This window comes from Notolabrus celidotus, chromosome 15 (genome assembly GCF_009762535.1).
Source record: "Notolabrus celidotus isolate fNotCel1 chromosome 15, fNotCel1.pri, whole genome shotgun sequence".
Classification (NCBI taxonomy): domain Eukaryota; kingdom Metazoa; phylum Chordata; class Actinopteri; order Labriformes; family Labridae; genus Notolabrus; species Notolabrus celidotus.
Window position 1 is genome coordinate 2,705,055 of NC_048286.1, and position 72,089 is coordinate 2,777,143.

At 41.1% G+C, this 72,089-nt stretch overlaps 2 protein-coding genes, 2 pseudogenes and 2 gene segments (V, D, J or C); 5 read left to right on the plus strand and 1 right to left on the minus strand.

The window, feature by feature from the left end:
* The first annotated feature begins 2,133 nt into the window (after positions 1-2,133).
* On the plus strand, positions 2,134-13,832 carry LOC117827043. Its single transcript, XM_034703494.1, has 7 exons — positions 2,134-2,565; positions 7,933-8,077; positions 8,172-8,267; positions 8,636-8,780; positions 11,357-11,502; positions 11,664-11,803; positions 13,127-13,832. Exons 1-7 carry the CDS (start codon positions 2,466-2,468, stop codon positions 13,273-13,275), a joined length of 921 nt encoding a protein of 306 aa, XP_034559385.1. The 5' UTR covers positions 2,134-2,465; the 3' UTR covers positions 13,276-13,832.
* A 108-nt stretch (positions 13,833-13,940) lies between these two features.
* Positions 13,941-31,957, plus strand: LOC117826604 (annotated as a pseudogene).
* LOC117826607 lies at positions 31,848-49,185 on the plus strand (annotated as a pseudogene).
* LOC117827042 lies at positions 35,123-39,482 on the minus strand. 3 transcript variants are annotated; one of them, XM_034703493.1, is made up of 3 exons: positions 37,164-39,482; positions 35,706-36,480; positions 35,123-35,557 (listed from the first exon to the last, which is right to left on the minus strand). In XM_034703493.1, exons 1-3 carry the CDS (start codon positions 37,294-37,296, stop codon positions 35,533-35,535), a joined length of 933 nt encoding a protein of 310 aa, XP_034559384.1. In that variant the 5' UTR covers positions 37,297-39,482; the 3' UTR covers positions 35,123-35,532. The 3 variants fall into 3 exon arrangements, with proteins under 3 accessions (XP_034559384.1, XP_034559382.1, XP_034559383.1); XM_034703491.1 differs by having other exon boundaries at positions 35,706-39,482; XM_034703492.1 differs by lacking the exon at positions 35,123-35,557 and having other exon boundaries at positions 35,707-36,480.
* Positions 49,186-53,687: 4,502 nt separating the features above from the next.
* Positions 53,688-54,002, plus strand: LOC117826608. The segment is given in 1 exon segment: positions 53,688-54,002. A coding segment is annotated over 1 exon segment (315 nt).
* An 8,376-nt stretch (positions 54,003-62,378) lies between these two features.
* Positions 62,379-64,239, plus strand: LOC117826157. The segment is given in 2 exon segments: positions 62,379-62,957; positions 63,076-64,239. Coding segments are annotated over 2 exon segments (591 nt in total).
* The last annotated feature ends 7,850 nt before the right edge of the window (positions 64,240-72,089 follow it).

The following is a 72,089-nucleotide window of genomic DNA, read 5'->3' on the forward strand; positions in this document are numbered from 1 at the left end:
ACACAGGATACAGAGGTGGTGTATTTATTACCACAATATTCCTGTAGACCAGGGGTTCCCAAGCATTCCCTCTAAGTCATTAAATGAAGCTTCATTCGTCATTTAACTGGTCTGGAGAACATTTGCCACTATCATTTACGGCTGTGTTTCTGATGTTGTTACCTAATCCTTACTCTAACCTTAACACTAGGAGTCATCTGGCAACAAAGAAAGGCAGAAAACTAAGGAATGATTTATTTGCAAGGCTTTATTTCAAATTGAATTACTTTTTAGAAATATATCTATATTTACAGCAATGGACAATTTTATGGGGGGCGTTTGGAAAGTTGTGCACACTGAAAATAACACCAACAATTCTCCACATTTAGCTCCAAACCTTGATAAAGTGAATTTTTAAAAGTCTGTTTTTTTTGTCACATTTAGAGCAATATTTGTGATCTTTTCCACTTTGCTTTTGTGGTGAAAATATATTTAAGTTACAATCACTGTTAAATCCAAATGTTAATTATAAATATTAATGTTAAATCCAAATGTTACATTTTAACTCTAAATATTGAATGTTAAATCTAAATGTTACATTTTAAATATTAATGTTAAATCTAAATGTTACATTTTAAATATTAATGTTAAATCTAAATGTTACATTTTAAATATTAATGTTAAATCTAAATGTTAAATCTAAATGTTACATTTTAAATCTAAATATTAAATGTTAAATCTAAAATCTAAATATTACATTTTTAATCTAAATAGTGAATTTTTATTCTAAATGTTACTTTTGGATCTAAATATTAAATCTTAAATCTAAATATTAAATGTTAAATCTAAATATTAAATCTTAAATCTAAATATTAAATCTTAAATCTAAAATCTAAACATTATGTTTTTAATCTAAATATTGAATTTTAATTCTAAATGTTACATTTGGATCTAAATATTAAATGTTAAATCTAAATATTAAATCTAAATCTAAATTTTGAATCTAAAATCTAAATGTTACATTTTAAATCTAAATATTAAATGTTAAATTTAAATAATAATGTTAAATCTTAATGTTCAATCTAAATGTTTCATTTTAAATCTAAATATTAAATGTTAAATCTAAAATCCAAATATTATATTTTTAATCTAAATATTGAATTTTTATTCTAAATGTTACATTTGGATCTAAATATTAAATGTTAAATCTAAATATTAAATCTAAATCTAAATTTTGAATCTAAAATCTAAATGTTACATTTTAAATCTAAATATTAAATGTTAAATTTAAACTTCAAATCTAAAATTTAAATAATAATGTTAAATCTTAATGTTCAATCTAAATGTTTCATTTTAAATCTAAATATTAAATGTTAAATCTAAAATGCAAATATTATATTTCTAATCTAAATATTGAATTTTAATTCTAAATGTTACATTTGGATCTAAATATTAAATGTTAAATCTAAATGTTAAATCTAAATCTACATTTTGAATCGAAAATCTAAATGTTACATTTTAAATCTAAATATTAAATGTTAAATATAAACGTCAAATCTAAAATTTAAATCTTAATGTTAAATCTAAATGTTAAATGTTGCTTTGTGATCCTAAATATTTAGCTCTTATGTAAATTCACAGTGCTGCCTATCGAAAATACCAAAATAAAAGCCTCATAAAGCGATACAGACTTAGCAATAGCAACTTATCTTGTCTGTCCCATAGACTGGGTCAGTTCTGATTCTGAGCGTTGTGAAATCCCTTAGTGGACTCCAAAACTGCCTTTAAAACATTTTTACAGCAGGCAGTCCAGCTAGAAACCCATAGGAGTCAGTTCTGACAGACTATGGTTTGGATATCTGTATCACTTTATGAAGCTTTTATTTTGGTACCAACAGTGCCCGCTAGAAATTCACACTGCTGCCTAGCAGAAGTACCAAAATAAAATCTTCATAAAGTGTTCAGATATCCAAACAATATGCTGTGTGATAAAAGTTTTTATGATGTTTTGGAGCTAAATGTGGAGAAGTGTTGCTGTTATTTTCAGTGTGCACAACTTTACAAACAGTGGCCCATACAATACACAAAATGTTAGATTACTTTCAAAATAAAATAAAACCATCTCGACCGTTAATGTCTCTGACCGCCCAGGGGATCCCGACCCCCACTTTGGGAACCCCTGCTTTATGAGGGCTTCACAGACCTCCCTAAAATCAGAAAACCTGCCGTGACAGTGATGAAATGCGCTTTCACTGCCTTTGACTGTGGAGTTGGATCAAAACACACCTTCCCACTTTAAAACGCTCCTCTGTCTGTAGCAGATCGAGTTTGCTCCGGAGCCGTGGGCGTTTACACAGGGCACGTGAACGCATCACTCAGTAAACGTGTTTGTGTTTGTGTCTCCGCCCTGACGGTGACAGACGGCTCCCAGCAGCACAGCTTCAGGACAAACACACCGAGCAGAGACCGACTACTATCTCTACAACATGAAGGCGAACAGCGTGCCCCGGATCCTCCTGATCACCCTGTGTACCCTGGTCTTTGTGATCGTGTTGGTTATTAACGCTTTGGCTGGAACGGGCAAAGGTGAGTTCAAATACACGCTTTATGTTCCCCGTTAGAGATAAGGTTTAAGTCTCTCTGTTTCATGTGAGTAGGTCTATATGTAACAATGTCTCAACTAACAGAAGAGTTATCTGAACTTACACAACTTTGTGTTCACGTGTTATGAAACAGCTCTGGGAGACTCCCATTCTATAGAGTGCGCCTGAACGCATCATGTGGTTCCCGTTTGTTACATGTAAGAATGAGGCGTTATTTCCATGACAGAGCGCGTCTGAGCACCAGGAGGGATCCTCTGGTTTTTAATTATTATAAGTGGACAGATAATAATGACATCCTCAGCTTGAGGTAGCAGAGCTGGCTTTTATAAGAGGAGACTCAATGATCAGGAGAAACAGAAGTGTGCTCATGGTTAGAAATCAGAATAAATCAGTTTAAAACATGAAAAAACACATTTTCTAACTCCCCTCTGCCTCCAGTGATGTCCAGTCTACTTTCAACCTTTCAGAGATGTTTTCACTGTTATTAAATAAACTGCTTCTCCAAACTTTGAAACAGCTGCAACATCTGTTTTATAATGATTGTATTTGTGTTGTAACTATCTGCAGCCAAAAGCATTGAAGAGATAAAGAAGGACTAAAATAAGACTTAAAGGAGTGTCTGTCGTTTAAAGAAAGAAAATGCTTCATCCCAGGGTGTGGCGTAAACATCCAACTTTATGTTTCCCAGAGTGATGAGAAACTTTCCTTTCTGGGAGTCTGCGGTGATGAGTCACATTTAAAGTCACGTTACTCCTTCTTTTTTTGTACAAGTCTATATTTATTTCCCCTTTTTTCCAGACGCTCTATGACCGAGAACAGAATCCTTAACCTTAATCAAACACAAACTATTACTCAGAGATATTACCATGATAATTAAAAGTCTGATTTAATGATTCTAAGTTTGTCTGCAGAAAGAGAAGCATTCAAATCTTACACGGCTTGTTTTACTGACTGGAGTTTGGATCAGTCTGTTCTCATAAAACTGTAGGATGAAGAGAGTTTAAACATGGTTTCAAATTAACAACTCATGTCTGTTTTTAATGCAGTGACTTCCACTACAGAGTCATGTCAGTTTTTAATGCAGTGACTTCCACTACAGAGTCATGTCTGTTTTTAATGCAGTGACTTCCACTACAGAGTCATGTCTGTTTTTAATGCAGTGACTTCAACTACAGAGTCATGTCTGTTTTTAATGCAGTGTCTTCCACTACAGTCATGTCTGTTTTTAATGCAGTGACTTCCACTGCAGAGTCATGTCTGTTTTTAATGCAGTGACTTCCACTACAGAGTCATGTCTGTGTTTAATGCAGTGACTTCCACTACAGAGTCATGTCTGTTTTTAATGCAGTGACTTCCACTACAGAGTCATGTCTGTGTTTAATGCAGTGACTTCCACTACAGAGTCATGTCTGTTTTTAATGCAGTGACTTCCACTACAGAGTCATGTCTGTTTTTAATGCAGTGATATCCACTACAGTCATGTCTGTTTTTAATGCAGTTACTTCCACTACAGAGTCATGTCTGTTTTTAATGCAGTGAGTTCCAATACAGAGTCATGTCTGTTTTTAATGCAGTGACTTCCACTACAGAGTCATGTCTGTGTTTAATGCAGTGATATCCACTACAGTCATGTCTGTTTTTAATGCAGTTACTTCCACTACAGAGTCATGTCTGTTTTTAATGCAGTGACTTCCACTACAGAGTCATGTCTGTGTTTAATGCAGTGACTTCCACTACAGAGTCATGTCTGTGTTTAATGCAGTGATATCCACTACAGAGTCATGTCTGTTTTTAATGCAGTGACTTCCACTACAGAGTCATGTCTGTTTTTAATGCAGTGACTTCCACTACAAAGTCATGTCTGTTTTTAATGCAGTGACTTCCACTACAGAGTCATGTCTGTTTTTAATGCAGTGACTTCCACTACAGAGTCATGTCTGTTTTTAATGCAGTGACTTCCACTAGTGTCATGTCTGTGTTTAATGCAGTGATTTCCACTACAGAGTCATGTCTGTTTTTAATGCAGTGACTTCCACTACAGAGTCATGTCTGTCCTTAATGCAGTGACTTCCACTACAGAGTCATGTCTCTTTTTAATGCAGTGACTTCCACTATAGAGTCTTGTCTGTTTTTAATGCAGTGACTTCCACTGCAGAGTCATGTCTGTGTTTAATGCAGTGACTTCCACTACAGAGTCATGTCTGTGTTTAATGCAGTGATATCCACTACAGAGTCATGTCTGTTTTTAATGCAGTGACTTCCACTACAGAGTCATGTCTGTTTTTAATGCAGTGACTTCCACTACAAAGTCATGTCTGTTTTTAATGCAGTGACTTCCACTACAGAGTCATGTCTGTTTTTAATGCAGTGACTTCCACTACAGAGTCATGTCTGTTTTTAATGCAGTGACTTCCACTAGTGTCATGTCTGTGTTTAATGCAGTGATTTCCACTACAGAGTCATGTCTGTTTTTAATGCAGTGACTTCCACTACAGAGTCATGTCTGTCCTTAATGCAGTGACTTCCACTACAGAGTCATGTCTCTTTTTAATGCAGTGACTTCCACTATAGAGTCTTGTCTGTTTTTAATGCAGTGACTTCCACTGCAGAGTCATGTCTGTTTTTAATGCAGTGACTTCCACTACAGAGTCATGTCTGTTTTTAATGCAGTGACTTCCACTACAGAGTCATGTCTGTTTTTAATGCAGTGACTTCCACTACAGAGTCATGTCTGTTTTTAATGCAGTGACTTCCACTACAGAGTCATGTCTGTTTTTAATGCAGTGACTTCCACTACAGAGTCATGTGTTTTCAATGCAGTGACTTCCACTACAGAGTCATGTCTGTCCTTAATGCAGTGACTTCCACTACAGATTCATGTCTGTTTTTAATGCAGACTTCCACTACAGAGTCATGTCTGTTTATAATGCAGTGACTTCCACTACAGAGTCATGTCTGTTTTTAATGCAGTGACTTCCACTACAGAGTCATGTCTGTTTTTAATGCAGTGACTTCCACTACAGAGTCATGTCTGTTTTTAATGCAGTGACTTCCACTACAGAGTCATGTCTGTTTTTAATGCAGTGACTTCCACTACAGAGTCATGTCTGTGTTTAATGTAGTGACTTCCACTACAGAGTCATGTCTGTTTTTAATGCAGTGACTTCCATGACAGAGTCATGTCTGTTTTTAATGCAGTGTGTTTTCAACATTTAACACATAATCCAAACTTGTGGAATTGAAGTTGTAAAATCAGTTCAGTAAAAATGTAATGCTGAGTTTTGATGTAATCGTTTGATTGAACAGATTAAACATTTGATTAGTAATGCCTGCTCAGAGGCACATGTTGCTCTTGACTGACGTAATAACACTGCTCCCCTTAGTAAGTATTACTAATCAACCACCTTCACTGTGTTAGGGAACATTCTGTAGAGACATAAAAACAAAGGTCACAAGCCCTGACAGGTTAGGCAAGACCGAGACAGGAGGGGTCAAATGAACAAACTCATCTGTTAGCACTCACTTCAAAGTAAACACGTCTCAAGAGGAGCTCACTCAAGTGTTTACTTCATGCTCCATCTTGGATTTTGTAGATCTCTCTTGGTAGCTGACAGTTTTTCCATCTCGAACGTCTCCTCTCTACTCCCCGCTGTTTGAATCATGTTTCTTTTTTTACTGTGTTCTACTGAGAGATAACAGACCGTTGCTTGGGAGTCCTGACCAATAAGAATCGAGTGTTTAACACAGCTGCGTGATAAAAAACCTCCAGTCACTGTTTTCGACAGAGCCCGCGCCCAGCACACGTCAATATGCTCAGAAAAGAACGACCTGGGCAGGAAGTCAGGTATGACGATCGCATGCAACATCAGCCAATTTCAAAATAAAACGTGACAGGACTTCAAGATGATCACTGTGTCAGAAGGTAACAGGACTTCAAGATGATCACTGTGTCAGAAGGTAACAGGACTTTAAGATGATCACTGTGTCAGAAGGTAACAGGACTTTAAGATGATCACTGTGTCAGAAGGTAACAGGACTTTAAGATGATCACTGTGTCAGAAGGTAACAGGACTTTAAGATGATCACAGAGTCAGAGGGTAACAGGACTTTAAGATGATCACTGTGTCAGAGGGTAACAGGACTTTAAGATGATCACTGTGTCAGAAGGTAACAGGACTTTAAGATGATCACTGTGTCAGAAGGTAACAGGACTTTAAGATGATCAATGTGTCAGAAGGTAACAGGACTTTAAGATGATCACTGTGTCAGAAGGTAACAGGACTTTAAGATGATCACTGTGTCAGAAGGTAACAGGACTTTAAGATGATCAATGTGTCAGAAGGTAACAGGACTTTAAGATGATCACTGTATCAGAAGGTAACAGGGCAACAAAATAGAACCAAATTATTATTATTAAACTCATCTAAACCTACAAAAACAAAACTCTATAGTAATGCAGCACACTCAAGCACAGAAGCAATGGAATACTCTCCAAATGAGCAGAAATGTAACCACAGAAAGGCTCTGTAACCTGTAGTTTGTATGTGGTTCTCTCTATGTTGGACCCAGCTGATCCTGCCTGCTCTGAGCTGGGGCTACGCTTCCAACACGCTTGCTGTGAACCAGGGCGCAAGCCCTCGGATGGAACAAAGGACTTTCAGGGTAACATGGCTGGTTGGAAGCAGAGGGAGCTTGGAAACCTGTGTCCCGCGGTGACGTCACCGCTCAGTACATATAGGGGCAAGACCTCTGACCCAGGCTATCATCTGCCAAGCTGATGTCCAATGACATCCCGCCCTGAATAATGAGCGCACCTGCAAAGGGCAAGAGAGACAGCAACATCCAACAGACACACTCTCAATAAACATAAAAATATACACAAATTACGACCACAGTCGTAACAGCACGCACACCAAGAGAAATAAAACTAGGGTATGTTTTATCCCTGATGTCGTTCTGGCTCCTGTAGAGAGCTGCTTTCTAAAAACAGCTCTGTCCACATGCTGCACTTTTTTGTGGTCTTCTTTTTTCATCCCATTAAATAACATTATAACCAACAGCAGATAATGTCCCCACAAGCCTGAGGCAGCGGTTATTCTGTTTCTCTCTTCCTGTTTCAACAATGCCCGGAGCCCAGAGCCAGCTCCCTGCTTAGTTTACAAGAAGTCACCAGGCCTTCAGAGATCCATCACACAGACCACACCCACTAAACGTCACTCTGTGTGTGTGTGTGTGTGTGTGTGTGTGTGTGTGTGTGTGTGTGTGTGTGTGTGTGTGTGTGTGTGTGTGTGTGTGTGTGTGTGTGTGTGTGTGTGTGTGTGTGTGTGTGTGTGTGTGTGTGTTCTCCCAGGTCCCTTCCACTATACTACAGGAAATGTGTCAGCTCGCCATGAGACCAACATCACTCCAGCCGGCTGGACCTTCTCCATCTGGGGCGTTATCTACACCTGGCTGACCCTGATGGTGTTGTACCTGACGTCATACGTGTGCAGAGGGTGAGCTCACACTGAACACACACTCTCCTGCAGATTGAACCTTTCTGATTGGAGTCAGAACAGCATGAAATGATATCTGTCTCTCCATGAATAGATCCTGGGCTCAGAGTCTGCTGCCCTACGCCTTCTATGTCTGCTGGCTGTGCAACATGGTGCTGAACATGATCTGGCTGGTGCTGTGGGACAGAGAGTACGTCTACAACTTCTACTTATTACTTTCATGAACTGTGAGAATGAAACCCTAACAGGACTAAGCAATAACACAGCATCTGAATGATGGTGGGTATAAATAAATCAGGTTTCCTGTGGAAAAGTGGAATCTTCAAACTGAGTATAAATGTCAGATTTTGAGGCGGACCTGCTCCCCTTTGTTCCATCAGTGGTGGCTTTGATGCAGCCCCCCTCTTTTCTAAGAACTCTGTTCCTTTAATGATATTTAGTTCTAACCATCCATACTTGAAGCAGGTTGAGTAAATGTATAATGCGTCTTTGAGATGTGTACTTATATCAGCTCAAACATGGGCCCTGCTGATGTGACTTCCTCTCTCTGTGTTTCAGGGCCATGCTGGCAGCTTTTGTTGTTCTGATCATGGTTGTTATTTCCAACCACTGCGCCCTGTTCTTCTGCTGCTACGCCACCGATTACTACGGACTCTGGTTACAGATGTACCACCGCAAGGACCTGTTCTGTCTCAGAGTGCTGGTATGACACACGTCCACATGAGACAATTATAAGATATTTCATCTTTTCATATATTCCCTTACCTGTGTGTGGCCCCTCATCTCGTGACACCAGCCTTTGCACAACGTCATCAGGGCTGGTACTTTAAAGCCTCTGGAAACGTACATGGAATATTTCAAATTCACATAGAATATCTAAATTAAACGTGTAATCAAGCTTAAAAAAAATCTGAGTGAAAATAAACATCCACAACTCTGAAAAAAACTCTGTTCAAAAACAGCTTATTTTACAGGTCAGAGCATTTCTCAGGACTGTGTGGGCGTGGCCTAACTCTTTGATTGACAGGTCAAGAGAGAGTTCACAGCCTGCATGTTTGAGTCGTCTGACTCTGAATCTAAAGACATCAAAACTCCAGAATCTGAAAATGATTCATTTACAATGGTCTCTGAGTGCTGAGTCACAGAATACTTCAGAATCAGGACTTCTATTATTTATTAGTTTGATCACTCCGTAGTCTCCGGGGCATCAGGACCATGGGACGCCTGGAGCAGAGGAGGCTGAAGTGAAGTGTGTGCACGAAGAAGAGCTCGGCTCCGGGTGTCAGACGGAGCTGTTTGTCTAAACTCTGAGCTGTTTGGGGAAAGTTAGTGAACCGGTCCTGAGGAAAGTTAGTGAACCGGTCCTGAGGAAAGTTAGTGAACTGGTCCTGGAGACAGTTAGTGGACCAGTCCTGGGGAAAGTTAGTTAACTGGTCCTGAAGAAAGTTAGTGAACCGGTCCTGAGAAAAGTTAGTTAACTGGTCCTGGAGACAGTTAGTGGACCGGTCCTGGGGAAAGTTAGTGAACCAGTCCTGGGGAAAGTTAGTAAACCGGTCCTGAGGAAAGTTAGGGAACCGGACCTGGGGAAAGTTAGTGAACCGGTCCTGTGGAAAGTTAGTGAACCGGTCCTGTGGAAAGTTAGTGAACCGGTCCTGGGGAAAGTTAGTGAACCGGTCCTGGAAAAGTTAGCGAACCGGTCCTGGGGAAAGTTAGTGAACTGCTCCTGGGGGCAAGTTAGTGAACCGGTCCTGAGGAAAGTTAGTGAACCGGTCCTGAGGAAAGTTAGTGAACTGGTCCTGGAGACAGTTAGTGGACCGGTCCTGAGGAAAGTTAGTGAACCGGTCCTGGGGAAAGTTAATCAACCGGTCCTGGGGAAAGTTAGTGAACTGGTCCTGGGGAAAGTTAGGGAACCGGTCCTGGGGAAAGTTAGTGAAGCGGTCCTGGGTAAAGTTAGTGAACCTGTCCTGGGTAAAGTTATTGAACCTGTCCTGGGGAAAGTTAGTGGACCGGTCCTGGGGAAAGTTAACAAACTGGTCCTGGGGAAAGTTAGTGAACTCGACCTGGGGAAAGTTAGTGAACTGGTCCTGGGGAAAGCTAGTGAACCCGTCCTGGGGAAAGTTAGTGAATCGGTCCTGGGGAAAGTTAACGAACTGGTCCTGGGGAAAGTTAGTGAACTGTTCTTGGGGAAAGTTGGGGAACCGGTCCTGGGGAAAGTTAGTGAACCGGTCCTGGGGAAAGTTAGTGAACCGGTCCTGGGGAAAGTTAGGGAACCGGTCCTGGGGAAAGTTAGGGAACCGGTCCTGGGGAAAGTTAGTGAACCGGTCCTGGGGACATTTAGTGGACCGGACCTGGGGAAATTAGCGGAGCATATGCGGGACTGCTTTAGCCACTCGGCCGTGACTTACTCAACAGTGTCCCAAAGTTTCCCTAAATCCACCTCAGTTAGGGAAATAGAAGAAAGACAACAAGCTGTCATCTTCATGGTGGATGTGCAGACAGGGATACACGAGCACAGGGGTGCAAAGAGCAGAGAGACAGCTATACAGACAGATTACAGGCAGTATGTGATTAGCCAACAAGCTAACAGCTAAGACAACACTGAGGGGAGCTGGCTGAGACGTCAGGAGACGGTCTGAGCAGGAGTGGAGTAGTTTTGTTGAACATGTATGCACGTGACTCAGTGTTTCATTTCTGATTGGTTGGATATTTCTTACATAATAAATATCAGGTTAAACCAGCCCCCTTAAAACCCAGTGGCGACACCCTGCTCTATGAATGAGTGAGTGTGCGTGAGTGTGTGTGTGTGTGTGTTAGGGCTGGGCGATATTGAAAATGATGTTATCGCGAAACAATATTTCATATCAGTCGCTATCGATAATTATCACGAGAAATATCAAATCATTATTTCATTTAAATGTAAAGTCAGATTTTTGCTCCTGAGTTAAAGTTGAAGACAGTTTGTTAGTTTGTATCTGGATTTAGTTTCTGATGATCCTCTTGAATCCATCATTTCTGACGGTCCTAACAGGTCCAGTTTACAGGGTACCTTTTAAAACCATAACACCGGGAGAGACGCATTCAAGTTCAAAGGGTGCAGTTCTAGTTTTGTTTACTGCGGCGACCTTGTTTGATTTGAGGCTCTATGAACATGTTAAATAAACACAGTGAACACAGTGAGCTCTGTGCGCTGACTGAAGTTACAGCAGTGAGAAAAGATCAATTCACTGGCTGATAAGAAAGTGATCTCATCCATGTTCCTCTTTGTATTCACACATCCAGGTCCAGAACGGTCTGGCTCTCTACACCACGTGGACCTCCATCGCCTCCCTCATCAACTTCTCCTTGGTGCTCAACCTGTGGGGCGTGGACAAGACCACGGCAGCGACGGCCTCTCTGTGCATCCTGTTTGGAGAGGTGATGGGATGGTAAGCTCTGATTGGAGGAGGAACATGATGACACACACTGCCCTGGTTTTGAACTTGCTCTCCACGAGTCTTACTGTGCTGCTGCTGACATTCAGCAAGCTTTAGAAGAGCAGTCTCTGATGAGCCCAGGCTGTTTATGCTGATGGTCTCTGTGTGTGCAGGTTCATCCTGGAGAACTGGGTGCTGGACCGCTGGGTGCGTAACATCCTGACAGTCTACCCCGTGGTGATCGTGGCTTTGGTCGGAAACGTCATGAAACATTTCAACCCAGATGACCCGACTCCTAATTCAATCTTCATGGGTAAGTTCACCGAGGTGATGGACACATGCTCCTCTCTGCTGTGACGTGGAGACACCTTCATCTCTGAGAGAACTCACTCTGTGACTCATGGAGGCTTCATCTCGCATGGAGAGTGTAAAAAAAAACAACTGTCTTTGAACGCATCCATATCTGACTTTCTGTGATGTCCTTCTGTTTTTAATGGTTTATATCCTCTTCCTCCTCCTCCTGCTACTCTTCATCACCCTGCTCCTCTTCCTCCCCTTTTCCCCCTTTTCCTTCTACTTCTCCTCCTCTTCTCTCACCTCCTTTTCCTTCTCCTGCTCCCCCTCCTCCTCCTCCTGCTACTCTTCATCAACCTGCTCCTCTTCCTACTCCCTTTTCTCTTCCTCTCTCTCCCCTTGCCCCTCGTCCTTCTACTTCTCCTCCTCTTCTTCTCTCTCCTCCTCCTGATCATTATCAATATTATTATACTCCTCCTCTTCCTTTTCGACTACTCCCCTTCCTCCTTCACCTCTTCCTTCTCCTCCTTCCTCCTCCTTTTTCTCTTCCTCTTTCTCCCCTTCCCCCTCGTCCTTCTACTTCTCCTCCTCTTCTTTCTCCTCCCCCTCACCCTCTTCCTTCTTCTCCTTGTCTCTCTCCTCTTCCTCCCCCCCCTCTTCCTTCTCCTCCTCGTCTCTCTCCTCTTCCTCCTCCTCCACCTCTCCCTTCTCCTTCTCCTTCTCCTCCTCATCTCTCCCCTCTTCCTCCTCCTCCACCTCTTCCTTCTCCTTCTCTTCTCTCTCCTCCTCCACCTCTTCCTTCTCCTCTTCTCTCTCCTCTTCCAACTCTTCCTTCTCCTCCTCTTCCTCCTCCTCCTCATTTTCATCTTTACTTCACTCCTCCTCTTCCTCCTCATCCTCATTTTCATCATTACTTCACTCCTCCTCTTCCTCCTCCTCCTCATCATTATACCCCTCCTCCTTTGCATCCTCCTCCTCCTCGTTATCATCATTTTACTCCTCTTCCACCTCTCCCTTCTCCTCCTCTTCTCTCTCCTCCTCTTCCTCCTCGTTATCATCATTATTATACTCCTCCTCTTCCTATTCCTCATCCTGCTCTTCCCCCTCCTCCCCCTCCTCTTCCTCTTCCTGCTCCCCATCCTTCTACTCCTCCTCCTCCTCTTCCTGGTCCTCGTCCTCCACCTCTTCCTAACCCTCCTCTTCCTGGTCCTCGTCCTCCACCTCTTCCTAACCCTCCTCTTCCTGGTCCTCGTCCTCCACCTCTTCCTAACCCTCCTCTTCCTGGTCCTCGTCCTCCACCTCCTCCTCCTCCTCCTCCTCCTCCTCCTCTTCCTCCTGACAGTGGTCCTCCTGGTGTTGGCCTGCGTCCTGCTGGTCTTCAGAGTGTGCACCGTCATCTGGAGGAACTACTGGCGGCCTCTGCACTCCCCCGGCTCGGCCCGGCTGATGATCTCGCCCCTGGATGGGACCAAGTTCAGGATGTTCTCTTAGAGTGAAGCGTCCTGCACCACTGAAGCCTTCACACTCAGAGCTGTCTCCTTTATTTCAATCCCATGCTGAAGGGTAGATCTGCCTGTTTGAAAGTGATCTTGATGCTTGTGAGGTTTTTAACTTGTTGATTTACATGAAGTGAGTTTCTCTTGATGAAGTGAGAGAGAGAGAACAGAAGGATCCTTTCCTCTTCTCTCTTTGTCTCCCTTTAAACTGCCACATTTTCAGATCTAAAACTTCAACTTAAACCACTTATTGTGTATATATGAAGTACTTTTATACTAAGAGATGCATGAGAATTTATTGTTTTTGTTATAATTGAAGAAACTTTTACAGTGTGACTTATTTCTAAACCTCTTCACACACGAGATTGTAAGCTGTTATTTTGAAAATAGATTTTAAAAGGTGTCTTTTCTAACTCTTATCATAAATCATAATGTTTTTATTACATGTAAAACAACCTGGTCTCTATAAAATGTCATGCATGAAGTAGTAAAAAAACGTCTGCTGCATTTGGTAGGAGATGTTTCCAACAAGTAATAAATCAGATACATGAAGAGGGGCTGAGTTTCATCACTTTAACATGACTGATGTGTCTATGAGCCTTTGTGTGTGTGTGTGTGTGTGTGTGTGTGTGTGTGTGTGTGTGTGTGTGTGTGTGTGTGTGTGTGTGTGTGTGTGTGTGTGTGTGTGTGTGTGTGTGTGTGTGTGTGTGTGTGTGTTTAAATCTTTTAATTAAGTATATGTATTGTGTTTATATTCTTTCTATTTCACTCCTCGTCTTTGTCCTTTGTTTCTGTTTTTCTTAAGTCAAGTCAACTTTATTTATAGCAGATTTAAAAACAAACAATGTTCCCCAAAGTGCTTTACAAGGTAAAAACAAACAAACAAACAAAAAAAACAACAATAAACAACAGCATATTGATAAGTCAGGTCAGGTCCTTTTATTTCTGGAGCAGTGTGTGGAGCAGACACCAGGGGGCAGCAGTGTGCAGGTTTCAATCTGAACAGGATGGAGTACATTTCTATTCACTGTAATACGAGCTGATAACTGCAGTAAACTACTTCAAGAGAATTGAACATGTGATTAAAAATGTGCTTTAATATCAGCAGGTGTTAACAAATACATGGAGGTGAGTTTAGTCTTTGCAGAATCAGGACATGTGTGTCCTGCAAACAGCTGAGAACAGAGATCCAGTCTGCAGGTTTCTCTAACATCCACTGATATAAAGGAACAACTCAACACATACAGGTGAAAGAACTCAGACTGAAGGTGAAAGCTGTGTTTACCTTTAGTTCAGTCACTTTCAAACATTTGACTGAATCTCAGAGTCAGATAAATGTGACGTTTGTTTTGTTGAAATGTGACATCTTTTTAAATTGACATGGTTTTAAATGTGACATCTTTTTAAATTGACATGGTTTTAAATGTGACATGTTTTTAAATTTACATGGTTTGAAATGTGCTCTAAAAATAAAGTTGACTTGAAAGAAATCAAACTGAAGTTTAAATCACAAAGTGAACTTTAGAAGCAGAGTATAACAGCTTTCATTTCCTGGTATTGAATTTATACAAACATTTTAAACAGAGTCATTGAATGAATTAAATAAAATAACAAATGTAATCAGATCAGAGCCAAATATTCAGGAAGGAGAGAATATTTGGAGAAAAGAAAGATATTTAATAGATAGAATAATCTGATCTCATCCTCAGCCCTCTTCTAGTCCAAAAGAAATAAAGATGACAAAAAGTGATGTTTGAAAAACACACAGAGGGTTTTCTGTTCAGAACCACAAAGAGTTTCTTTATCCCGGGGGAGATTCAGTCATTCCAGCTGCTCTTAAACACAATACAGAAAGAATATCAGAACATGAACAGAAAGAAGGAATACAATAAGATATAAATACTAATAAATAATAACAATAACAAAATCAAAAGTAAGAACAGAGTTCAGGGTTTTCTGTTCCTTTGAGGTCAATTACAGGTCCAAACCTACATAAAGGAATCAGTGGGATCATTCAATATTATTATTATTATAATTATAATTAAAATTATTATTATTATAGAACTAAATTCATAAATGAAAACTAAAAAAGAAGTTTCTGAATGAACAGAGGAAACACTCAACGTAAAATAAGATGTTAAAACTCAACACAGGAAATGAAACTCACCAAAATAAAATAAATTATTAAAATAATAAAACACTAAAATATTAAACCAGTAAAAGAGACTAGAAGATGCTACACTTTAAAAAGTGACTAAAATTTGAACTAGATAATAAATGAATAAAGTAAGGTGTAATAAAACTGTTATAAGAATAAGACTCAGTTAAAGTGAGACTAAAAAGGTCGGTCTTGAGTTTGATTTTATAAATGTTGATGCTCTGTGCAGCCCTCAGATCTTCAGGCTGTTCCTCAGACGTGGGCCGTGATGATAAGAAGCTGCCTCACCGTGAGTCTTTGTTCTAACTTTTGGTGCCATTAAAAGTCCACTACCTGAAGACCTGAGGGCTCTCACAGGCTCATATGATAAATCTGATAAATAAGAAGGAGCTGATCATTAAGAGATTTAAAAAACAATCAAATAATCTTAAGTCTAAAAGATACAGGAGCCATGCAGAGACTTTAAAACGGGTGTAATGTGGGCTCTCGTTCTGGTCTTTGTCAGCGTTCTAGCAGCTGAAGCTGAGAGATGTTCTTTTTGAGAAGACCAGAAAGAAGAGCGGTACAATCATCAGTTCTACAGGAGATAAAAGCAGACAGCAGACCTCCTGTGTTTCCACCCGGTGTGTGTTTATTTCTGAATCATTGTGACCCACATATTTTATTCTGCAGTCAAAAACATTCAAAATGAAATCATAATAATTCAACAAAGAAAAACAACAGAACATAAATACATCCCCTGTTCTGTGAAGTCATCTTCTCTTTCATGAAAATAAATATAAAGACTTCTAAATATTAAATACAGAGTCACTTTGAACACTTCAGATACAAAGAACAGCCTCTCCCTTCAATCAAATATTCTGTTCAAATCTTTGAGTCCTCTTTCTTCTTTGTTTGTTTTTAACCCTAAAAAACATTTGAACAAACATGTTGACTAAACTTTGTTTGCTGCTGTTTTTACTGAACAACAATCACTGAAGTTTGTGTTTTTGGTTTGAATATGTAGATCTAAGATTCATGTCAGCGTGGTGTTTAACGTGTAATGTGATATTTGACCTGAAAGTGTTGAAGTGTCTTTGGGACACTGAACCCCAAACCAGCTGTGGTGTCTGTGCCGGTCTGAGTGTGTGTGTGGATCAGTTCAAACTGAGGGGCGCTCTGCACAGCAGCCTCTAACATGTGGCTGAATGTGACATGTAATGTGAAAGTGCTTTGAGTGCCACCAGGAAAAACCTCTTCAACAGGCAGAGACCTCGAGCAGAACCTGACTCATGTGAACCAGAGACCTGCTGAGACTGTACTGAGAAAGAGGGACAGAGGACAGACAGAGAGACAGAGCAACAACAACAACAACAACAACAACAACAAACACTACAGACAGTAAGAGTGGATCAAAGATGTGTCCAGTCACTGATACAGACATGATAACACACATATGACTGATGGTGATGGTTGTAACAGCTGAAGTCAACAGGTCTATTATTAATGTTTCACAGCAGCACACAGGAAACTGTCCTCTGTCTCCATGGTAACTGTGCTCTGTCTGTGGCTCCTCCTTCAAACCTCAGACTCTGCAGGAAACCACACACCTCCAGCCCAGCTGTCAATCATCAGCAGGGGCCTTATCTGTGTGCAGCAGGGGCTGATGGGAGCTCTGAGGACCTGTGAGAAAGCACCTGGTCCTGGTCTCTCAGCTCGACCTGGTTTGGCCTCAGTCCTCCTCAGGTTCACCAGAGGAAACACCGCTGCACAGAATGCTTCTCCTCCCAGCTGCAGCTCTGTGCTGTGTGTGGTCAGGTGAGTGTTTCCAGCCAATCAGGAGCCAGCAAACTCCAGCTTTAACAAATGAGCCCTGTCTCCTTGAAATGAAGTTAGAACATTGAACCTAACATCTTGGTGGTAGAGACGTGATCACTGTCTACAAAATGTATGAACATGTTCTGAGCAAGCACCGTCAAACTGACTCCATCTGACTCTCTACAGCACTGGTCGTCATGGCAGCAGAGCTCCAACAGGACAGCTTAACACTGACCAGGAGAGCTGGAGAACAAGTCTCCCTCAGCTGTGGAGGCACTGACCAGTGTGCTGATGATTATGTGAGGTGGTACCAGAAGAAAGACACAGAAACATTCAGAGTGGTTCTGAGGATTGATAAGAGTAATGGTGCTATAGATAAAGGCTACAATCATCCTCAGAAAGAAGATTTCTCAGCTGTAAAGAAACAGAACGGCTGGGAGTTACAGATCCAGAGAGTCAAACCCTCTCACTCAGCCACCTACTACTGCACCTGCTGGAAATACACAGTGAGAAATGATCTGAGCAGGCTGAACAAAAACCAGCAGATGAACAGATGACAGATCATGTCTGTGTCAGGGGAACAGCAGTGAACCTCAGCTCAGCTCTGTTTTTTTAACTTGTAACAGGATTTATTCAGTGAGTAAAAATGTTATTTGAAGACTCTTTACAAACAGATCAGGTCTAGACCAGGCTTGGACCAGCTCTTAGTTACCTGGTGATTTTAATCTGTACATGAATGAAGCCATAGACTGAATTTTTTAACATTCACTAAATCTCAACTCAACTCAACTTTATTTATAAAGCACCTTTCATACATAAAAACATGCAGCACAAAGTGCTTCACAGAATAACAGAGAGACAGAAAACAACAGCAATGGTAAAATGATAAAAGGCAGGATTATAAATAAATTACTTAAAAAATATATCAATATAATAAAATTAATAAAAATAAGAGTGGAAAGAAAAGATAAAAATAAGGTAGTTAAAAAGATCAGATGAACACAAGAAATAAATACATAAATAAATAATTAAATGAGAGAAATAAATATTAAAGCAATGATTAAAATAATAATGATTAGAATAAGAATTTAAATAATAAAAATAACAAAAATAATAAAGCAGTCCATGGCTAAAAATAAATTACTCCAAATTAAAAGCTAGATTAAAAAGGTAAGTCTTAAGTTTACTTTTAAAAACACTCAGAGAGCTCACCGTTCTGATGTCCAGAGGCACTTTATGTTTCTAAGATGATAAAATGAAGTACTTACGACCTTGTTAAAATGAGCATTAAAATTAAAATCTGAATCTAAAACCACTCCCAGGTTTGTGACCTTTGATTTGAGTTGACTGTTAAAATCTCTCAGAGTAGTCTGGAGTTGTTCTCAGGCTGCTTTGAGTCCTATTAAAAGAATTAGTTTTGTCTTTGTTTAATTTTAAAAAGTTCTTGCTCATCCATGCATTGATGTCAGAAAGGCAGTGAGGGAGTGAAGAGCGTTTGGGTCATGGGGTGAGACAGAGATGTATAGTTGGGTGTCGTCTGCATAGAAATGGTAATTGATGTGATGACTTGAGATAATGTGTCCGAGTGGTAAGATGTATAAGGAGAATAAAATAGGCCCAAGAATGCTTCCTTGAGGAATTCTAAAATCGTGTGTCTGAGACACACAAGCACTGAGGCTGGTAAAAAACTGTCTGTTAAAAAGATAAGAACTAAACCAGGATAAAACATGGTCAGAGAGACCGGCCCATCTCTCAAGTCTTTTGATTCAAATGTCGTGGTCGACAGTATCAAACACTGAGATCTAAAAGAATCTTTTAATCTCAAACATCATGTTTCTGGCCCTTCTCACAAAGAGGGGAACCCCCTTGGATCTGATTTTTTCATTGGGTCTAGACATTGACCATGTTCACTGTGAAGACCTGCTGGTCAGCGATCCTTCATCTGTTATCTTTGATCTCAGGGTAGCTGCTGACCCCCCCTGTCCAAAAATAACAATTCAATCCTGAATCACCAAGTCAAACACTGCTGACTGCTGAGTCAAATTATTCTGCTGTGACATCGATAAGAATCTAAACCATGTTGAGTTTCTTATGAAAACTTGTAATGATCATTGCACTGCAGTCCTGGACAAAGTAGCACCTTTTAAAACCAGAGCCAAGGCTGTTAAAAACCCCTGCCTGTTCATCTCTATAAACAAAAATGTGTTCTATGGTTTCTGCCTGTTAAAGGAAGTTTGTCCTTGCCACTGTAACTTGCTAAATGCTGCAAAGTGCTCTGCTCATGGTGGATTAAGATGAGATCAGACTGAGTCCTGTCTGCAAGATGGGACTGGATCTGATCCTGTCTTGATGTTGGGTCTTTGTTAATAATAGAACATAGAGTACGGTCTAGACCTGCTCTGTTTGGAAAGAGTCTGAGGAGAACATTTGTTGGGATTTGGTGCTTTATAAATAAAGATTGTTTGATTGATTGATTGATTGATTGATTGATTGATTGATTGATTGATTGATTGATTGATTGATTGATTGATTGATTGATTGATTGATTGATCTGAACTTTATGTCTTGACTTTTCTTCCAGCGCCATCAAAAGGAAAAAAGTTTCTCTGGACCAACCATGTCTGTGTGAATCTGTGTTAATGACTGACATCAGTGTACGTAAGCTTCAAAGTGAAACGATCAATCATGACTACTGACTTTTAAAAGTTAATATTTGAACAAATAAAGAGATGAAGCTGCAGACAGACACAGGAGTTACAAAGCCGTCCTGCTTCTTGATTTCATTGACCGTCACAGACAGACAGCTGGTCATCTGATCTGTTTTTACCCATGAACACTCAGATAAGACGGATTGCTGGGGCTTCAGACTGTAAGCACCACCTGTCTTCATTTTGTCGTTTACATAAACACACAAACACTCTGAGCTTGTGTATGACCATGTTCTCATCGTTGAGCTGTAAGAGAGGGGCTCGCCACACATTCACAGTACGGCCACTGTAGTTCAACTAGACACAAACCGGGAGTATTAAAACATAATAATAATTCAGTCCTTTATAAAAACTGACAACATAAAATTAAATTTAGGATCCTACTTTTTATAGATAAGAAATGATGTCAGACATCTTTTGTGGCATTTAAAGATCATTTATGTATTTACACTGTTCTTTATGATGACAATAGGACTATGACCCTAATGACCAATCACCACTCCTCTTACAACCTAATAAATCCTATTGTCAACCTTTGTCACTGCTGCTGTTCACAGCAATGGTTCCTGGATTCATTACCAACGTCAAATCTGAAATCAAAACTTTCATTTATAATCTTCAATATCACAAATTACTGAGCAGCTTTCAGGAGCTTTAAAATGTTTTCTCTGATCAATGAAGAAGAAATGAAATAAATGAGAAGACCAAACTAACAAAACAATAAAGTGAAGAATGAACACTCAGTTGATCCTCCAGCTTGAACTGCTGCTGGCACCAAATAAAACATCAGAATCAACAAAGTGAATAAAGTCAGTTCATCCTCAGGGGACCAAGAAAGTCTGAACAACATTTCAGAGCAGTCCATTCCTCCATCCTTTGGTTCAGGTCCAAACATGTAGAGTGAGGTGTGTTAGTCCACTCAGTATGATCATCATTATGTGTCAACTTTTAGTAAAATATTAAAACAAGACTTTGATATAAACTGAACACAAAAAGTAAGAACGTGTGTGTTTGGTAGATTATTTCTTTGTTGTCACAATGCTTATGGCAATAAAACCTCAGAGTGTATGAAAGCCTGTTTGTTTCTTTAAATGGTGCCACATTCATAAGGAACCTGTGTAATGAGGTGACTCCCCCAAGAATGGGCATGCCACGTTTGGCTGATCGTGCCAAAGGGCAACTTCAAGCTGGTGTTCCACAAAATCAAGTTGGGGCATTATTTGGAGTGAGCCCTGGTACCATCTTCAAAGTGAAGACCAAGCTCCATATTACAGGGGATGTCAGAGTCTGGCCCCTAAGTGGGTGCCCTAGGAAGACGACACCTTAAGAACACATAGGACCCGTAGGCTGTCTTCTACAGATTTGCAGTCGAGGTTTGCAGGTCGATATGACAGACGGCTCTCTGCCCAGACAATTAAGAACAGACTGCACACAGCCGGTCTCCAGTCTCATAGGGCTGCCAGCTCATGAGTGCTCAGCGATGAGTCCAGATTCTGTCTACAGCAGGTGGATCGTACGGTCAAAGCGTGGAGAAGATTTGGAGAACAGTATGCTGACTGCTGCACCGATAGAGTAACATCTTTGGTGAAGGCAGTGTGATGGTGTGGGGCAGGATCTCCCTCACTGGAAAAACAAGGCTTGTCATCATTGGAGGAAATCTCAATACAGAGAGATATCGAGATTAGATTCTGCAACCAGTGACAATCTCATATCTCCACAATCTGGGACCGAACTCATCCTCCATCCAAGATGACAACACTCTCCTCCACAGAGCGGGGTTTCTCAGAGACTACCTCCAGAATTTGGGAGTGGAGAGGATGGAGTGGCCTGCCAGCAGTCCTGATCTCAAGCCCCTTGAACACTTGTGGGATCAGCTTGGGCTTGCTGTTTATGCCAGAGTTACTTATACAACCAGGTTGGCTGACTTGAGACAAGTGCTGGATGAAGAATTATTACATTTCCAAAAAGTCTTGTTTCTTCAGACTTCAATCATCTAATCCACCAAACCACACCAAACAAGAGTCGATGGCAGAATAAGATGTTTGGCATTGGCAGAGAAGGTTTGGCACATATTTCATGGGTGCAGCCCACAAACTCAGCTCTGCTGCTCACCCCACAAATGCCTGTTCCATATAAATGTGGCTCCATTTAAAAGGGACATAAACAGGCTTTCCAACTGAGTAAGATTTATTACCAAGAAGCATTGTTACAACAAAGTAATATTATAACAAACACACATTTCCATTCTTGTCAGAGAACGATGAGTTGGAGCTGCAGTTTGATCCTGGTTCATGGTTTGGGTTGTTCTCCTGCAGACAGGTTTTTGTATTGACTCTTTTCACTGTGGGGGTCTGGATACGGCTACTACTACCTCTTCGGCTCTGGAACTAGACTGTATGTTTCAGGTAAGAACAAACATTCATGTCTTTTAGTTTTTTTATTGAACAAGTGTGTTTTTCATTAGTTTTCAATGCTGAGACATTAAATGTTAAAAAATGTATTATTAGTAGAGAAGAAGTTAAAGCTATGAATCTCCTGAGACATCACAGAGTTTCATTACTTCTTAAAGAGGATTAAATCTCACTACAGACATCCAGTTTGTGAAGAACTGTCATTCTTTTATTAATAACAATAATAATAATAATAATAATAATAATAATAATAATAATAATAGTACGTTTCAGTAAACAAATGAAAAATGTTTTACTTTCATAGTTTAGTTCATAATAATAATAATGTAATAATTCAGTTGCATTAACAGAACAACAACTGTATTTTATATGTTGGCACATTCTGTATGTCTTTGGGTGAAAAATGTTTCACACATATTTATAATAATATAGAGAGCCAAAATCTTACATCAGTACATATAAAAATATATTGATATGAAATATCTAATTTTCCCTGAGAGAGTAAGAGACTGTCTGTTTTCTACATGATATTATAAATGAACTCAAAGGTTCTTATTTCTACTAATACAGCGGCCCTGAAGCTCAGCCGCACAAACGTCATGAAAAAACTTTGTGAAAACAAATTTCACTAAACACAATTTAAAACACATAAATATTTCATAAAATGCACAACAAAATGCATCTTTCTAATTTCATTAAATATTTTAGCATTTTGTAAAATGTATGTTCAGATAAATATGTCATTTGTTGTAATATGCACTGTTACCCAATCACAGAAAACATGTGATAAATAATAATATTAATAAATAAAGACTTTAATACATTGTTTCATAATGCAGTCTTGTGTTTCACTCACTTTAGTTTTTAATGATCAGATTGTAAACAGTTTAATTATTAATAGTTATTTATAATTTGCAACTTTGAATAATTTTATTTTACTAACGTTTTATTCAGAACCTTTGAATTTAAAAATCTTCTGAATTATTTACATTTTTATAAGTAATAATAACAATAATAATTATTATAGATACATGTGTTTTTATAATTTATTTAAAAACATATTTCTTTTTAGTATACATTTTTAATGAAGTTATTTTTTTAGATACCTCTAATTAGTAATGTAAGTTTGACTTGGGTAAAGCCGCCCAACCTCAGTTGATTGATAATACCTAAAGCTAACAAACTTAAAAAGATATCTTTTAAACATTTTTAAATTTTTAAAAGCGAGTTATCTGTTTTTTCAAATGAACTCTGAATATTTCGTCATGGTGGTGTTTTTCAAAGCTTGGAGCTAACTCTCTTGTGATGTTTTGTGTTTTCATTGTCATGCTGTCATGATGTTTGTTTTTATCTGTTGTTATTTTCATCTTTTGTTCTGAACTCTGCTTTGACCTGCCGGGGACTACAGATGAAAATTAGCCTCATGGCTAACTCGGGCATATTTACAATTGATGCTCCGCTGAAATGTTCATTAATATGCTCTGTCCCTTTAAATAGATAATAAAACTATACTTTATATTTTTATGAAGATCATCTTGAGGATATCTTTAACAAAACTATGGATTCATTTGGAGAGCAAAGACTTTAGATTGGTGGTTAGTGGACCAGTCACCAGCAGAGAAAAGAAGAGGAGAAGAAGAAGAAGCTTGTGATGGATGTTAAAATACAAAAGGAGCAAAGACACATGGACCAAACAGACCTGAAGAGACCACAAACCATGCCACGGTTTGGGTTTTGGCAGAGTTACAGGAGCGGCTGAGTGAGAATAAGACACCAACAGACAATGAGCAGTGGTGAGGACCTTAAACAGGTGCTGCTGGTACTTTCTGGAAGCCTTGGTGTGTTCAGGGGCCGTGGGGGGGATTCATCTCAAAGTGGATTTATTGTTGTCTGGAGGGCTTTGTGCTGAATTACATGTACAACGCCCCATTGCTGAAAGTTCACTCTCGATGCCCATGTAGTAAACTTAATGTAACAAAGTGCCCTGAATGAGCAGGTGATGATGCAGAGGAGAATACTGCTCATGTACATTTATAATAAACACTAATGTGAGATTAGATCAGTGATGTGTTTATTGGAGAGAATTCAAGTCTGTTGGATCTGGTCTCTGTTGTTGACTGGTTTAGAGACCAGAGACCAACGAGGTGCAGAGCTGGGAGCTGATGACTGTGTTAATGTGTGTGTGTTACTTGTTTCTCTTCAGATGAGCAGGTGGTGAAGCCCGTGGTGAGCGTGTACCCGGCTGCATCCAGAGCCCACCAGGAGGAGAAGAGCTCCCTGTTGTGTGTGGCCTCAGCCATGTTTCCTCCTCTGGTGAAGTTCTCCTGGAGAAGACAAAAGGAGCGTGGTGCTCTGGAGGAGCTGCCCTCTGCTGACAGACAGCAGCTGAAGCTCACAGAGTCTGGATGTACGGCCTCCGTCTTACAGATCCATCAGCAAGGGACCAGTTCGTATGAATACCTCTGCAACGTGCAGCACGAGGGGGGCACAGAGGAGGCTCAGATCCACACAGGTAATGAAGGCTTGGTGACCGTGGTCCACACTGATCCAGCTTCATCTGATGATTCTTTAAAAAGAGGGCCGAGGAGCAGAAGACTGACACTGTTTTTACTTCTTCTCTCTTCCTGAAGGTCCTACGATTACAACCCCAGAACCTACACCAGAACCTACACCATCACTGCCTCCATCATCTCCTCCATCATCTCCTCCATCACCTCCTCCGTCACCTTCTGTCCCGTCTCAGTACGAGGTGAAGCTGCTCTTGCTGCAGTACACGCTGCTGACAGTGAAGAGTCTGGTGTTCTGCTGTGGACTCTTTCTGCTGACCGTCCTCAGCGACAAGTGACCGTCCACAAACTGCACACATGCTGATGACCATATTCCACTCAGCGTTTCTCTCCATCATGTCATGAATTCATCTCATACAGCTCTGTGATGATCAGAGTTGAAATATGATCATAGAAGCAGCTGCAGTGAAGATGAGCACATATGTTGAGTATAGTTTGATCTCAGCTCTCTCTCTCTGCTGTGTATTTGAAGTCATTTGTTTTGTATTATAATCTAAAATCATTGAGTGTCTGTAGATAATGTAGGATTTATGTGTTTCTCTGATCTTGGGTTCTTTTTTATCACATCATGCAGAGTACGGCTGGTTTGTCAAACTCTCAGTGGAGTAAAAATCAGAGTCTTGAAAGAATCTCACGCTCTCCTTTCACACACGGCCGAGAACAAATGTAGAGGAGGATATAAATATAAGCTTTCACATGAAGTAGGACCAAGTAGCTCAGCATGGACAGAAGAAAAAGAAAGGTCTAAATGTCAGTAAGTGTAGATTTGTCCCCAGGTTTATTGTAAAGCCCTCTCACAGTTCTTTCAGTGTGAGTTTGAATCTTTACGCTGATGACGCTGTCGTTTACAGGACAAAACAAAAAGAACAAACGGAGGCTGAAGGCTGAATGTTGAATCAATATATTGTTTATCTTTATGTTCTATCACAGTTATTTTTATAGTCATTGGTTTGAAGTGAGTTTTTGTAGACTGATATTTTGTCAAACATTTAAATACAGGATCACAAACTGCAGCACAAAGTAATTCAACATCTGTGTTTGTCTTTTTCTGAAGTCACACAGCTCACACTGAAACTCTGATCTGAAGCCTGCTCAAATGAAATCAAAGCACAGATTCAAAGAAATGATCTTTGTGTTGATGTTGTTCAAATGTACATTTCACTGTCACTCTTCAATAAAAGTCTGCATAGAGTACTTTGATGTTTGATCTTTATTCATGGTTTCAAAATAAGCTGCTCAGTGTTTTCCATCCAAACAAACCCTGACTAAAAGCTCGCCCTGTACTTTTCAACACCTGCTTTATTTCTAATGGAGCTTTCAGGTGACTCAGCTTCAGTCCACACAGGCTGTGTGATCACAGCAGTTCAACACAGACATCTGAACATCACTCACAGGTCATTTCATGAAACCTGAGATGAGTTCTGTTTGGAAGTCAGAGGGAAATGAACATGAACGACCTGTGTGTGCAGTCCAGACTTCTATAGTGATCCGGACTGAAGCTCTGACTGAATACAGAGCGTCAGTGGGGTTAACAAGGTGATCTGTGGTAAACTGACCTCTGCTGAAGATGAACAGATGACTCTGATCAGCAGAATGAACAACCAGAGGAGCTGTCAGTCTCTCATGTTTGTGTTGAGTGCTTCATGTGCTGTTAGTCTCATCAGTGGGAACATGTGCAGCACATTGAATGGTGTTTGTCTAAGGATGAAGGTGGAGCAGTCATAATAATGATGCTGTCAAAGTAATGGTGACTTTAAAAACACTCTGAGGACAGAAACGTATCATTTCTCTATAATTCAATGTAATCAATGTTTTTGGAGACATTTCATGACACATGTTATCTCCAGATACTATCTAATGATTTATAGAAACAAGGCTTTGAATCATTTGAGGTTTAGGAGTTAATACCAATCAAAGTAAGTATGTCTTCAGTCTGATATGTTGTCATCACTCTTTGTTGCTTTATTCCTTTTTATGTAAATGAGATGTTTGTGTTGTTTTGTTTGTGACTCTGACACGTTCTTATCCCAGGTTACTGACACCTTGTTGAAGCCCTATCAGCTCATACAGACTCATTATAGCCTGCTTCATGTCTCTCAGTCTGTTAGATTCAAGAGAAATCCCTCCATAGTTTAGGCTTTGTTATGTGGAGGTCTAACAGCACACAGGAGTTGAACCCCGGTCTCCAGTGCAGAGGCTCTCTGTTGTTATGTCTCTGGCCCAGACTTCAGTTTCAGACAGACTCTCATCTTTCTGCGTCAGCAGGTCAAATACCTGAAACAGGGCTCACATGTTGATCCTGTAGATTCACTGAGGGCTAACTTATGAGTAATAATAATAATAATAAAAGAGCATGAGCACAAAGAGCTTCCACAGGCAGCATCACAATAACACACACAAAGAAACATTTAGAGACACAGAGTATAAGAGGATGTTGGCTGTGACATGAAGGGAAGGAGAACGGCCTGATGGGAAACAGAGTTTTGTTATTACATATGCAAAAAGAGACACAGTGGTGTTCATGTAAATATGACTTTTCTAATGATCAGGATGTTTTCTGTTTTTAAGGTGATTAAAAATGTTCTTCTGCTGCTTTCTATTTGTATTATTACGACACTAACATCCCACCCAAACATCCTATAAACTAGCTTCCAGCTGGAGTGGGACTTTGTTCTGTTGTGATTCTTTAATGAAGATGAGAAGTAAAGAAGTATCAGACTGAAGAAGTGTGTCTCCTTTCTTCACTGTCTCAGCTCTGAGTTCACAAACTAAACTTCCTGAGTTCTAGTTTCACCACATTCAAAGTGTGTAACTGTCATTGTGTTATTAATGTGAAAACCCTGAGCTGACGGTGAGGAGGCTGCAGAGAGGAAACCCACACAGCTCGTCTGCTGCCAGAAAGAGAGCGTTGATTCACCACCAACACTTTTTATGAGTCCATGGAACCAACCAGAGCAGAAACATAGCTGCTGCTGCTGCTGTTCACACTCATCCACTCCTCTACCTCTCTGTTCCTGTTCCTCTATCCTCTGCATGTCCATAAGAGCTTGGACTTATTTACAGATGTTACTAAATGAAGTTGATCTGTTGTCTGTATGGATCACATCCCATGGTCCGGCTTTAAAAACACAGGTTTATAACAAAATGTAACTTCACTTCATGAAATGAAAAACAGTACTCTGATGTGCAATGATGAATTGAAACCTCAGAGATAATCTAGAGTTTGTTAATCTAGAGAGAGGCAGCATGGATTTATTCTTCTACATGTCTCTTTATATTCTGAACACGAGTCATTTTCAAAGCGTGGTTTGGAGTCAAATGTTCCTCTTTGGTCACGGTTTCTTCCAAAAGGTAAAGGATGAGTTTGGTTTCTTAGAAGAGACACAGACACACAACAACATGTGGAGGAGATGTAGCAAAGAGCTTCACTGACTGTTGGTGAAGAGGTTAAAAAGCCACAGATCCCCTTTAAATAAATCAAGGTGAATCAAAGGATCTAACAAATGAAATGGAGGTCTGGTTTAGCTGAAGCCAGAAAAGTCCATCCAGCAGTTTTTCCTGCTCTCTAGTTTGGATTCATGAGATCATCTTCTCTTCTGTTGGTAAAGAGAGCTGTGGGACTATTACAGAAGTGAGATTAGATAGAACTGAAGTATTGACAAAGGAAATGCTGATGACACGTTGATCCAACATTACAGAACAGAACCGGGCCGGAGTGGGACTCATCTTCAGCCCGGGACCAGTCCACTTTATGACAAAATGTAGACTTTTATTTGATATTCTTTTAATCCTCTTCCCCTTCAACAGTGGGTTTAGTTATTATTATACTGTTCTACTGTGAATCATTTAAAAAGCACAGGAGGTCACTTGAAGTGTGTGTGTGTATAAATTCTGATTCTCACACACTGGGACACAACAGCCATCCTGTGTCATGAGTGTTATTAAAACAACAGACACACTGCTGAGTCATGGTACTGCCTCTGACACTAAAATCAAGTTTTACAATTGTTGTAATTATTTAAATCAATGAAAGTCTGCTTCCACCACTTAAACATATACATTGTCACATTGTGGTCTGACAGAACACATCAAATCTGTCATCATGATTTTATGATCAGAGGCAGATTTCTGTGTTTACTGCTGATGTTCTCTTGAAATAGAGAGAGAGACCACCACCCCATGGTTAGTCCCATTAAGAGGAAGAACATCATGATGGTGCTCTTACCTCAGTGCCTTTAAAGCCACAGTGACCTCTAGTGGATAAAAACACGGGGACATGAGGAAGCATGAACAGTGGAAGTAGAAGCAGTTGTAGTGAACTGAAGAGTTTGGAGCAGTGTGTGGAGCAGACACCAGGGGGCAGCAGTGTGCAGGTTTCAATCTGAACAGGATGGAGTACATTTCTATTCACTGTAATACGAGCTGATAACTGCAGTAAACTACTTCAAGAGAATTGAACATGTGATTAAAAATGTGCTTTAATATCAGCAGGTGTTAACAAATACATGGAGGTGAGTTTAGTCTTTGCAGAATCAGGACATGTGTGTCCTGCAAACAGCTGAGAACAGAGATCCAGTCTGCAGGTTTCTCTAACATCCACTCATATAAAGGAACAACTCAACACATACAGGTGAAAGAACTCAGACTGAAGGTGAAAGCTGTGTTTACCTTTAGTTCAGTCACTTTCAAACATTTGACTGAATCTCAGAGTCAGATAAATGTGACGTTTGTTTTGTTGAAATGTGGCATCTTTTTAAATTGACATGGTTTTAAATGTGCTCTAAAAATAAAGTTGACTTGAAACAAATCAAACTGAAGTTTAAATCACAAAGTGAACTTTAGAAGCAGAGTATAACAGCTTTCATTTCCTGGTATTGAATTTATACAAACATTTAAAACAGAGTCATTGAATGAATTAAATAAAATAACAAATGTAATCAGATCAGAGCCAAATATTCAGGAAGGAGAGAATATTTGGAGAAAAGAAAGATATTTAATAGATAGAATAATCTGATCTGATCCTCAGCCCTCTTCTAGTCCAAAAGAAATAAAGATGACAAAAAGTGATGTTTGAAAAACACACAGAGGGTTTTCTGTTCAGAACCACAAAGAGTTTCTTTATCCTGGGGAGATTCAGTCATTCCAGCTGCTCTTAAACACAATACAGAAAGAATATCAGAACATGAACAGAAAGAAGGAATACAATAAGATATAAATACTAATAAATAATAACAATAACAAAATCAAAAGTAAGAACAGAGTTCAGGGTTTTCTGTTCTTTTGAGGTCAATTACAGGTCCAAACCTACATAAAGGAATCAGTGGGATCATTCAACATTATTATTATTATTATTATTTAATTTTTTTTTTTATTATAGAATTAAATTCATAAATGAAAACTAAAAAAGAAGTTTCTGAATAAACTGAGGAAACACTCAACGCAAAAAAAGATGTTAAAACTCAACACAGGAAATTAAACTCACCAAAATAAAATAAATTATTAAAATAATAAAACACTAAAATATTAAACCAGTAAAAGAGACTAAGATTCTCTTCTTTAAAAAGTGACTAAAATTTGAACTAGATAATAAATGAATAAAGTAAGGTGTAATAAAACTGTTATAAGAATAAGACTCAGTTAAAGTGAGACTAAAAAGGTCGGTCTTGAGTTTGATTTTATAAATGTTGATGCTCTGTGCAGCCCTCAGATCTTCAGACTGTTCCTCAGACGTGGGCCGTGATGATGAGAAGCTGCCTCACCGTGAGTCTTTGTTCTAACTTTTGGTACCATTAAAAGTCCACTACCTGAAGACCTGAGGGCTCTCACAGGCTCATATGATAAATCTGATAAATAAGAAGGAGCTGATCATTAAGAGATTTAAAAAACAATCAAATAATCTTAAATCTAAAAGATAAAGGAAGCCATGCAGAGACTTTAAAACGGGTGTAATGTGGGCTCTCGTTCTGGTCTTTGTCAGCGTTCTAGCAGCTGAAGCTGAGAGATGTTCTTTTTGAGAAGACCAGAAAGAAGAGCGGTACAATCATCAGTTCTACAGGAGATAAAAGCAGACAGCAGACCGCCTGTGTTTCCACCCTGTGTGTGTTTATTTCTGAATCATTGTGAGCCACATATTTTATTCTGCAGTCAAAAACATTCAAAATGAAATCATAATAATTCAACAAAGAAAACAACAGAACATAAATACATCCCCTGTTCTGTGAAGTCATCTTCTCTTTCATGAAAATAAATATAAAGACTTCTAAATATTAAATACAGAGTCACTTTGAACACTTCAGATACAAAGAACAGCCTCTCCCTTCAATCAAATATTCTGTTCAAATCTTTGAGTCCTCTTTCTTCTTTGTTTGTTTTTAACCCTAAAAAACATTTGAACAAACATGTTGACTAAACTTTGTTTGTTGATATTTTACTGAACAACAATCACTGAAGTTTGTGTTTTTGGTTTGAATATGTAGATCTAAGATTCATGTCAGCGTGGTGTTTAACGTGTAATGTGATATTTGACCTGAAAGTGTTGAAGTGTCTTTGGGTTAGACACTGAACCCCAAACCAGCTCTGGTGTCTGTGCCGGTCTGAGTGTGTGTGTGGATCAGTTCAAACTGAGGGGCACTCTGCACAGCAGCCTCTAACATGTGGCTGAATGTGACATGTAATGTGAAAGTGCTTTGAGTGGTCAGAAGACAGAGAGAGCTCTAAAAACACCGTCCCTTTAACATTTGGTACCACCAGGAAAAACCTCTTCAACAGGCAGAGACCTCGAGCAGAACCAGACTCATGTTAACCAGAGACCTGCTGAGACTGGACTGAGAAAGAGGGACAGAGGACAGACAGAGATACAGGGACAGACTGACAGGAAACTGTCCTCTGTCTCCATGGTAACTGTGCTCTGTCTGTGGCTCCTCCTTCAAACCTCAGACTCTGCAGGAAACCACACACCTCCAGCCCAGCTGTCAATCATCAGCAGGGGCCTTATCTGTGTGCAGCAGGGGCTGATGGGAGCTCTGAGGACCTGTGAGAAAGCACCTGGTCCTGGTCTCTCAGCTCGACCTGGTTTGGCCTCACTCCTCCTCAGGTTCACCAGAGGAAACAACGCTGCACAAAATGCTTCTCCTCCCAGCTGCAGCTCTGTGCTGTGTGTGGCCAGGTGAGTGTTTCCAACCAATCAGGAGTCAGCAAACTCCAGCTTTAACAAATGAACCCTGTCTCCTTGAAATGAAGTTAGAACATTGAACCTAACATCTTGGTGGTAGAGACGTGATCACTGTCTACAAAATGTATGAACATGTTCGGAGCAAGCACCGTCACACTGACTCCATCTGACTCTCTACAGCACTGGTCGTCATGGCAGCAGAGCTCCAACAGGACAGCTTAACACTGACCAGGAGAGCTGGAGAACAAGTCTCACTCAGCTGTGGAGGCACCAACCCGTGTTATGCTGATTATGTGTACTGGTACCAGAAGAAAGACACAGAAACATTCAGACTGGTTCTGAGGATTGATACGAGTAATGGTGCTATAGAGAAAGGCTACAAACATCCTCAGAAAGAAGATTTCTCAGCTGTAAAGAAACAGAACGGCTGGGAGTTACAGATCCAGAGAGTCAAACCCTCTCACTCAGCCACCTACTACTGCACCTGCTGGAAATACACAGTGAGAAATGATCTGAGCAGGCTGAACAAAAACCAGCAGATGAACAGATGACAGATCATGTCTGTGTCAGGGGAACAGCAGTGAACCTCAGCTCAGCTCTGTTTTTTTAACTTGTAACAGGATTTATTCAGTGAGTAAAAATGTTATTTGAAGACTCTTTACAAACAGATCAGGTCTAGACCAGGCTTGGACCAGCTCTTAGTTACCTGGTGATTTTAATCTGTACATGAATGAAGCCATAGACTGAATTTTTTAACATTCACTAAATCTCAACTCAACTCAACTTTATTTATAAAGCACCTTTCATGCATAAAAACATGCAGCACAAAGTGCTTCACAGAATAACAGAGAGACAGAAAACAACAGCAATGGTAAAATGATAAAAGGCAGGATTATAAATAAATTACTTAAAAATAAAATCAATATAATAAAATTAATAAAAATAAGAGTGGAAAGAAAAAATAAAAATAAGGTAGTTAAAAAGATCAGATGAACACAAGAAATAAATACATAAATAAATAATTAAATAAGATAAATAAATATTAAAGCAATGATTAAAATAATAATGATTAGAATAAGAATTTAAATAATAAAAATAACAAAAATAATAAAGCAGTCCATGGCTAAAAATAAATTACTCCAAATTAAAAGCTAGATTAAAAAGGTAAGTCTTAAGTTTACTTTTAAAAACACTCAGAGAGCTCACCGTTCTGATGTCCAGAGGCACTTTATGTTTCTAAGATGATAAAATGAAGTACTTACGACCTTGTTAAAATGAGCATTAAAATTAAAATCTGAATCTAAAACCACTCCCAGGTTTGTGACCTTTGATTTAAGTTGACTGTTAAAATCTCTCAGAGTAGTCTGGAGTTGTTCTCTGGCTGCTTTGGGTCCTATTAAAATAATTTCAGTTTTGTCTTTGTTTAATTTTAAAAAGTTCTTGCTCATCCATGCATTGATGTCAGAAAGGCAGGCGGTGAGGGAGTGAAGAGCGTTTGGGTCATGGGGTGAGACAGAGATGTATAGTTGGGTGTCGTCTGCATAGAAATGGTAATTGATGTGATGACTTGAGATGATGTGTCCGAGTGGTAAGATGTATAAGGAGAATAAAATAGGCCCAAGAATGCTTCCTTGAGGGATTCTATAGTTAAAATCGTGTGTCTGAGACACACAAGCACCGAGGCTGGTAAAAAACTGTCTGTGAAAAAGATAAGAACTAAACCAGGATAAAACATGGTCAGAGAGACCAGCCCATCTCTAAAGTCTTTTGATTCAAATGCCGTGGTCGACAGTATCAAACACTGAGATCTAAAAGAATCTTTTAATCTCAAACATCATGTTTCTGGCCCTTCTCACAAAGAGGGTAACCCTCTTGGATCAGATTTTTTCATTGGGTCTAGACATTGACCATGTTCACTGTGAAGACCTGCTGGTCAGCGATCCTTAATCTGTTATCTTTGATCTCAGGGTAGCTGCTGACCCCCCCTGTCCCAAAATAACAATTCAATCCTGAATCACCAAGTCAAACACTGCTGACTGCTGAGTCAAATTATTCTGCTGTGACATTGATACGAATCTAAACCATGTTGAGTTTCTTATGAAAACTTGTAATGATCATTGCACTGCAGTCCTGGACAAAGTAGCACCTTTTAAAACCAGAGCTAAGGCTGTTAAAAACCCCTGCCTGTTCATCTCTATAAACAAAAATTTATTCTATGGTTTCTGCCTGTTAAAGGAAGTTTGTCCTTGCCACTGTAACTTGCTAAATGCTGCAAAGTGCTCTGCTCATGGTGGATTAAGATGAGATCAGACTGAGTCCTGTCTGGAAGATGGGACTGGATCTGATCCTGTCTTGATGTTGGGTCTTTGTTAATAATAGAACATAGAGTACGGTCTAGACCTGCTCTGTTTGGAAAGAGTCTGAGGATAACATTTGTTGGGATTTAGTGCTTTATAAAGATTGATTGATTGATTGATTGAATGATTGATTTGAACTTTATGTCTTGACTTTTCTTCCAGCGCTGTCAAAAGGAAAAAAGTTTCTCTGGACCAACCATGTCTGTGTGAATCTGTGTTAATGACTGATATGAGAAGACCAAACTAACAAAACAATAAAGTGAAGAATGAACACTCAGTTGATCCTCCAGCTTGAACTGCTGCTGGCACCAAATAAAACATCAGAATCAACACAGTTAATAAAGTCAGTTCATCCTCAGGGGACCAAGAAAGTCTGAACAACATTTCAGAGCAGTCCATTCCTCCATCCTTTGGTTCAGGTCCAAACATGTAGAGTGAGGTGTGTTAGTCCACTCAGTATGATCATCATTATGTGTCAACTTTTAGTAAAATATTAAAACAAGACTTTGATATAAACTGAACACAAAAAGTAAGAATGTGTGTGTTTGGTAGATTATTTCTTTGTTGTCACAATGCTTATGGCAATATAACCTCAGTGTAAAAAGTCTGTTTTCTCCTGATGCTAGTTCACTGAACAATGTGTGGTGTGAAGTCAAACACGCCGGGTCCAGGGCAGGTTTCGAAGGTTTATTATCAACAGAAGGATCAGCTGAGTTCGGATGTGGATGATTTGTACTATCAAACAAAAAGGGACAAAAAGGGAGATATTAAATATCTAAATAAACAATGTAGCATAACACTGATAAAGATAATATAGAAATAAGGCGTTACTTACATCAATAATGCATCCACTCCAGGTAATAGTTCAAAACAACATGATACAAACATTTCAACAAAGGGAGTCACTGGCACATGGCAGGTTTGGAGGGAAAAGGGGGAACAAAGGCTTGGGTGCAGGCTTTTATAGTGTAGGGGGCGTGGCTTAGGCAATCAGGTGTGGCCTGGTGAATTAACAGTCAGGTAGAGTGGAGACTTGTGATTTAACAGCCGCCCCTTCAAATGGGTACATTTGAATTCAACAAATCAAAAAGTCAGTCTCTGGGGTCCAACTCAGCCGCTGAGAGCCTGTACAGTCGGGCCACCGGTCCAACAAACCTCCTTTCCCCAGAAGTGACCTAAGGTAGTGTCTGATGAAGGCGTACCAAAACCGATCAGCCAGTATTTGGCTGTGTCTCCATCTTCGCCTTCCAATCAGATTTGTATCTGCATAAACAGCCTGCGGAAGGGAAGGGTCTCGCCGCCCCGTGAGAAGGAGGTTTGGTGTTATGGGGTCAGGATCTGCTATGTCTGATGATGCATATCCGCTTGGTTTGGAGTTAAAGATTCCTTCTGGGAAACTCTCAGACTGAGCTTGAGAAATCAATGCATCTTCCGCCTTGGTTCTTGGTAAGTCCTGGGGGTCAGAAATCTGGCGACAGGGTAAGTCTTGCATTGATTTACATGTTGCATTTACCAGGTCTGTCCAGGTGGCATATCCATTTGAATCAGGCAGGTTGAGGGGCTTAGCAGGTTGTGTGAGGCCGCAAAACAAGGGTTTTTGTTGCTCTGTAGCTGTGTCTATAGCATGGGCAGGGCAGGCAGGCCATTGACTTTTTCGCTCCGATCGTCGGAGAAGGGGCATTACTGATTCATATGGAGCTTTGAGTTCAGGGGGAGCTGTCTTTAACAGAGGAGTAGCATAGCGTTCAGCTCCATCAATGTGCAATCTTGTGGTCTTTGCATTTAAAAGGTTGATTGCCTCCTGGTCTTGTTTCGATCTAGTGATTAACTTTTCATTCCTGAAGGGAAGGGTGTCAACTTGCCACAACTTTTCTACATGTTGTTTCAGATCAGTGTAGGGGCTGGCTTGTAAGGTAAACAGACATTGGGTAGGTTCTGATGACTCACCAAGAGAAGTAGGCCCCTGTAGAGCCCATCCAAGCCTCGTCTTCACTGCTGCTGGTGCTCCCTTTGGACCGTGATGGACTCTTTCTATGGGTGTAATGAGGAATGGGTTGTCAGATCCTATGAGGATGTGAGGTTGAACCTTGGAGAAGGGGGTTAATGGCAGGCCTTGCAGATGTTGGTAACGCTGTTTAAGTTTGTCAACTGGATAGCTTTGCTCGACGAATGAGATGTTGTCAGAGGTGAAAACACTGTCCATTGAGAATTCCCTCTCAGGGCAGGAGGCAGCAGAGAGCTTCAGGTTCACATTCCTACCATTCAGTGTCTCTGTCTGCTGTCTGACTGTGCGCAGCTCCAGTTTCTCTGGCTCCCCTCTAAGACCAAGATACTCTGCAGCACCTCGCAACAGCATGGTACGTTCTGAGCCATCGTCTAAGATGGCGTAGGTGTCGAAGATCTTGTTCTTGTTGATAAGTCTTACTTTCACCACTTTCAGTAGTACTTTGGGTGACATGCTTTGTGGGTTTAGGTAAAAAACTCTGGATGCTGTTTGGGCTTTGTTAACATCATGGAATATGCCTAGGTGCTGGCCATTACATTTAGGACAAGGTTTTCTTAGTGTACAATCTATTGCTCTGTGGTTTCTGCCGCATCTCCAGCATCTTCTGTGATCATTTAACCATTCCATGACTTTATCGGTACTTAAGTCCTTTAAACTGTTACAGTGTGTCAGGTAGTGGGAGGTTGAATTACAGTATGTACATGGGTACCTTGTTTGATGTTGTCGCTGATATCCAGGTACAGTGCGTGCATGTGGCAATACACGTTCAGCTCCATAGAGAATGGTGGTAGACGGAGGCCTGTATCTGGGGGCCGGTTCTCTCCTTTGAACCGGGGGTACATCAAGTTGAAGACTGTTGGTCTGAGTTATGACTGCCTGACATTCTGCTTCTCCCTCCAACCATGCAGAAAAGGCAACCAGGTTATAATGAACGTAAGGGGAGGTTGAACGGGCATGTCTGGCATAATTAGCCACTAAATCCACCGGGAGTTTACCCAACAATCGCTGAACATGTGAAGAACAGGCGAGTTTTGCAGCTCCTTCCGGTGAGTTCAGCGATTGTAGCATGCCCACTAAGGATCTCACTCTAACTGCAAAGGCTTGAAACCCTTCTGCATCTCCTCGGCCTACTCTAGGGAGGTTTAAAATACACTGTATTTCTTTCAGGGCTAATTGGTGAGGTTGACCATATTGGTGCTCTACGGCTGCTAGCGCCATAGTGAAGGGCTGTCGGTCATGGGCATAGGATAGTGCAATATAACGGGCAGATGGGAGGCGTAGATGGTCCAGTAGGATGTGATATTTGTACAGCTCAGGTTCATCTGCTGGGAGAAGGTTGGAGAAAGCCATCTTTAACATTACAAATTCATGAGGGTCACTATGGGTGAAATATGGGAATGAGGGTCCCTCAATGCGTGATGGAAATCTAGGGTTTGGGATTTGCTGCACTGGGACTACAGGTAGAGAGAAGTCTGGATTTGGAGGGGGTCCAGAGGGCTGTAGAGCATATGAAACAGAAGGGGGCTGGAGTACAGAGAAGTGGGGTTGGTGCTGCTGTGAAGGCAGAGAAGGTAATAGTTGAGGCTGGTATAAAGCTGCAGTGTTGGGATGGTAGGATGATGGCTGTGAATAGGCCGACTGGGTCTGAGGGGTAGGGAGGCGAGGAGGTTGCATTGCATAGGCTGGGAGGTGAGCTTCTTGAGCAGATGGGAGCTGACTGTGAGGGCCGTAGGTTGCTGCTGCTGTGCTAGCCACATTGGATAGCACTGGGGGGTACATCATATAGGAAGAAGCATGCGATGAGGAGGCCGGTGGTACATGCGTTGGTATGTGTACTGGTGCAGAAAAGGTGGGTTGGAATACAGGAATGGGACCAGTAGTAATCTGTGAGGGCTGAACTGAGCTACATAGGTACATAGGTGGATACTGATGAGGCTTTACCTTGGGGCCAGTGTGAGGCAGGTGCTGGGTTTGATGTCACCTGAACAGATGCAACTGGAGGTGATGGAGATGGTGCCTGACGCTGCAACTCTGGACAAAGTCTTTCACAGGGGACTGAGGTAGGCCGTTTATGCTCACATTCTGCATAGGGGGAGGGCCCGTGAATCCAGGGAAATAAGGTTTGGGCTGACTGGGAGATTTTTCCAGGATTCAAAGCGGATACTGGTTCGGTCAGGTTTGGTTCGGATCGGGACTTCTCACACTGGTTCTCTGTGTGAGTTTTCAATGGTGGGTTACGTTCATACTGGGCATTGTGGGGCTGGGTATCACAGTCTTCATCTGAATCTGCTTCAGAGTAGCCACGTTCATACTGTTCGACTCTGTCCGTCAATTGCTTTACTACTCCCTTTAACTGTGCCAATTCCTGCCTCAGTATAACGGTCTCTGGATCTGCAGAGTCTCTTGATTGCCTAGTTGGCTGGCCATAAAGTTCAGTTTGGTAGTCCTGCAGATACCTCGGAGGTACCCGCTCTCGCTGTGGCCTTCTGCTCTGAGACTCATCCTCTTGAGAACCTGCATTTGGATCCATTGTCCAGCATCAATGTTCACTCCGGCTCGAAGGACCATGTAAAAAGTCTGTTTTCTCCTGATGCTAGTTCACTGAACAATGTGTGGTGTGAAGTCAAACACGCCGGGTCCAGGGCAGGTTTCAAAGGTTTATTATCAACAGAAGGATCAGCTCAGTGCAGACAAAGGACTGAGTTCGGATGTGGATGATTTGTACTATCAAACAAAAAGGGACAAAAAGGGAGATATTAAATATCTAAATAAACAATGTAGCATAACACTGATAAAGATAATATAGAAATAAGGCGTTACTTACATCAATAATGCATCCACTCCAGGTAATAGTTCAAAACAACATGATACAAACATTTCAACAAAGGGAGTCACTGGCACATGGCAGGTTTGGAGGGAAAAGGAGGAACAAAGGCTTGGGTGCAGGCTTTTATAGTGTAGGGGGCGTGGCTTAGGCAATCAGGTGTGGCCTGGTGAATTAACAGTCAGGTAGAGTGGAGACTTGTGATTTAACACTCAGAGTGTATGAAAGCCTGTTTGTTTCTTTAAATGGTGCCACATTCATAAGGAACCTGTGTAATGAGGTGGCTCCCCCAAGAATGGGCATTCCACGTTTGGCTGATCGTGCGATAGGGCAACTTCAAGCTGTTGTTCCACAAAATCAAGTTGGGGAATTATTTGGAGTGAGCCCTGGTACCATCTTCAAAGTGAAGACCAAGCTCCATATTACAGGGGATGTCAGAGTCTGGTCCCTAAGTGGGTGCCCCAGGAAGACAACACCTGAAGAGCACTTAGGACCCGTAGGCTGTCTTCTACAGATTTTTCAGTCAAGGTTTGCAGGTCGATATGACAGACGGCTCTCTGCCCAGACAATTAAGAACAGACTGCACACAGCCGGTCTCCAGTCTCATAGGGCTGCCAGCTCATGAGTGCTCAGCGATGAGTCCAGATTCTGTCTACAGCAGGTGGATCGTACGATCAAAGTGTGGAGAAGATTTGGAGAACAGTATGCTGACTGCTGCACCGATAGAGTCACATCTTTTGGTGGAGGCAGTGTGATGGTGTGGGGCAGGATCTCCCTCACTGGAAAAACAAGGCTTGTCATCATTGGAGGAAATCTCAATACAGAGAGATATCGAGATTTGATTCTGCAACCAGTGGCAATCTCATATCTCCACAATCTGGGACCGAACTCATCCTCCATCCAAGATGACAACGCTCTCCTCCACAGAGCGGGGTTTCTCAGAGACTACCTCCGGAATTTGGGAGTGGAGAGGATGGAGTGGCCTGCCAGCAGTCCTGATCTCAACCCCCTTGAACACTTGTGGGATCAGCTTGGGCTTGCTGTTTATGCCAGAGTTACCTACACAACCAGGTTGGCTGATTTGAGACAAGTGCTGGATGAAGAATTATTACATTTCCAAAAAGTCTTGTTTCTTCAGACTTCAGTCATCTAATCCACCAAACCACACCAAACAAGAGTCGATGGCAGAATAAGATGTTTGGCATTGGCAGAGAAGGTTTGGCACATATTTCATGGGTGCAGCCCACAAACTCAGCTCTGCTGCTCACCCCACAAATGCCTGTTCCATATAAATGTGACTCCATTTAAAAGGGACATAAACAGGCTTTCCAACTGAGTAAGATTTATTACCAAGAAGCATTGTTACAACAAAGTAATATTATAACAAACACACATTTCCATTCTTGTCAGAGAAGGATGAGTTGGAGCTGAAGTTTGATCCTGGTTCATGGTTTGGGTTGTTCTCCTGCAGACAGGTTTTTGTATTGACTCTTTTCACTGTGGGGGTCTGGATACGGCTACTACTACCTCTTCGGCTCTGGAACTAGACTGTATGTTTCAGGTAAGAACAAACATTCATGTCTTTTAGTTGTTTTATTGAACAAGTGTGTTTTCATTAGTTTTCAATGCTGAGACATTAAATGTTAAAAAATGTATTATTAGTAGAGAAGAAGTTAAAGCTATGAAGCTCCTGAGACATCACAGAGTTTCATTACTTCTTAAAGAGGATTAAATCTCACTACAGACATCCAGTTTGTGAAGAACTGTCATTCTTTAAAAAAATGACATCATTTACAAATAATAATGATAAATGAAAATAAACATAGATATTTTTCATTAAGCAAATGAAAAATGTTTGACTTTTAGATTTTAGTTAATAATAATAATAATAATAATAATAATAATGTAATAATTCAGTAGCATTAACAGAAGAGCAACTGTATTTTATATGTTGGCACATTCTGTATGTCTTTGGGTGAAAAATGTTTCACACATATTAATAATATATAGAGCCAAAATCTTAAATCAATACATATAAAAATATATTGATATGAAATATCTCATTTTCCCTGAGAGAGTAAGAGACTGTCTGTTTTCTACATGATATTATAAATGAACTCAAAGGTTCTTATTTCTACTAATACAGCGGCCCTGAAGCTCAGCCTTCCTAATTTTATTAAATATTTTAGTGCTTTGTAAAATGTATGTTCAGATAAATATGTCATTTGTTTTAATATGCACTGTTACCCAATCACAGAAAACATGTGATAAATAATAATATTAATAAATAAAGACTTTAACACATTGTTTCATAATGCAGTCTTATGTTTCACTCACTTTAGTTTTTAATGATCAGATTGTAAACAGTTTAATTATTAATAGTTTTTAATAATCTGTAACTTTGAATAATTTTATTTTACTAACGTTTTATTCAAAACCTTTGAATTTACAAATCTTCTGAATTATTTACTTATAATTTTTGTATATATAATAATAATAATAATTATTATTATTATTGTTGTTATTATTATAACAACAGATAAATATGTTTTTATACATTTTTTTTAAACTTATTTTTTTAGTATACATTTTTAATAAAGTTATTTTTTTAGATACCTCTAATTAGTAATGTAAGTTTGACTTGGGTAAAGCCGCCCAACCTCAGTTGTTTGATAATACCTAAAGATAGTAACAGAAAACATTTTTAAAAATTAAAAAGCGAGTTATCTGTTTTTTTCAAATGAACTCTTTGAATATTTCGTCACGGTGGTGTTTTTCAAAGCTTGGAGCTAACTCTCTTGTGATGTTTTGTGTTTTCATTGTCATGCTGTCATGATGTTTGTTTTTATCTGTTGTTATTTTCATCTTTTGTTCTGAACTCTGCTTTGACCTGCCGGGGACTACAGATGAAAATTAGCCTCATGGCTAACTCGGGCATATTTACAATGGATGCTCCGCTGAAATGTTCATTAATATGCACTGTCCCTTTAAATAGATAATAAAACTATACTTTATATTTTTATGAAAATCATCTTGAGGATATCTTTAACAAAACTATGGATTCATTTGGAGAGCAAAGACTTTAGATTGGTGGTTAGTGGACCAGTCACCAGCAGAGAAAAGAAGAGGAGAAGAAGAAGAAGCTTGTGATGGATGTTAAAATACAAAAGGAGCAAAGACACATGGACCAAACAGACCTGAAGAGACCACAAACCATGCCACGGTTTGGGTTTTGGCAGAGTTACAGGAGCGAGTGAGAATAAGACACCAACAGACAATGAGCAGTGGTGAGGACCTTAAACAGGTGCTGCTGGTACTTTCTGGAAGCCTCGGTGTGTTCAGGGGGCGTGGAGGGATTCATCTCAAAGTGGATTTATTGTTGTCTGGAGGGCTTTGTGGTGAATTACATGTACAACGCCCCATTGCTGAAAGTTCACTCTCGATGCCCATGTAGTAAACTTAACGTAACAAAGTGCCCTGAATGAGCAGGTGATGATGCAGAGGAGAATACTGCTCATGTACATTTATAATAAACACTAATGTGAGATTAGATCAGTGATGTGTTTATTGGAGAGAATTCAAGTCTGTAGGATCTGGTCTCTGTTGTTGACTGGTTTAGAGACCAGAGACCAACGAGGTGCAGAGCTGGGAGCTGCTGACTGTGTGAATATGTGTGTTACTTGTTTCTCTTCAGATGAGCAGGTGGTGAAGCCCGTGGTGAGCGTGTACCCGGCTGCATCCAGAGCCCACCAGGAGGAGAAGAGCTCCCTGCTGTGTGTGGCCTCAGCCATGGTTCCTCCTCTGGTGAAGTTCTCCTGGAGAAGACAAAAGGAGCGTGGTCGTCTGGAGGAGCTGACCTCTGCTGACACACAGCAGCTGAAGCTCACAGAGTCTGGATGTACGGCCTCCATCTTACAGATCCATCAGCAAGGGACCAGCTCGTATGAATACCTCTGCAACGTGCAGCACGAGGGGGGCACAGAGGAGGCTCAGATCCACACAGGTAATGAAGGCTTGGTGACCGTGGTCCACACTGATCCAGCTTCATCTGATGATTCTTTAAAAGAGGGCCGAGGAGCAGAAGACTGACACTGTTTTTACTTCTTCTCTCTTCCTGAAGGTCCTACGATTACAACACCAGAACCTACACCAGAACCTACACCATCACTGCCTCCATCATCTCCTCCATCATCTCCTCCATCACTGCCTCCGTCACCTTCTGTCCCGTCTCAGTACGGGGTGAAGCTGCTCTTGCTGCAGTACACGCTGCTGACAGTGAAGAGTCTGGTGTTCTGCTGTGGACTCTTTCTGCTGACCGTCCTCAGAGACAAGTGACCGTCCACAAACTGCACACATGCTGATGACCATATTCCACTCAGCGTTTCTCTCCATCATGTCATGAATTCATCTCATACAGCTCTGTGATGATCAGAGTTGAAATATGATCATAGAAGCAGCTGCAGTGAAGATGAGCACATATGTTGAGTATAGTTTGATCTCAGCTCTCTCTCTCTGCTGTGTATTTGAAGTCATTTGTTTTGTATTATAATCTAAAATCATTGAGTGTCTGTAGATAATGTAGGATTTATGTGTTTCTCTGATCTTGGGTTCTTTTTTATCACATCATGCAGAGTACGGCTGGTTTGTCAAACTCTCAGTGGAGTAAAAATCAGAGTCTTGAAAGAAGCTCACGCTCTCCTTTCACACACGGCCGAGAACAAATGTAGAGGAGGATATAAATATAAGCTTTCACATGAAGTAGGACCAAGTAGCTCAGCATGGACAGAAGAAAAAGAAAGGTCTAAATGTCAGTAAGTGTAGATTTGTCCCATGGTTTATTGTAAAGCCCTCTCACAGTTCTTTCAGTGTGAGTTTGAATCTTTACGCTGATGACGCTGTCGTTTACAGGACAAAACAAAAAGAACAAACGGAGGCTGAAGGCTGAATGTTGAATCAATATATTGTTTATCTTTATGTTCTATCACAGTTATTTTTATAGTCATTGGTTTGAAGTGAGTTTTTGTAGACTGATATTTTGTCAAACATTTAAATACAGGATCACAAACTGCAGCACAAAGTAATTCAACATCTGTGTTTGTCTTTTTCTGAAGTCACACAGCTCACACTGAAACTCTGATCTGAAGCCTGCTCAAATGAAATCAAAGCACAGATTCAAAGAAATGATCTTTGTGTTGATGTTGTTCAAATGTACATTTCACTGTCACTCTTAAATAAAAGTCTGCATAGAGTACTTTGATGTTTGATCTTTATTCATGGTTTCAAAATAAGCTGCTCAGTGTTTTCCATCCAAACAAACCCTGACTAAAAGCTCGCCCTGTACTTTTCAACACCTGCTTTATTTCTAATGGAGCTTTCAGGTGACTCAGCTTCAGTCCACACAGGCTGTGTGATCACAGCAGTTCAACACAGACATCTGAACATCACTCACAGGTCATTTCATGAAACCTGAGATGAGTTCTGTTTGGAAGTCAGAGGGAAATGAACATGAACGACCTGTGTGTGCAGTCCAGACTTCTATAGTGATCCGGACTGAAGCTCTGACTGCATACAGAGCGTCAGTGGGGTTAACAAGGTGATCTGTGGTACACTGACCTCTGCTGAAGATGAACAGATGACTCTGATCAGCAGAATGAACAACCAGAGGAGCTGTCAGTCTCTCATGTTTGTGTTGAGTGCTTCATGTGCTGTTAGTCTCATCAGTGGGAACATGTGCAGCACATTGAATGGTGTTTGTCTAAGGATGAAGGTGGAGCAGTCATAATAATGATGCTGTCAAAGTAATGGTGACTTTAAAAACACTCTGAGGACAGAAACGTATCATTTCTCTATAATTCAATGTAATCAATGTTTTTGGAGACATTTCATGACACATGTTATCTCCAGATACTATCTAATGATTTATAGAAACAAGGCTTTGAATCATTTGAGGTTTAGGAGTTAATACCAATCAAAGTAAGTATGTCTTCAGTCTGATATGTTGTCATCACTCTTTGTTGCTTTATTCTTTTTTATGTAAAGGAGATGTTTGTGTTGTTTTGTTTGTGACTCTGACACGTTCTTATCCCAGGTTACTGACACCTTGTTGAAGCCCTATCAGCTCATACAGACTCATTATAGCCTGCTTCATGTCTCTCAGTCTGTTAGATTCAAGAGAAATCCCTCCATAGTTTAGGCTTTGTTATGTGGAGGTCTAACAGCACACAGGAGTTGAACCCCGGTCTCCAGTGCAGAGGCTCTCTGTTGTTATGTCTCTGGCCCAGACTTCAGTTTCAGACAGACTCTCATCTTTCTGCGTCAGCAGGTCAAATACCTGAAACAGGGCTCACATGTTGATCCTGTAGATTCACTGAGGGCTAACTTATGAGTAATAATAATAATAATAAAAGAGCATGAGCACAAAGAGCTTCCACAGGCAGCATCACAATAACACACACAAAGAAACATTTAGAGACACAGAGTATAAGAGGATGTTGGCTGTGACATGAAGGGAAGGAGAACGGCCTGATGGGAAACAGAGTTTTGTTATTACATATGCAAAAAGAGACACAGTGGTGTTCATGTAAATATGACTTTTCTAATGATCAGGATGTTTTCTGTTTTTAAGGTGATTAAAAATGTTCTTCTGCTGCTTTCTATTTGTATTATTACGACACTAACATCCCACCCAAACATCCTATAAACTAGCTTCCAGCTGGAGTGGGACTTTGTTCTGTTGTGATTCTTTAATGAAGATGAGAAGTAAAGAAGTATCAGACTGAAGAAGTGTGTCTCCTTTCTTCACTGTCTCAGCTCTGAGTTCACAAACTAAACTTCCTGAGTTCTAGTTTCACCACATTCAAAGTGTGTAACTGTCATTGTGTTATTAATGTGAAAACCCTGAGCTGACGGTGAGGAGGCTGCAGAGAGGAAACCCACACAGCTCGTCTGCTGCCAGAAAGAGAGCGTTGATTCACCACCAACACTTTTTATGAGTCCATGGAACCAACCAGAGCAGAAACATAGCTGCTGCTGCTGCTGTTCACACTCATCCACTCCTCTACCTCTCTGTTCCTGTTCCTCTATCCTCTGCATGTCCATAAGAGCTTGGACTTATTTACAGATGTTACTAAATGAAGTTGATCTGTTGTCTGTATGGATCACATCCCATGGTCCGGCTTTAAAAACACAGGTTTATAACAAAATGTAACTTCACTTCATGAAATGAAAAACAGTACTCTGATGTGCAATGATGAAATGAAACCTCAGAGATAATCTAGAGTTTGTTAATCTAGAGAGAGGCAGCATGGATTTATTCTTCTACATGTCTCTTTATATTCTGAACACGAGTCATTTTCAAAGCGTGGTTTGGAGTCAAACGTTCCTCTTTGGTCACGGTTTCTTCCAAAAGGTAAAGGATGAGTTTGGTTTCTTAGAGGAGACACAGACACACAACAACATGTGGAGGAGATGTAGCAAAGAGCTTCACTGACTGTTGGTGAAGAGGTTAAAAAGCCACAGATCCCCTTTAAATAAATCAAGGTGAATCAAAGGATCTAACAGATGAAATGGAGGTCTGGTTTAGCTGAAGCCAGAAAAGTCCATCCAGCAGTTTTTCCTGCTCTCTAGTTTGGATTCATGAGATCATCTTCTCTTCTGTTGGTAAAGAGAGCTGTGGGACTATTACAGAAGTGAGATTAGATAGAACTGAAGTATTGACAAAGGAAATGCTGATGACACGTTGATCCAACATTACAGAACAGAACCGGGCCGGAGTGGGACTCATCTTCAGCCCGGGACCAGTCCACTTTATGACAAAATGTAGACTTTTATTTGATATTCTTTTCATCCTCTTCCCCTTCAACAGTGGGTTTAGTTATTATTATACTGTTCTACTGTGAATCATTTAAAAAGCACAGGAGGTCACTTGAAGTGTGTGTGTATAAATTCTGATTCTCACACACTGGGACACAACAGCCATCCTGTGTCATGAGTGTTATTAAAACAACAGACACACTGCTGAGTCATGGTACTGCCTCTGACACTAAAATCAAGTTTTACAATTGTTATAATTATTTAAGACAATGAAAGTCTGCTTCCACCACTTAAACATATACAGAGTCAGATTGTTGTCTGACAGAACACATCAAATCTGTCATCATGATTTTATGATCAGAGGCAGATTTCTGTGTTTACTGCTGATGTTTCTCTTGAAATAGAGAGAGAGACCACCACCCCATGGTTAGTCCCATTAAGAGGAAGAACATCATGATGGTGCTCTTACCTCAGTGCTTCTAAAGGCACAGTGACCTCTAGTGGATAAAAACACACACACAGTGGTAAATACTAGATGTGGACCCCTCAGACTCCACATCTCTTCTTCTACAGATCCTGTGTTCATGCAGAGATCTGTTAATAACCACAGATTACATTCTCCTGATTATTACCCTGCTAGCAAATAAAAACAAGGTCACATTAAAAATGATTCATTAAACAGCTGAATTATGATTATCATCTTATTATTTTCATATTTATGAAGCACATTGTGAAGCAGGGTCATTTGGGTAGTGAAGCAACATTTCCTAAGTAAAGCAAATGTACCATAAAACAAAAGAAGGATGAGTTCCCAGATCAGATCAAACCAAATCCAGAGAGACTTTCAAACTGTCCAATATCCTCAAAAAGGTCAAATGTAGTCTAAATGTAAAAGTCAACCAGAAATCACAAGGCCCGGACATTTTACAGGTCAAACCTTGAAGAGACTTCACGTGTGAAGCAGCAGTATTATCCCGCCCTCTGCAGAGAGTGAGAGAGAGAGGGAGGGGCTGTATGCAACAACACTGACAGTAAGACCAGGACCCGGCTCTGAGCCAGGAGCCTTACTGCAGTGGTGTTTGTTCACCTTGATGGGCCTCCTTTAACTCATTTAACCCTCTCCTGTTCGTCCAATCAAGGATAAGGTCTACAGGTCCAGACGGCATCAGCTCCAGACTCCTGAAGGACTGTGCTGACCAGCTCTGTGAGGTGTTTCTGCACATCTTCAACCTGAGCCTGAGTCTGGAGAGGGTCCCGTATCTGTGGAAAACTTCCTGCGTGGTTCGAGTCCCAAAGACCTGTGGCCCTCATCTCTCAACTGGACCATGGACAGAATCATCCTCAAAAACCTGCGCCCACTGGTGAGCACAAACATGGACCCCCTGCAGTTTGCTTACCAACCGGACATTTGGACCTGCTTCAGAGATCCCTGTCCCACCTGGAGAACCCTGGCTGCACTGTGAAAGTCATGTTCTTTGATTTCTCCAGTGCATTCAACACAATCCAACCTTCTCTGCTCAGGGGGAAGGTAGAGAGAGCGGGCGTAGACTGTCACCTGGCTGCATGGACTGCAGACTACCTCACCAACAGACCACAGTATGTGAGGCTCCAGGACTGTGTGCCTGACACGAGGGTCTGCAGCACAGGAGAACCACAGGGGACAGTGCTCTCCCCCTTCGTCTTCACTCTGTACACCTCAGACTTCAGCTACAACTCTGGGAGCTGTCACCTCCAGAAGTTCTCCGATGACACAGCCATCGTCGGGTGTGTGTCTGAGGGGGACGAGCTGGGGTACAGGGAGGTCATCATGGACTTTGTTGACTGGTGTGCGCTAAACCACCTTCAGCTCAACACCAGCAAGACCAAGGAGATGGTGATGGACTTTTGCAGAAAGACACCCCAGACTGCACCGGGTAACATCCAGGGATTGGACATGGAGAGGGTGGAGAGCTACAAATACCTGGGTGTTCACCTCAACAATAAACTGGACTGGTCTCAACACAGACGTCCTATACAAGAAGGGCCGAAGTGGTCTGCACCTGCTCAGAAGACTGACGTCCTTCAGAGCGTGCAGGACTCTGGTACAGACATTTGATGACTCTGTGGTAGTGTCTGCACTTTTCTATGCAGTGGTCTGCTGGAGAGCAGGGAGAACAGAGAGGGACAGGAAAATACTGAACAGACCAGTCAGCAGGGCCAGATCTGTCCTGGACTGTGCTCTGGACTCCATAGAGGAGGTGGGTGAGAGGAGGATGTTAACCAAGCTGACATCCATCATGGACAATCCCTCTCACCCACTGCATGAGACGGTGGGGTCCCTGAGCAGCTCCTTCAGCAGCAGACTGAGTCTGTTTTTTGAAACGGCCTGCTACATATCTACTAATGTAGTAGGCAGTAGGTACTGCCTCCTACATACTGTGTTTGAATTTAGTCTGTAGGATGACTGTTCTGTTGGATCTGTGTTGCAGTACGCTGAGCCAGACGTCACTGGATTTCCGGTTTTGGAATGCGGAATAAACAACGGCCAAGCTGATAGAGAAACTGCTTCTTTAGCATCACTAATGATTTAAACAGTTAGGAAGTGAGCTTACATGGAATTTAATAATTTACTCAGCACCTAAAAACTGAGTTCACCCCGTCAAAAAAAGGATGAGGAAAGAAAAAGCAGTACAAGCGCTGTGCATTGTGGGAAACAGTACGTGAGGCAGACTGGTCAGAGTGAAACAGAAGTCCGCCTGCTGCAGGGTTGTTTCCAGACGTCAGGATGAACTTCCTCACAGACATCAGGCTGAGAGAGTTGATCCAAACTTTGAACTCCTCTCCTCTTCTCTACTTTCCTTTAGTGGTGAAGTCCTTTATTTCAGGGCGCTCTAAACTGATCTGGTTTTTGTCCTGGTGATCCAGCTTCTCATCCTCTCTCTTCTTCAAAGGGCTCTTAGAGAGGTGTTTCTCTCAGGTCATTGAGGCTTTTTGGGGCGACGACAGAAATAAAAGGACCTGACCTGACTTATCAATATGCTGTTGTTTATTGTTGTTGTTTTTACCTTGTAAAGCACTTTGGGGAACAATGTTTGTTTTTAAATCTGCTATAAATAAAGTTGACTTGACTTAAGAAAAACAGAAACAAAGGACAAAGACGAGGAGTGAAATAGAAAGAATATAAACACAATACATATACTTTATTAAAAGATTTAAAAACACAATACACACACACACACACACACACACACACACACACACACACACACACACACACACACACACACACACACACACACACACACACACACACACACCATTGAGCATGAGTGACAGGGACATGAGGAAGCATGAACAGTGGAAGTAGAAGCAGTTGTAGTGAACTGAAGAGTTTGGAGCAGTGTGTGGAGCAGACACCAGGGGACAGCAGTGTGCAGGTTTCAATCTGAACAGGATGGAGTACATTTCTATTCACTGTAATACGAGCTGATAACTGCAGTAAACTACTTCAAGAGAATTGAACATGTGATTAAAAATGTGCTTTAATATCAGCAGGTGTTAACAAATACATGGAGGTGAGTTTAGTCTTTGCAGAATCAGGACATGTGTGTCCTGCAAACAGCTGAGAACAGAGATCCAGTCTGCAGGTTTCTCTAACATCCACTGATATAAAGGAACAACTCAACACATACAGGTGAAAGAACTCAGACTGAAGGTGAAAGCTGTGTTTACCTTTAGTTCAGTCACTTTCAAACATTTGACTGAATCTCAGAGTCAGATAAATGTGACGTTTGTTTTGTTGAAATGTGACATCTTTTTAAATTGACATGGTTTGAAATGTGCTCTAAAAATAAAATTGACTTGAAATAAATCAAACTGAAGTTTAAATCACAAAGTGAACTTTAGAAGCAGAGTATAACAGCTTTCATTTCCTGGTATTGAATTTATACAAACATTTAAAACAGAATCATTGAATGAATTAAATAAAATAACAAATGTAATCAGATCAGAGCAAATATTCAGGAAGGAGAGAACATTTGGAGAGAAGAAAGATATTTAATAGATAGAATAATCTGATCTGATCCTCAGCCCTCTTCTAGTCCAAAAGAAATAAAGATGACAAAAAGTGATGTTTGAAAAACACACAGAGGGTTTTCTGTTCAGAACCACAAAGAGTTTCTTTATCCTGGGGAGATTCAGTCATTCCAGCTGCTCTTAAACACAATACAGAAAGAATATCAGAACATGAACAGAAAGAAGGAATACAATAAGATATAAATACTAATAAATAATAACAATAACAAAATCAAAAGTAAGAACAGAGTTCAGGGTTTTCTGTTCCTTTGAGGTCAATTACAGGTCCAAACCTACATAAAGGAATCAGTGGGATCATTCAACATTATTATGATTATTATTATTATTATTTAATTATTTTTTTTTATTATAGAATTAAATTCATAAATGAAAACTAAAAAAGAAGTTTCTGAATAAACTGAGGAAACACTCAATGCAAAATAAGATGTTAAAACTCAACACAGGAAATTAAACTCACCAAAATAAAATAAATTATTAAAATAATAAAACACTAAAATATTAAACCAGTAAAAGAGACTAGAAGATGCTACACTTTAAAAAGTGACTAAAATTTGAACTAGATAATAAATGAATAAAGTAAGGTGTAATAAAACTGTTATAAGAATAAGACTCAGTTAAAGTGAGACTAAAAAGGTCGGTCTTGAGTTTGATTTTATAAATGTTGATGCTCTGTGCAGCCCTCAGATCTTCAGGCTGTTCCTCAGACGTGGGCCGTGATGATGAGAAGCTGCCTCACCGTGAGTCTTTGTTCTAACTTTTGGTACCATTAAAAGTCCACTACCTGAAGACCTGAGGGCTCTCACAGGCTCATATGATAAATCTGATAAATAAGAAGGAGCTGACCATTAAGAGATTTGTAAAACAATCAAATAATCTTAAATCTAAAAGATAAAGGAAGCCATGCAGAGACTTTAAAACGGGTGTAATGTGGGCTCTCGTTCTGGTCTTTGTCAGCGTTCTAGCAGCTGAAGCTGAGAGATGTTCTTTTTGAGAAGACCAGAAAGAAGAGCGGTACAATCATCAGTTCTACAGGAGATAAAAGCAGACAGCAGACCGCCTGTGTTTCCACCCTGTGTGTGTTTATTTCTGAATCATTGTGAGCCACATATTTTATTCTGCAGTCAAAAACATTCAAAATGAAATCATAATAATTCAACAAAGAAAACAACAGAACATAAATACATCCCCTGTTCTGTGAAATCATCTTCTCTTTCATGAAAATAAATATAAAGACTTCTAAATATTAAATACAGAGTCACTTTGAACACTTCAGATACAAAGAACAGCCTCTCCCTTCAATCAAATATTCTGTTCAAATCTTTGAGTCCTCTTTCTTCTTTGTTTGTTTTTAACCCTAAAAAAACATTTAGTCAACAAACATGTTGACTAAACTTTGTTTGTTGATATTTTTACTGAACAACAATCACTGAAGTTTGTGTTTTTGGTTTGAATATGTAGATCTAAGATTCATGTCAGCGTGGTGTTTAACGTGTTATGTGATATTTGACCTGAAAGTGTTGAAGTGTCTTTGGGTTAGACACTGAACCCCAAACCAGCTCTGGTGTCTGTGCTGGTCTGAGTGTGTGTGTGGATCAGTTCAACCTGAGGGGCGCTCTGCACAGCAGCCTCTAACATGTGGCTGAATGTGACATGTAATGTGAAAGTGCTTTGAGTGGTCAGAAGACAGAGAGAGCTCTAAAAACACTGTCCCTTTAACATTTGGTACCACCAGGAAAAACCTCTTCAACAGGCAGAGACCTCGAGCAGAACCAGACTCATGTTAACCTGAGACCTGCTGAGACTGGACTGAGAAAGAGGGACAGAGGACAGACAGAGAGACAGAGACAGACTGACAGAGCAACAACAACAACAACAACAACAACAACAACAACAACAAACACTACAGACAGTAAGAGTGGAACAAAGATGTGTCCAGTCACTGATACAGACATGATAACACACATATGACTGATGGTGATGGTTCAAACAGCTGAAGTCAACAGGTCTATTATTAATGTTTCACAGCAGCACACAGGAAACTGTCCTCTGTCTCCATGGTAACTGTGCTCTGTCTGTGGCTCCTCCTTCAAACCTCAGACTCTGCAGGAAACCACACACCTCCAGCCCAGCTGTCAATCATCAGCAGGGGCCTTATCTGTGTGCAGCAGGGGCTGATGGGAGCTCTGAGGACCTGTGAGAAAGCACCTGGTCCTGGTCTCTCAGCTCGACCTGGTTTGGCCTCAGTCCTCCTCAGGTTCACCAGAGGAAACACCGCTGCACAGAATGCTTCTCCTCCCAGCTGCAGCTCTGTGCTGTGTGTGGTCAGGTGAGTGTTTCCAACCAATCAGGAGCCAGCAAACTCCAGCTTTAACAAATGAGCCCTGTCTCCTTGAAATGAAGTTAGAACATTGAACCTAACATCTTGGTGGTAGAGACGTGATCACTGTCTACAAAATGTATGAACATGTTCTGAGCAAGCACCGTCAAACTGACTCCATCTGACTCTCTACAGCACTGGTCGTCATGGCAGCAGAGCTCCGACAGGACAGCTTATCACTGACCAGGAGAGCTGGAGAACAAGTCTCCATCAGCTGTGGAGGCACTGACCAGTGTGATACTTATGTGTTCTGGTACCAGAAGAAAGACACAGAAACATTCAGAGTGGTTCTGAGGATTGTTAGGAGTAGTGGTGCTATAAAGAAACAAACTTATGATCATCCTCAGAAAGAAGATTTCTCAGCTGTGAACAAACAGAACGGCTGTGAGTTACAGATGCAGAAAGTCAAACGCTCTCATTCAGCCACCTACTACTGCACCTGCTGGAAATCCCCACAGTGAGAAATGATCTGAGCAGGCTGAACAAAAACCAGCAGATGAACAGATGACAGATCATGTCTGTGTCAGGGGAACAGCAGTGAACCTGTAACTTGTAACAGGATTTATTCAGTGAGTAAAAATGTTATCTGAAGACTCTTTACAAACAGATCAGGTCTAGGCCAGGCTTGGACCAGCTCTTAGTTACCTGGTGACTTTAATCTGCACATGAATGAAGCCACAGACGGTGCTGCCACTGAATTGTTAACATTCACTAAATCTTAACTCAACTCAACTTTATTTATAAAGCACCTTTCATACATAAAAACATGCAGCACAAAGTGCTTCACAGAATAACAGAGAGACAGAAAACAACAGCAATGGTAAAATGATAAAAGGCATGATTATAAAGAAAATACTTAAAAATAAAATCAATACAGTAAAATTAATAAAAAGAGTGGAAATAAAAAATAAAAATAAGGTAGTTAAAAAGATCAAATGAACACAAGAAATAAATAGATAAATAAATAATTAAATAAGATAAATAAATATTAAAGCAATAATTAAAATAATAATGATTAGGATAAGAATTTAAATAATAATAATAATAATAATAATAATAATAATAATAATAATAATAATAATAATAATAATAATAATAATAAAAATAAAAATGCAGTCCAGGGCTAAAAATAAATTACTCCAAATTAAAAGCTAGATTAAAAAGGTAAGTCTTCAGTTTACTTTTAAAAACACTCAGAGCTCACCGTTCTGGTGTCCAGAGGCAGAGAGTTCCACAGCTTAGGGGCATAAAAACAGAAAGCTCTCTCTCTCTGTGTGAGACACACGACGAACATTTAAAAGGGAAGCATTCCAGGACCTCAGTGATCGAGCTGGAACATAAAATGACAGGAGATCAGTGATGTTTGGAGGAGCAAGGCTGTTAAGAGCTTTAAAAACAATTAAAAGGACTTTAAAATCAATTCTAAAAGAGACAGGGAGCCAGTGCAGAGTTTTTAAAAGAGGGGTGATGTGATTGGTTTTCCTTCTCCTCATTAAAACTCTAGCTGCAGCGTTCTGAACAAGCTGCAGTTTCTTTTTTGGGCAAACCGGTAAAAAGGGAGTTACAGTAGTTGATGCGGCTTGTAATAAAAGCATGAATTAAAATTTGGGCATCTTTCTACAATAAAAAAGGTCGGACTTTTGCAATGTTTCTAAGATGATAAAATGAAGTACTTACGACCTTGTTAAAATGAGCATTAAAATTAAAATCTGAATCTGAAACCACTCCCAGGTTTGTGACCTTTGATTTAATTTGACTGTTAAAATCTCTCAGAGTAGTCTGGAGTTGTTCTCAGGCTGCTTTGGGTCCTATTAAAATACTTTCAGTTTTGTCTTTGTTTAATTTAAAAAAGTTCTTACTCATCCATACATTGATGTCAGAAAGGCGGTGAGGGAGTGAAGAGCGTTTATGTCATGGGGTGAGACAGAGATGTATAGTTTAGTGTCATCTGCATAGAAATGGTAATTGATGTGATGACTTGAGATAATGTGTCCGAGTCGTAAGATGTAAGTAGTGGACGCTGGCGCTTCTTGCTGCCGCTACTCTCCCACAACTTTTAACACATTTCTACGGTTCTCCAGCAACTTCATGACCGTGTTTTGAAATTGTACTGTACAGGGGATTCAACCCTTCCCTTTTGTCTGTTGATCCTCACTTGTGCTGCCATAGCTCCGTGTCCCGCTGACACCTGGATTACTTAGCCTACCTGCTTGACTCACTGCCCGGCTTCGTGTCATCGCCTCTCCACCGTGATTCACAATGTGGGTTAGCAGGGTCTATGTATGGCTCATGCTGGTCTGGGCTGTCCTGTCGCTCCTCCATCTAACCATGGAAGGACTTCTCCAGTACTCGCACCCAGTGGACCGGACCTCCACCGGTAGCTCTTCGCCTCCACCCGGACATCGCCCTCCTGCCTCACCGGAGGTACATCTCGTCGGGGTTTCCACTTCGGCGGCTCCAAGGGGATTATGTCATTTTGGTCCTCCACCCGCCGTCCAACCAGGAACACCTGCCGGTCTGTGAACCATGGAGTGTTAGCCAGCCTAGCTCGGTCGGCTAACACTCCCCTCAGCTGCGACAACACCGGCGTCACCTTCGGTCTCCTGAACATCCGCTCCCTCACGGGCAAAGGACATCTCGTCCAGGATTTCCTGACCGACCGCAAGTTTGATTTTCTGTGTTTAACTGAAACTTGGCAAGCTCCTGGTGATTTTTCCCAGCTGAATAGCTCCACTCTTCCGGGGTTTGTTTACATCAGCAAACCTTGTGGCTCGGGTCGCGGTGGTGGTATCGCAATACTCCACCGCGAGAAGTGGAAGGTCCTTCCAGTCTCTGTGCCCTCCCCCTCCTCCTTTGAATGCCTTATCTGTCAAATACCCGGACCCATTCCCACAATCATTGCCCCAATCCTATGTCCCCCTAAGCCACACAAGGACTTTTTAAATGAATTCTCTGCCGTCCTCACCCACCTCTCCACTCTCTCACCTAATGTGAGTCTGTTGGGAGATTTTAACATACACATGGACAATACTGCTCTTCCCCTCACCACTGACTTCACCTCATCACTTGACAGCTTTGGCTTCCAACAGTTTTCAGACTTCCCCACACACACTAAAGGTCATACCCTGGACTTAATCTGCTGCTCTGGTCTCACCCCCTCCAACTGTACTGCTGAACTTCCTATTACGGACCACTTCCTCCTCTCATTCAACGTCACCCTCCGGCTCTCCAAACCACCCCGTGTCATTTCCTTCCGTAATATTAAGGACATTAACATGGACTCCCTCTCCTCCTCCATCGCCACCCTGACTCTTGACCCTTCCTCCACCCCTGATGATCTTGTCACCCACTACAACAATGGCCTAACTAACATTCTCAACTTGCTTGCCCCTGTCAAATCCCGTTCCGTTTTCTTCACCCGCTCTGCCCCCTGGTTTACCCCTGATCTCCGCTCCATGAAATCAAAAAAACGACAGCTTGAAAGATTTTACAGGAAATCTGGTCTCACCATCCACAAAGAATTCTACACAGCCCAGCTTTCTCTCTATAAGGACTCTCATGCCAAATCTCAATATTACTACAGACTCATCTGCTCCAATGCAGGCAACACCAGGACTCTCTTCTCAGTACTTAACAGCATAATTCAACCTCCCGACTCCCTGCCCCCCCACCTATACTCCTCAGACACATGTAACTCTCTCCTTCTGTTTTTTAATCAAACGGTCAACAAAATCCACCAGCACCTGGCCTCCTCTTCCACCCCCCTCCCCTCCTTTGAATTTCTTCCCCCCTGTCAATCACTTTCCACCTCTGAACTCCCTCATCCTTCAGTAATCTCTGACCTCATCACCAAGTCCAAGCCCTCCTCATGCCAGCTCAATCCCCTCCCCACAGTCCTGGTCAAATCCTGCCTCCCCCCTCTGCTCCCCCTCATATCAGCCATTATCCACTCCTCACTGTCCACTGGAATTGTTCCCGCCCCCTTCAAATCTGCAGCTGTCAGTTCCAACCTGAAGAAACCTGGTTCAGACCCTATGACTCCAACAACCTCCACCCCATCTCTCACCTCCCTTTCATTTCCAAAATTCTAGAAAAAGACGTTGCCTCCCAACTCCACTCCCATCTCACCAGTAACAACCTCTACGAACAATTCCAGTCCGGTTTCCGTCCCCGCCACAGCACAGAAACAGCCCTCCTCAAGATCACCAACGACCTCCTCATGGCAGCTGACTCTGGTTTAATCTCCATCCTCATCCCCCTCGATCTGAGTGCAGCCTTCGACACCATTTCTCACCCCATCCTCCTCAAAAGACTCTCCTCCACAGGCATCACTATCACCCCCCTGCACTGGTTTCACTCCTTCCTCACAGGCCGCACTCAGTTCATCCAACTGAAATCCTTCACTTCACAACCCTCCCCCGTCACTTCAGGTGTGCCCCAGAGCTCTGTCCTGGGGCCCCTCCTCTTCATCACCTACCTTCTCCCACTCAGCAATATCTTCCGCAAATTTGGCATTCACTTTTACTGCTTCGCGGATGACACCCAGCTCTACCTTTCCAGTAAGCCCGACTCCACTCTCCAACCCTCCTCCCTCACCCTCTGACTCTCTGAGATCAAGTCCTGGTTCACCTCCAACTTCCTTCAACTTAACAGCAATAAAACAGAACTCCTCATAGGTACTAAATCCACCCTATCCAAAGCCGACAGTTTCTCCCTCTCCATAGACAGATCAACAGTGTCCCCCTCCCCTCAGGTAAAGAGTCTGGGTGTCATCCTCGACAGCTCACTTTCTTTCCACTCTCATATCAATAACATAACCTGCTCTGCATACTTCCATCTCCGCAACATCAACCGTCTCCGCCCCTCTCTCACCCCTCACACCACTGCTATCCTGGTCCACAGTCTTGTCACTTCCCGTATCGATTATTGTAATTCACTCCTCTTTGGTGTCCCTCACAAATCCCTCCATAAGCTTCAACTGGTCCAAAAATCTGCAGCCCACATCATCACCAGAACCCCCTCCTTTCACCACATCACCCCCGTCCTCCAGCAGCTTCACTGGCTCCCGGTCAAACTCAGAATTAATTTCAAAATCCTCCTTTACACATTCAAGGCCGTCCACAACCTCTCCCCCCCGTATCTGTCTGATCTCCTCCACATTGTCACCCCCTCTCGCTCCCTCAGGTCTTCCTCCTTCCTCCACCTCTCTGTGCCCCCTGCCCGTCTCAGCACCATGGGGAGCAGAGCTTTCAGTCGCTCTGCTCCCCAACTCTGGAACTCACTCCCACCTGACATCCGTAACTCCGACTCACTACGCCTGTTCAAATCCAAACTTAAAACTCACCTGTTTCAAAATGCATTCCTTGTCTGATTGTACTGTTTAATTTTAACTTGATCTAACTCTGCTTGTTTTTATTTATTTCATCACGTTGTTTTTATTTATTGTGTTTTAATCTGTCTGTAAAGTGACCTTGAGTGCTTTGAAAGGCGCTTCTAAATAAAATGTATTATTATTATTATTATTATTATTATTATTATTATTATTATTATTATTATTATTATTATTATTATTATAAGGAGAAAAGATTTCCATAAAATCAAGTTGGGGCATTATTTGGAGTAAGCCCTGGTACCATCTTCAAAGGGAAGACCAAGCTCCATATTACAGGGGATGTCAGAGTCTGGCCCCTAAGTGGGTGGCCTAGCAAGACAACACCTGAAGAGCACTTAGGACCTGTAGGCTGTCTTCTACAGACTTGCAGTCGAGGTTTGCAGGTCGATATGACAGACAGCTCTCTGCCCAGACAATTCAAAACAGCCGGTCTCCAGTCTCATAGGGCTGCCAGCTCATGAGTGCTCAGCGATGAGTCCAGATTCTGTCTACAGCAGGTGGATCGTACAGTCAAAGTGTGGAGAAGATTTGGAGAACAATATGCTGACTGCTGCACCGATAGAGTAACATCTTTTGGTGGAGGCAGTGTGATGGTGTGGGGCAGGATCTCCCTCACTGGAAAAACAAGGCTTGTCATCATTGGAGGAAATCTCAATACAGAGAGATATCGAGATTTGATTCTGCAACCAGTGGCAATCTCATATTTCCACAATCTGGGACCGAACTCATCCTCCATCCAAGATGACAACACTCTCCTCCACAGAGCGGGGTTTCTCAGAGACTACCTCCGGAATTTGGGAGTGGAGAGGATGGAGTGGCCTGCCAGCAGTCCTGATCTCAACCCCCTTGAACACTTGTGGGATCAGCTTGGGCTTGCTGTTTATGCCAGAGTTACCTACACAACCAGGTTGGCTGATTTGAGACAAGTGTTGGATGAAGAATTATTAAATTACCAAAAAGTCTTGTTTCTTCAGACTTCAATCATCTAATCCACCAAACCACACCAAACGAGAGTTGATGGCAGAATAAGATGTTTGGCATTGGCAGAGAAGGTTTGTCACATATTTCATGGGTGCAGCCCACAAACTCAGCTCTGCTGCTCACCCCACAAATGCCTGTTCCTTACAAATGTGACTCCATTTAAAAGGGACATAAACAGGCTTTCCAACTGAGTAAGATTTATTACCAAGAAGCATTGTTACAACAAAGGAATAATCTAACAAACACACATTTCCATTCTTGTTGTGCTATGTTTAGATATGAACATCAGAGAAGGATGAGTTGGAGCTGAAGTTTGATCCTGGTTCATGGTTTGGGTTGTTCTCCTGCAGACAGGTTTTTGTATTGACTCTTTTCACTGTGGGGCTATGGATACAACTACTACATCTTCGGCTCTGGAACTAGACTGTATGTTTCAGGTAAGAACAAACATTCATTTCTTTTAGTTTTTTCATTGAACAAGTGTGTTTTCATTAATTTTCAATGCAGAGACATTAAATATTAAAATATGTATTATTAGTAGAGGAGAAGTTAAAGCCATGAAGCTCCTGAGACATCACAGAGTTTCATTACTTCTTAAAGAGGATTAAATCTCACTACAGACATCCAGTTTGTGAAGAACTGTCATTCTTTTATATGTGAGATCATTTACAAGTAATAATGATAAATTAAAATAAACATAAATATGTTTCAGTAAACAAATGAAAAATGTTTGACTTTTAGATTTTAGTTAATAATAATAATAATAATAATAAAATAATAATAATAATAATAATAATAATAATAATGATAATAATTCAGTAGCATTAACAGAACAAAAACTGTATTTTATATGTTGGCACATTCTGTATGTCTTTGGGTGAAAAATGTTTCACACATATAAATAATATATAGAGCCAAAATCTTACATCAGTACATATAAAATACATTGATATTAAATATCTAATTTTCCCTGAGAGAGTAAGAGACTGTCTGTTTTCTACATGATATTATAAATGAACTCAAAGGTTCTTATTTCTACTAATACAGCGGCCCTGAAGCTCAGCCGCACAAACATGTCATGAAAAAACTTTGTGCAAACACATTTCACTAAACACAATTTAAAACACATAAATATTTCATATGACAGAAAAACATTTCACAACAAAATGCATCTCTCTAATTTCATTAAATATTTTAGACCTTTGTAAAATGTATGTTCACATAAATATGTTATTTGTTTTAATATGCACTGTTACCCAATCACAGAAAACGTGATAAATAATAATATTAATAAATAAAGACTTTAATACATTGTTTCATAATGCAGTCTTATGTTTCACTCACTTTAGTTTTTAATGATCAGATTGTAAACAGTTTAATTATTAATAGTTTTTAATAATCAGTAACTTTGAATAATTTTATTTTACTAACGTTTTATTCAAAACCTTTGAATTTAAAAATCTTTTAAAATATTTACTTGTAAAATTGTTATATTAGTTATAATAATAATAATAATAATAATAATAATAATAATAATAATAATATTAATAATAGATAACTTCGTTTTTATAATTTTTCAAAACATATTTCTTTTTAGTATATTGTAGTATTTTTAATAAAGTTATTTTTTAGATACCTCTAATTCGTAATGTAAGTTTGACTTGAGCAAAGCCACCAAACCTCAGTTGTTTGATAATACCTAAAGCTAACAATAGAAAAAAAAAAACTTTTGAAACATTTTTTAAATTTTTAAAAGTGAGTTATCTGTTTTTTTCAAATGAACTCTGAATATTTCATCAGTGCTGTGTTTTTCAAAGCTTGGAGCTAACTCTCTTGTGATGTTTTGTGTTTTCATTGTCATGCTGTCATGATGTTTGTTTTTATCTGTTGTTATTTTCATCTTTTGTTCTGAACTCTGCTTTGACTTGCCGGGGACATAAATTAAAAATTAGCCTCATGGCTAACTCGGGCATATTTACAATGGATGCTACACTGAAATGTTCATTAATATGCACTGTCCCTTTAAATAGATAATAAAACTATACTTTATATTTTTATGAAGATCATCTTGAGGATATCTTTAACAAAACTATGGATTCATTTGGAGAGCAAAGACTTTAGATTGGTGGTTAGTGGACCAGTCACCAGCAGAGAAAAGAAGAGGAGAAAAAGAAGAAGCTTGTGATGGATGTTAAAATACAAAAGGAGCAAAGACACATGGACCAAACAGACCTGAAGAGACCACAAACCACGCCACGATTTGGGTTTTGGCAGACTTACAGGAGCGGGTGAGAATAAGACACCAACAGACAATGAGCAGTGGTGAGGACCTTAAACAGGTGCTGCTGGTACTTTCTGGAAGCCTCGGTGTGTTCAGGGGGCGTGGAGGGGATTCATCTCACAGTGGATTTATTGTTGTCTGGAGGGCTTTGTGCTGAATTACATGTACAATGCCCCATTGCTGAAAGTTCACTCTCGATGCCCATGTAGTAAACTTAACGTAACAAAGTGCCCTGAATGAGCAGGTGATGATGCAGAGGAGAATACTGCTCATGTACATTTATAATAAACACTAATGTGAGATTAGATCAGTGATGTGTTTATTGGAGAGAATTCAAGACTGTAGGATCTGGTCTCTGTTGCTGACTGGTTTAGAGACCAGAGACCAACGAGGTGCAGAGCTGGGAGCTGCTGACTGTGTTAATGTGTGTGTGTGTTACTTGTTTCTCTTCAGATGAGCAGGTGGTGAAGCCTGTGGTGAGCGTGTACCCGGCTGCACCCAGAGCCCACCAGGAGGAGAAGAGCTCCCTGCTGTGTGTGGCCTCAGCCATGGTTCCTCCTCTGGTGAAGATCTCCTGGAGAAGACAAAAGGAGCGTGGTGCTCCGGAGAAACTGCCCTCTGCTGACACACAGCAGCTGAAGCTCACAGAGTCTGGATGTACGGCCTCCGTCTTACAGATCCATCAGCAAGGGATCAGCTTGTATGAATACCTCTGCAACGTTCAGCACGAGGGGGGCACAGAGGAGGCTCAGATCCACACAGGTAATGAAGGCTTGGTGACCGTGGTCCACACTGATCCAGCTTCATCTGATGATTCTTTAAAAAGAGGGCCGAGGAGCAGAAGACTGACACTGTTTTTACTTCTTCTCTCTTCCTGAAGGTCCTACGATTACAACACCAGAACCTACACCAGAACCTACACCAGAACCTACACCAGAACCTACACCAGAACCTACACCATCACTGCCTCCATCATCTCCTCCATCATCTCCTCCATCACCTCCTCCGTCACCTTCTGTCCCGTCTCAGTACGAGGTGAAGCTGCTCTTGATGCAGTACACGCTGCTGACAGTGAAGAGTCTGGTGTTCTGCTGTGGACTCTTTCTGCTGACCGTCCTCAGAGACAAGTGACCGTCCACAAACTGCACACATGCTGATGACCATATTCCACTCAGCGTTTCTCTCCATCATGTCATGAATTCATCTCATACAGCTCTGTGATGATCAGAGTTGAAATATGATCATAGAAGCAGCTGCAGTGAAGATGAGCACATATGTTGAGTATAGTTTGATCTCAGCTCTCTCTCTGCTGTGTATTTGAAGTCATTTGTTTTGTATTATAATCTAAAATCATTGAGTGTCTGTAGATAATGTAGGATTTATGTGTTTCTCTGATCTTGGGTTCTTTTTTATCACATCATGCAGAGTACGGCTGGTTTGTCAAACTCTCAGTGGAGTAAAAATCAGAGTCTTGAAAGAAGCTCACGCTCTCCTTTCACACACGGCCGAGAACAAATGTAGAGGAGGATATAAATATAAGCTTTCACATGAAGTAGGACCAAGTAGCTCAGCATGGACAGAAGAAAAAGAAAGGTCTAAATGTCAGTAAGTGTAGATTTGTCCCCAGGTTTATTGTAAAGCCCTCTCACAGTTCTTTCAGTGTGAGTTTGAATCTTTACGCTGATGACGCTGTCGTTTACAGGACAAAACAAAAAGAACAAACGGAGGCTGAAGGCTGAATGTTGAATCAATATATTGTTTATCTTTATGTTCTATCACAGTTATTTTATAGTTATTGGTTTGAAGTGAGTTTTTGTAGACTGATATTTTGTCAAACATTTAAATACAGGATCACAAACTGCAGCACAAAGTAATTCAACATCTGTGTTTGTCTTTTTCTGAAGTCACACAGCTCACACTGAAACTCTGATCTGAAGCCTGCTCAAATGAAATCAAAGCACAGATTCAAAGAAATGATCTTTGTGTTGATGTTGTTCAAATGTACATTTCACTGTCGCTCTTAAATAAAAGTCTGCATAGAGTACTTTGATGTTTGATCTTTATTCATGGTTTCAAAATAAGCTGCTCAGTGTTTTCCATCCAAACAAACCCTGACTAAAAGCTCGCCCTGTACTTTTCAACACCTGCTTTATTTCTAATGGAGCTTTCAGGTGACTCAGCTTCAGTCCACACAGGCTGTGTGATCACAGCAGTTCAACACAGACATCTGAACATCACTCACAGGTCATTTCATGAAACCTGAGATGAGTTCTGTTTGGAAGTCAGAGGGAAATGAACATGAACGACCTGTGTGTGCAGTCCAGACTTCTATAGTGATCCGGACTGAAGCTCTGACTGAATACAGAGCGTCAGTGGGGTTAACAAGGTGATCTGTGGTACACTGACCTCTGCTGAAGATGAACAGATGACTCTGATCAGCAGAATGAACAACCAGAGGAGCTGTCAGTCTCTCATGTTTGTGTTGAGTGCTTCATGTGCTGTTAGTCTCATCAGTGGGAACATGTGCAGCACATTGAATGGTGTTTGTCTAAGGATGAAGGTGGAGCAGTCATAATAATGATGCTGTCAAAGTAATGGTGACTTTAAAAACCCTCTGAGGACAGAAACGTATCATTTCTCTATAATTCAATGTAATCAATGTTTTTGGAGACATTTCATGACACATGTTATCTCCAGATACTATCTAATGATTTATAGAAACAAGGCTTTGAATCATTTGAGGTTTAGGAGTTAATACCAATCAAAGTAAGTATGTCTTCAGTCTGATATGTTGTCATCACTCTTTGTTGCTTTATTCCTTTTTATGTAAAGGAGATGTTTGTGTTGTTTTGTTTGTGACTCTGACACGTTCTTATCCCAGGTTACTGACACCTTGTTGAAGCCCTAGCAGCTCATACAGACTCATTATAGCCTGCTTCATGTCTCTCAGTCTGTTAGATTCAAGAGAAATCCCTCCATAGTTTAGGCTTTGTTATGTGGAGGTCTAACAGCACACAGGAGTTGAACCCCGGTCTCCAGTGCAGAGGCTCTCTGTTGTAATGTCTCTGGCCCAGACTTCAGTTTCAGACAGACTCTCATCTTTCTGCGTCAGCAGGTCAAATACCTGAAACAGGGCTCACATGTTGATCCTGTAGATTCACAGAGGGCTAACTTATGAGTAATAATAATAATAATAAAAGAGCATGAGCACAAAGAGCTTCCACAGGCAGCATCACAATAACACACACAAAGAAACATTTAGAGACACAGAGTATAAGAGGATGTTGGCTGTGACATGAAGGGAAGGAGAACGGCCTGATGGGAAACAGAGTTTTGTTATTACATATGCAAAAAGAGACACAGTGGTGTTCATGTAAATATGACTTTTCTAATGATCAGGATGTTTTCTGTTTTTAAGGTGATTAAAATGTTCTTCTGCTGCTTTCTATTTGTATTATTACGACACTAACATCCCACCCAAACATCCCATAAACTAGCTTCCAGCTGGAGTGGGACTTTGTTCTGTTGTGATTCTTTAATGAAGATGAGAAGTAAAGAAGTATCAGACTGAAGAAGTGTGTCTCCTTTCTTCACTGTCTCAGCTCTGAGTTCACAAACTAAACTTCCTGAGTTCTAGTTTCACCACATTCAAAGTGTGTAACTGTCATTGTGTTATTAATGTGAAAACCCTGAGCTGACGGTGAGGAGGCTGCAGAGAGGAAACCCACACAGCTCGTCTGCTGCCAGAAAGAGAGCGTTGATTCACCACCAACACTTTTTATGAGTCCATGGAACCAACCAGAGCAGAAACATAGCTGCTGCTGCTGTTCACACTCATCCACTCCTCTACCTCTCTGTTCCTGTTCCTCTATCCTCTGCATGTCCATAAGAGCTTGGACTTATTTACAGATGTTACTAAATGAAGTTGATCTGTTGTCTGTATGGATCACATCCCATGGTCCGGCTTTAAAAACACAGGTTTATAACAAAATGTAACTTCACTTCATGAAATGAAAAACAGTACTCTGATGTGCAATGATGAAATGAATCCTCAGAGATAATCTAGAGTTTGTTAATCTAGAGAGAGGCAGCATGGATTTATTCTTCTACATGTCTCTTTATATTCTGAACACGAGTCATTTTCAAAGCGTGATTTGGAGTCAAACGTTCCTCTTTGGTCACGGTTTCTTCCAAAAGGTAAAGGATGAGTTTGGTTTCTTAGAAGAGACACAGACACACAACGACATGTGGAGGAGATGTAGCAAAGAGCTTCACTGACTGTTGGTGAAGAGGTTAAAAAGCCACAGATCCCCTTTAAATAAATCAAGGTGAATCAAAGGATCTAACAGATGAAATGGAGGTCTGGTTTAGCTGAAGCCAGAAAAGTCCATCCAGCAGTTTTTCCTGCTCTCTAGTTTGGATTCATGAGATCATCTTCTCTTCTGTTGGTAAAGAGAGCTGTGGGACTATTACAGAAGTGAGATTAGATAGAACTGAAGTATTGACAAAGGAAATGCTGATGACACGTTGATCCAACATTACAGAACAGAACCGGGCCGGAGTGGGACTCATCTTCAGCCCGGGACCAGTCCACTTTATGACAAAATGTAGACTTTTATTTGATATTCTTTTCATCCTCTTCCCCTTCAACAGTGGATTTAGTTATTATTATACTGTTCTACTGTGAATCATTTAAAAAGCACAGGAGGTCACTTGAAGTGTGTGTGTATAAATTCTGATTCTCACACACTGGGACAAAACAGCCATCCTGTGTCATGAGTGTTATTGAAACAACAGACACACTGCTGAGTCATGGTACTGCCTCTGACACTAAAATCAAGTTTTACAATTGTTATAATTATTTAAGTCAATGAAAGTCTGCTTCCACCACTTAAACATATACATTGTCACATTGTGGTCTGACAGAACACATCAAATCTGTCATCATGATTTTATGATCAGAGACAGATTTCTGTGTTTGCTGCTGATGTTTCTCTTGAAATAGAGAGAGAGACCTCCACCCCATGGTTAGTCCCATTAAGAGGAAGAACATCATGATGGTGCTCTTACCTCAGTGCTTCTAAAGCCACAGTGACCTCTAGTGGATAAAAACACACACACAGTGGTAAACACTAGATGTGGACCCCTCAGACTCCACATCTCTTCTTCTACAGATCCTGTGTTCATGCAGAGATCTGTTAATAACCACAGATTACAGTCTCCTGATTATTACACTGCTAGCAAATAAAAACAAGGTCACATTAAAAATGATTCATTAAACAGCTGAATTATGATTATCATCTTATTATTATCATATCTATGAAGCACATTGTGAAGCAGGGTCATTTGAGTAGTGAAGCAACATTTCCTAAGTACAGCAAATGTGCCATAAAACAAAAGAAGGATGAGTTCCCAGATCAGATCAAACCAAATCCAGAGAGACTTTCAAACTGTCCAATATCCTCAAAAGGGTCAAATGTAGTCTAACTGTAAAAGTCAACCAGAAATCACAAGGCACGGACATTTTACAGGTCAAACCTTGAAGAGACTTCACGTGTGAAGCAGCAGTATTCTCCCGCCGTCTGCAGAGAGTGAGAGAGAGAGAGAGAGAGAGAGAGAGAGAGAGAGAGAGAGAGGGGCTGTATGCAATAACACTGATAGTAAGACCAGGACCCGGCTCTGAGCCAGGAGCCTTACTGCAGTGGTGTTTGTTCACCTTGATGGGCCTCCTTTAACTCATTTAACCCTCTCCTGTTCGTCCAATCAAGGATAACGTCTACAGGTCCAGACGGCATCAGCTCCAGACTCCTGAAGGACTGTGCTGACCAGCTCTGTGAGGTGTTTCTGCACATCTTCAACCTGAGCCTGAGTCTGGAGAGGGTCCTGTATCTGTGGAAAACTTCCTGCGTGGTACGAGTCCCAAAGACCTGTGGCCCTCACCTCTCAACTGGACCATAGACAGAATCATCCTCAAAAACCTGCGCCCACTGGTGAGCACAAACATGGACCCCCTGCAGTTTGCTTACCAACCGGACATTTGGACCTGCTTCAGAGATCCCTGTCCCACCTGGAGAACCCTGGCTGCACTGTGAAAGTCATGTTCTTTGACTTCTCCAGTGCATTCAACACAATCCAACCTTCTCTGTTCAGGGGGAAGGTAGAGAGAGCGGGCGTAGACTGTCACCTGGCTGCATGGACTGCAGACTACCTCACCAACAGACCACAGTATGTGAGGCTCCAGGACTGTGTGTCCGACACGATGGTCTGCAGCACAGGAGAACCACAGGGGACAGTGCTCTCCCCCTTCCTCTTCACTCTGTACACCTCAGACTTCAGCTACAACTCTGGGAGCTGTCACCTCCAGAAGTTCTCCGATGACACAGCCATCGTCGGGTGTGTGTCTGAGGGGGACGAGCTGGAGTACAGGGAGGTCATCATGGACTTTGTTGACTGGTGTGCGCTAAACCACCTTCAGCTCAACACCAGCAAGACCAAGGAGATGGTGATGGACTTTTGCAGAAAGACACCCCAGACTGCACCGAGTAACATCCAGGGATTGGACATGGAGAGGGTGGAGACCTACAAATACCTGGGTGTTCACCTCAACAATAAACTGGACTGGTCTCAACACAGACGTCCTGTACAAGAAGGGCCAAAGTGGTCTGCACCTGCTCAGAAGACTGAGGTCCTTCAGAGTGTGCAGGACTCAGGTACAGACATTTGATGACTCTGTGGTAGTGTCTGCACTTTTCTATGTAGTGGTCTGCTGGGGAGCAGGGAGCACAGAGAGGGACAGAGAAAGACTGAACAGACCGGTCAGCAGGGCCAGTTCTGTCCTGGACTGTGCTCTGGACTCCATAGAGGAGGTGGGTGAGAGGAGGATGTTAACCAAGCTGACATCCATCATGGACAATCCCTCTCACCCACTGCATGAGACGGTGGGGTCCCTGAGCAGCTCCTTCAGCAGCAGACTGAGACTGTTTTTTGAAACGGCCTGCTACATATCTACTAATGTAGTAGGCAGTAGGTACTGTGTCCTACATACTGTGTTTGAATTTAGTCTGTAGGATGACTGTTCTGTTGGATCTGTGTTGCAGTATGCTGAGCCAGACGTCACTGGATTTCCGGTTTTGGAATGCGGAATAAACAACGGCCAAGCTGATAGAGAAACTGCTTCTTTAGCATCACTAATGATTTAAACAGTTAGGAAGTGAGTTTATATGGAATTTAATAATTTACTCAGCACCTAAAAACTGAGTTCACCTCGTCAAAAAAAGGATGAGAAAAGAAAAAGCAGAACGAGCGCTGTGCATTGTGGGAAACAGTACGTGAGGCAGACTGGTCCGATGCATGCGGTGAAATTTTCCTGAATCAGTTCAACATCCGGGGAGTTTTGGCATACTGCAGATTTTGCTCTTGTTCACATACTACATACCGAATTTAGACCAAATCAGTACATGCTGCTAGTATAGTAGACGGTTTCAGAAACAGCCTGAGACCCTGCAGCACTATGCCTCTGTCTTCCCGGGTCACTGTTTATGATTCACGCCAACAAACTATTGTATCCATATCACAGCTGAGTCGCACTGTGTTTTTCATACTGTGTGTGTTTTTTTAATAACCTGGTGCAATTTTATCTGTGCAATAACTTACCTTACTATGGGCCTGATCTACTAAGATCCCAAATAACGAGCGCTAATTTGCGTGTGCAAATAATGATTTTGCACGTGTTATTTCTGGGCGTGTTGCGGGTGATCTACTATGACTGCATGTGGAAATTATAACAAGTGCAAAAGTGGTGCAGACTGCACTATTTTATGAGGATTTGCGTGTGCTATCGGCTGTCACCATGGAGAGTTTGAAAGAGCAGAGTGGTCTTAAGTGATAAATGAAGTTTGAAGACATGGAGTTGGAGGTCTTTGTGGAGGAGGGAAATAAACACATCGGTGAACTCCAGCAGAGACATGTCAGCGTTAGAAACACAATTTGGGAGGTCATCTGTGAAAAGGTGAATGATGTGAGAAAAAACAGAAGATCTGCCGATGAAATAAACACATTTACTCTACTCCAAAACACAATCAGTGTTTTGATGGAGTTTAGAGAGCGATTTGATGAGGCTTAGTCTGCCACTCTTGCTCTAGAAAAGTTAGGCGTCACTTGGATGAAGACAGTCGCCTCACTGTCACAGGGAGCAACTTTCAGGTGAACGTTTTTAATGCCTGATATCATCATCCAGCAACTGTCCCAAAGATTCACCAGCTTAAATGGAACTGGGAACATGTTTGAGGACATGTCATGTTATCTATTGAGAATGACAGATCAAAGAATGGACATACAGTGCATCGTGGACAAGTCCGCGGAGCTTAAGGCTCGTCCAAACAGTGGTGAGTAGGCCGAGTACTTCATATAGTTTTTTTGTTTGTATGTGAACATGTGGGCCGCTGTGCCAATTTGACTAAACTGTATATCTGTTGATACAGTGACCTACTGTGCTCTCATTATATGAACAAGTTAAAGTGGGTGTCAGAATGATGCGGTCGCTATCCGTGGTGCTGAATTGAACACATGCTCAACAGTGTGTGTGTGTGTGTGTGTGTGTGTGTGTGTGTGTGTGTGTGTGTGTGTGTGTGTGTGTGTGTGTGTGTGTGTGTGTGTATGTGACGTCCCAGGAAGTCCCAGTTCACTGGAAAGAAAACGTCTTTGAACTCCTTTGATTTGGAAAAAGAGAGAAGGTGAGAAGCTGGATCATCATGCGGGACAAAGACCAGATCAGACCACAGAGCTCTGAAATAAAGACACCAAGTTTGAATTTAAAGGTCTCAACTCAGTCAGACTTTCTGAAGTCTGTAAGAAGGTTCATCTTGACGTCTGGAAACAAACCTGTAACTGAAGAAGAGGATGTGACCTTGTTGCTTCAGTTCAGCTTTCTTTCACTCGCTCCTTGACGATCAAATAGTTTTTGTGAATGAATGAGTGATCTCCCTCCTTCAGACCTGTCTGACCTCCTTCACCTGGTGTCCAGTCCTGGGGTCTCATTTATAAATGTTGCTTACGCACAAAACAGGGCCTGAAATTGGCGTACGCCAGTTTTCACGCCAAGTTTGTGATTTATAAAAAAAGACTGGATGTGAAAATGTGACTACCGGTAAGCAAACTGTGACCCAGGCGTACGTACATTTTAGAGGCAGGGGGAAATTGGTGACACAGTTGGTGAGAGGGAGAACTGAAGTCAGATTATATTTGAATGCCTTTTACACATTTCATTCATTGAATAACAACATTAACAGACCGCGTCACCATCATCACTAAAACCAGCATACTCAATGTGTATGTCTGTCTGTTGTAAGACGTTTCCAACAAGCTGTCATTAAAAGATAAAAGCTTGTCTTAAAGTTCATCAAATATTTCATCAGCTTTGTCACAGCTGGTGCAACAGGCTGCTGGTCTTTATGGAAACAGCTCTCCAGGTTTCTGTCCTCAGAGTGAAACAGAAGTCCGCCTGCTGCAGGATTGTTTCCAGACGTCAGGATGAACTTCCTCACAGACATCAGGCTGAGAGAGTTGATCCAAACTTTGAACTCCTCTCCTCTTCTCTACTTTCCTTTAGTGGTGTAGTCCTTTATTTCAGGGCGCTCTAAACTGATCTGGTCTTTGTCCTGGTGATCCAGCTTCTCATCCTCTCTCTTTTTCAAAGGGCTCTTAGAGAGGTGTTTCTCTCAGGTCATTGAGGCTTTTTGGGGCGACGACAGAAATAAAAGGACCTGACCTGACTTATCAACATGCTGTTGTTTATTGTTGTTGTTATTTGTTGTGGTTTATTGTTGTTGTTTTTACCATGTAAAGCACTTTGGGGAACATTGTTTGTTTTTAAATCTGCTATAAATAAAGTTGACT

Coding starts and splice junctions, on each gene's coding strand:
- LOC117827042 (XM_034703491.1), bottom strand. CDS start 38,371: ATGTACCTATGTAGCTCAGTTCAGCCCTCACAGATTACTACTGGTCCC. Junction 35,558..35,705: donor GCTGTTTATGCAGATACAAA/TCTGATTGGAAG, acceptor CAGCGGCTGAGT/TGGACCCCAGAGACTGACTT.
- LOC117827043 (XM_034703494.1), top strand. CDS start 2,466: ATGAAGGCGAACAGCGTGCCCCGGATCCTCCTGATCACCCTGTGTACC. Junction 8,268..8,635: donor CTGGTGCTGTGGGACAGAGA/GTACGTCTACAA, acceptor TCTGTGTTTCAG/GGCCATGCTGGCAGCTTTTG. Junction 11,804..13,126: donor TCCTAATTCAATCTTCATGG/GTAAGTTCACCG, acceptor TCCTCCTGACAG/TGGTCCTCCTGGTGTTGGCC.